At 40.4% G+C, this 72,089-nt stretch overlaps 1 protein-coding gene across 3 annotated transcripts; it reads left to right on the top strand.

The window, feature by feature from the left end:
* The first annotated feature begins 12,887 nt into the window (after positions 1-12,887).
* On the top strand, positions 12,888-68,972 carry KIF20B (kinesin family member 20B). Of its 3 annotated transcripts, none has more exons than XM_088128966.1 (34): positions 12,888-13,167; positions 16,660-16,807; positions 19,884-19,970; positions 20,064-20,183; positions 20,339-20,477; positions 21,693-21,877; positions 22,290-22,335; positions 23,184-23,378; positions 24,176-24,287; positions 25,508-25,576; positions 25,673-25,819; positions 27,246-27,408; positions 28,814-29,125; positions 31,274-31,413; positions 32,212-32,356; positions 33,805-34,027; positions 34,745-34,803; positions 35,296-35,415; positions 38,770-38,923; positions 41,508-42,627; positions 44,782-44,920; positions 45,470-45,592; positions 47,848-47,905; positions 48,239-48,364; positions 49,765-49,904; positions 51,402-51,557; positions 52,536-52,703; positions 56,163-56,315; positions 58,947-59,033; positions 59,969-60,169; positions 61,194-61,259; positions 65,144-65,291; positions 66,706-66,848; positions 68,765-68,972. In XM_088128966.1, the coding sequence occupies exons 2-34, from the start codon at positions 16,661-16,663 to the stop codon at positions 68,831-68,833; spliced, it is 5,460 nt and encodes a 1,819-aa protein (XP_087985092.1). In that variant the 5' UTR covers positions 12,888-13,167; position 16,660; the 3' UTR covers positions 68,834-68,972. The 3 variants fall into 3 exon arrangements, with proteins under 3 accessions (XP_087985092.1, XP_025027030.1, XP_087985093.1); XM_025171262.2 differs by having other exon boundaries at positions 34,742-34,803; XM_088128967.1 differs by lacking the exon at positions 61,194-61,259 and having other exon boundaries at positions 34,742-34,803.
* Positions 68,973-72,089: the final 3,117 nt, after the last annotated feature.

Raw genomic sequence — 72,089 nt, 5'->3', positions numbered from 1 at the left:
ATTTTTTAAAAAACAGAAAAACCCAATAAAATATACATACTATATGACATCGCATTGATAATAAAATTAATTACTCCAACAGAACTCTGACACTTCTTTTATTTTTATTATTTACGACCCAAGACCAAACACCACTTCAAATCAATGCCTGGGGCTGAAAAAGATAAGGCAGTCCAGAAGCTAGGCTGACAACTGAGAAGACCCTCTTCCTTATTTCAGACATCCAGAGAAGGCTCTCCAAAAGATGCCTAAAGGTACATAAAGGAGGGGACATCCATTGAAATAGTCTTGATCTCAAACCATTCAAGGCTTGGAAAGAGAAATAAGGGAGATGGCTATCAGAGAGGACCCTTGTATACAATTTCTTGTCATGGGACAGAAGGTTGTCACTCTGGGCTGAATTCCCTCAAGAAGAAACCATAGTTTCCCCAAGAAGAAACTGACTACATTTGGACCATGGCAAGCAAAAGTAAGAAAAGAAACAGGAACGGTCCTGACAGCAAATGCAGGGAAGCCGATGAGAATCAGCCCCCTTTTAACCTTGCTAACAAAGTGAATAGAACCACCAGCAATAAGTATTTCAGATGGAGTTGTGAATGTATCTCCTACAATCCTTCTCAAAAATGAATATATGGCCTGGAGTACAAAGAGAAACACGAAAGCTTTGGATTTTCAGAGAGCACAGGTTCAGAAAGCATAAGCTTTTGTAAATAATGGACTAAGAACAAGAAAAGAAGGAAAGTAATACCAAAGAATGAGGAAACTGGCAGAAATTGCACAGAGAAAAGACCCCCCCCCCCGCCAATCAAATTAACAAGAATGATTTTTGCATATCTCAGCAGTCTAGGTCCTAATCTGTGAGCCCCAAGGATGCTAGCTTGCAACAGGTGTCTCAGTAAAACGCAGGAAAAAACCAGCCAACCAACACCTGTCAGCTTTAGAGTCACTTAGCTTTGTTAATTAATTCCCTGAGAGTATGAGTCAGCCAGGCAGAAGCTAGTCATCCCTTCTAATTTTGCACTAACTGTGATGTTGATGGCCTATATTCCTCATGACTTTTAAGGTCGGGCCGCTTACTGATACTGGCCCCCATTTTAACAGTGCTCAGACTCTGGAAAGTCAGCAAAGCAGCTAACTCTGTTTTTAATATATATATATATATATATTTAAAAAATTCCTCTGTTTATTGCCATGTTTAGATGAATCTTTGCCTTCCTTGTGAATGTGTATGTATGCTAGCCGCGATGATGGAAAAATGACATACACACAGTAAGATCACAGTGCAAACTCGGTTCTTGTGTATTTGCATCCTGACATCTGACACTAGTGGGGGGTTGCATTGGGATGTCATGAGGCATATTTTGTAATTGCCTCCTCACCTTCCCAGTGGATAGCGTGCATGTATGGATATATATGCCCAAGTGTAAGCGCTGGATGGAACTCAGTAAGAAAGACAAACATTCTCATCAACTCTAAGATCATGATTGGAGTTTTGACCCAACATTCCAAGATGTCTTTATCATTGTCATCTGTGAATGCCACTTTAGCTGTCAGAGAGCCTGACGCTTGTTTCCTAGATTACAAAACCGCTATTCAAAAGTTCCAACTCCATGCAGCAATAATTGTGTAAACAATTTAGCCACCTATAGCACAGAATCATCCTCACTGATTGGGCCTATTGAGTTTGCTTAATCTTGAAGTATGGGAAATACTAGGGTTGACACTGGGCTAAGATGTGGTTGGCTGATTTGTGTTGGCTTGTGCAACTCCAACCACACATGGTTCAGTGTGTTGGGCAAATCCTGGCAGGGCTTAGAAGACCATAAATGGATTTGTTGGGAGCATGGCCACTAAGAACATACCTTTAAACCTATCTATCTATCTATCTATCTATCTATCTATCTATCTATCTATCTATCTATCTATCTATCTATCTATGCATAAATAAAATAAAATAAAATAAAAGCCGTCGCCACCAAGAGTATTAAATAAAAATCAGGGTCTGAAATGCCAGACAGCACACAGATCACTAAGCATATTGCAGTTGCCCCTCAAAGACAAACCCCTTTATTACAGTTTTATCCAATGTTCTTGACTCTAGTGCACTTCAGATGTGCCAGGTTCTAATCTTATACTCCCCGGGCAGCATGACCATTGCCTGCTGGGGGTTGCAGGAGTTGAAGTTAAACTTATTAAAAGGCCACCAGGGAAGGAATGATGACTACAAGGCAGACTGGTTCACCATGCACTAAGTCATGTTCTGTTTTGTTCAACAAACCACCAGTAGCTGGCTTTGCACAACAGAGCACAAGGGCCGAGTGAAACCAAACACACAACATTATGACTTAGTCCAACAAATTGGCTCATTCAATTGGCTCATTCAATTGGAATTGGCTCATTCTTGTAGCAACATGATTTCTGGCAAGAATTTTTCACAATATTACTCAGTAACAATCAGTCTCGATCCAAACATTACCTTTACACGCCACATTTAGTCCACAAGGCTCCAGTTTCATGGACAAATATTGTAATAGGAATTTCACTGTCTCAACTGAAAAGAGGGGGAATTTTAATAAAAAAATTAATTTGGGGGGGGATGTTCATGCAGCGCATCAAGGACAGCATTGGCAGACAGGAGATTGGTACGATTAGATGCTCCCCCACCAAAGAATGTTGAGAAAGGGTCTGCTTTATTTTCCCATATGCCACTCTGACCCACATAGGATACGTCGTAATTTCAACATGCAAGTAGGAACAGCCTAAATATATACTTAATATTCTTGTAGCACTGAGGGAGAGGGTGGAGTCCAAAGTGTTTCACATGCAGTCACCTTAAAACAATCTGGTGTAACAAGTCTGTATTGATATTCCAATAATGTGGATGAAGGAGCTGAGTTAAGTGCAGCTTGCCTAAAGCAAAGGTTCAATTAAAGGGAAGCCTTTTTAAATTATTTACTCATCACCACTTTGCTTAGATAAACACTGCAGTTCTGTATCGGATCCTGCTGCCCGTTCTCTGTGAAAAGGTGCTCTCAGAAAAGGGCAATTTAGAATTTCCTCAGGCCCATGCTGGAGGCTGTCTTACTTGGTGGCTGTGTTTACACACAAAACCACAATGTGGTTTGACTCAAAATGTTGCATTAATCTAGTGTACAGCTCAGCATGTTGTGGGAATCCAGCCACATGTAACTTACTCAACAAATAATTATTAAGGCAACCATAGCTTAGCATAACACGCGAAGCCTGTTAATGGATAGGGGGGGAAAGTACTTTGTTTAGGTTTAAAGGTACGTTCGTAGTGGCCCTGCTCCCAACAAATCCATTTATGGTCTTCTAAGCCCTGCCAGGATTTGCCCAACACACTAAACCGCGTGTGGATGGAGTTGTGCAAGCCAACACAAATCAGCCAACCACATCTTAGCCCAGTGCCAACCCTAGTATTTCCCATACTTCAAGATTAGGAGAGAAGGGATACAGTACCCACGTTAGGTCGAGCTGGTCCTGCCTGCCTCCGACAGCCCTTGCTAAAATTTAGCACAACAATCACACTAGTACCCATGTTTTGCCGGGCCTAAACCTCACAACCTTAGACGTCATGAAAAGCGTGCAAGCGAGATCAGCTTTTGCGGAAACCGGGGTTCTCCCTGGCGCCCAGGACTCGTCCGGGCCGCCATGAGGTGGCACGGCCGCGCCGGATGGACGGGTCCCATCGCCGTGTCCTCCCTTCAGCCGCCGCCTCTGCCGCTTGCGGGATCTGGCGGCTTCCGAGGGCTCCGCTAGCAAGTCCGCGGAAGGGCTGTTGGCCGAGCAGGCGCCTCGTCTCGGCAAAGGAGCCCCCGCGAATACCGCCAGTCCTCCGAGAAGGCCAACTGCCGCTTCATGGCCTCCGAGGGAAGCGCTTCCTAAATCCCCTGCGCGCTCTTCGAGCCACCGTCCCGCTCGTTCTCTGCGCGCGTGAAACAGGCGGACCCAAGAACCCCGCGGCAGTCCCCGCAGGGAGACATGGACAACAAACTCTGACCCCGCGGATCTTTCCGATGACGGAGGCCCGTTGCCGAGTTAGTTCAGAGCCTGGAGTCCGTCAGGCAAAAGCGTTAGAAGGGACGGAAAACCAAGGTCCGCGTGTGCCGACGTGCTCTCGAACAGGGGGAGTTCAGCCATGTGGAGCCCCAAAGTGTTCCCAGCCGCTCCGACGGCTGGAAGGGCAGCGGATAGGTGGGGGGGGGGGCAGGTGTGTCGGGAGGAGGAACAGCCCCCCCTCCTTCCTTGGGTGAACCTATCTTACCAGGATTCAGAGGGAGGTAAGAGGGGTCTTTATGGATTATTTCTTTCCTTCCAAGTTCAGATTGTAGGAACGAGGGGGGGGGGGGAGTTGGCATGGGCAAACAAGTGTGCAGTATATGTTGCACCACCCAAGCAAAACATGGTTTGCAGCAGGAATGGGCCACCTTTTGGCACCCTGGGGATGCCCGTATCATTTCGTGGGAGTCTAAGGTCTGTGCTGGGTGAGAAACTGAGTTATTTTCAGACAGTGCCTTGCCTTGCCTTTCTGGTTCAGCCATGGAGAGAGGGCCTGTTGCAGGTCCCGCCTCTTGCCAGGTTCATGGGGCATGGGCCAGGCAACAGGCCTTCTCGGTGGCGGCCCCCATCTTATGGAGCATTGTCCATCTGAAGGTACAGATGCCCCAACTTGACAAGTATTTGGAAACAGGCCAAACCCACACTGTTCCAGGGGCATTTGGCCCACAGGTTAGGCAAATGGCCCCTTTCTTGCACTGGTCTTCAAATCAAATCACATCAGATCAGATCAAATTTTTTAGTCTGCGATCCAGACTAAATAAGACTTAGTAAATAAAACCTACAAAATACAGCCTACAAAATAAGACATGCAAAATAAAATAAGGTAAAAAAAATGTGCGATCATTCTTATGCGATTTTGCTATCAACAATGTGTGAGTTTTACAAGATGCAAAAACAAATAAATAATAAACTTTGCAACAGCAAGGCCATGGGGTCCTTATCTGCCAATAAAAATTGAACATAAAATTCTTCAGCCTGTCCCAGAGATGAGGTTAGAAGATGCATTAGCAGCTCTTTACAACTAGCCTTTTTTATTTACATTGACCACATTTTGCAGAGGGTCATGAGTTCAATTCCCAGTAGAGGGTTTAAACCCTGTAAAATAACATCTGGCTATGTATGTGTGAAGAATCCCAAACAGGATGAAACTCGTCACATACTGAGTCCTGGTGATCAGTGTAACCAAAAATACCACACAGGATATATACACTGTGCAAAAATAGAGAAATTCCCCCACTCCAAGAGAGGGGGTGGAAAACATGTAAAACCTTGTACATGTGGGCATGACATAGTGTAATATCTGTATATCTTAGAGCTTAAAGGAAAGTGAACAATATGTACCATTCTGATAGACTTTTTAATGATTGCTATTTTTTATATATGTTGCTAATGGCGGGGAGGGCTTTTGCGCCTTGCCCAGAGCCTGCTATGATTGGGGCAGGATAAAAATGCTGTTAAAACAAATAATAAGTGTGAAGTGAATAATTCCCCTCCTCCTCCTCCTCCTCCTCCTCCTCCTCCTTCAGGGAGAGTTGGGGAGGGTGAGTTCTTGGTTTTGTGCCTCCAAACATAGCTTATGCCACCAGATTTAGCAGTACTGATCAGAAGAGGGAGATACCAAGGAAGGTACTCCTTGGAACACAGGTAGCTGGCCACTGGTATATAGGACTGCAGGCTACGACTCAGTCTACAGACACCCTTGGAGTAACAGCTGCGCCCATGAAATCTTCCTGTTCTGCAGAGTCCATTATCTTAGAGTCAAAACACAGAGTGGGTCTAGAAGGGGTAAGCTGCCATTTCCAGTTTCAATTCCTTTCTTTCTTGCTGCCAGAAGCTGGAGGAATGGACTATGTCCCAGGATGGGGGGGGAATCAGGATCTGGGTCCCTATAAATTGTTGTGCTTGTTTTTTCCCAGGGCAGAAGCTGTGGGGTGTTTTATGTGATCCTGGGAAATGCTGTACCACTGAATGGGAGGTAGGATAATACGGCATCAATATTAGGGAGGGAATATGGGGCATCCGGGTCTATAACACACGATAATGCAGTTCTGCCTAGAAAACACTGTCAAGCTTTCTGGTTTGGGAAGAGCGTACTTATCTTTTAGGTTGCCTTCAAATTGCTAAAACCATAGTCATAAAATATATTTCCTGATCTGTCTAGCTGGAATTTCAGAAGTAAGATTAAAGGCATCAAGGCTGCAACTGTATTTCTATTTATCTGAGAGGAGAGGAAAAACAGAAAACTACTGTACACTAAATGTCTTTAGAAAACTAACTGAGATTTCATTCATTTTGCCCCATAAAAACTTGAGGCAACTGTAGCCCTATTAATAATGCCAGAAGTACCTCAAAACCCAGTTATGTCATCAGGCTTGGGGGTGTCACAGAAATGGGGATTTAATGAGGCAGCTACATTGCGTGTAACATCTAATGCTCTCCCTAGTCCTTTGTTTTTTCATAATAATAATGTTTTAATCTAAATGTTTGTGTAGTCACTGTGTTTATGGTTTTATTGTACCCTGCCCAGAATCACATGTCTGTGAGATGGGCCTCATATAAATATGATAGATAGATAGATAGATAGATAGATAGATAGATAGATAGATAGATAGATAGATAGATAGATAGATAGATAACTGTAGATAGATAAACCTGTTGCAGAAATTGATAGCACGCGTTTGTGTCTATGGAACTGGAAATCAGAATGAACATCAAAGCAGAAGCTGTGTGCCAATACTTAGAGAGTTATTAATGTTACATTACATTCCTGAAATTGAAACCTGTGGGAAACTCTGTGTGTGTTCTTGAATGATCTTGTGTTTGTTATTCCAGTTTGGTCTCAAAAGCAGTCAGACCAAGTTCTTAAGTTTACAAAGTTGGCAAATTGCAAAGAAGCCCCTTTGAAATACAAAGGAGAAGAGAAACAAAATAAGACCCCAGCTGCGTGGATGATTAATAATGGAGGTGTAGATCCAAAGCTGGATCCATGATAGCAGGGCAGGAGGAGTAAAACTCAGGATTTAATTGCTAGGCAGACATAATTGTCAGTGTCGTTCAGAAATCAGTTGCTGTGATTCGTTTTGGGTTCTATCTGACACCTTTGCCTTCAGTTGCAAAGGTCAAGTTAAGAAAAGAACATTCAAATGCTATAACCCAGGGTTCCCCAAAGTGGTCAATATCAACCCCCAAGGGTTGATGGGGCTGTCCAAGGGGTCAATAAATGGCTGGGGGTGAAAAGGGGGTCAGTAAATATGTGGGGGTCAGTAAGTGGTTGATACATAATGGAAGCTCGATTGGGGTCAATTAATCTTTTGGGGGCTCTGAAGTACTCCATGTCAGTCCCTAGTCCTGAAAGTGAGGTGTTTAGTGGTAAGACAATGTTACCCAGGGTTGGATGGTCAGCTGCCAGCAAGAGTGGCCTTGAGTTGTCTCTGTGATGATGATGATGATGATGATGATGGTGGTGGTGGTTGGTCGCACAGTCAGCCAGATGCTTAGATTGGATTTGGCATTTTGGTCCACTTATCGAGTCCTTCCCAAGGACTTGGGATAGGCAGATGTTGTTGTTTGATGGTGTTAAAGGTATCGCTGCAGGATGTAAGCTGTTTCAAGTAAAGCTGCCTTTTGCAATTGACTGATGGTGATTTTGTAAGTGCTGATGCTCCTCAAGTGGTGCTCCAGATGTTTTGGGATTGCCCCCAAGGCACCTATTACTATTGGTACTATCTTTGCTTTCTTTTGCCACAGTCATTCTACTTATTTTTGCAGGTCTTTATATTTTGTGATTTTCTCCAGTTCTTTCTCTTCTATTCTGCTGTGTCCAGGTATTGCAGTGTCCACTATCCAAACTTTTTTGTCTTTCTTATCAACACTTGTTAAGTCTGAGGTGTTGTGTGGCAGGTGCTTGTCTGTTTGAATTCTAAAGTCCCAGAGCACTTTAGTTTCTTCATTTTCTATTACTTTGTTTTGTGGTCCCACCAGTTCTTGTTTGCAGGCCAGTGGATTTCTTGCAGATATTCCAGTGCACCATTGTTGCCACTTTGTCGTGCTGTTGTTTGTAGTCAGTCAGTGTGATTTCTTGCAGCAGCTGACTAGGTGATCCACTATTTCTTCAGTTTCTTTGCAGAGACAGCATTTGCTGTCTGTTGCTGTCTTCTCAATCCTGGCTTTATATGCATTTGTTCTTAAGGCTTGGTCTTGTGCAGCCAGAATTAGCCCCTCTGTCTCTTTCTTCAACTTTCCTGCTCTTAGCCATTGCCAGGTTTTGTTGTTACCTGCTTTGCCTGCTAGTTTGTGTACTGGGCATGTAATACTTTGCCTTGCCATGTCTCTTTTCTATTCTTCATTTGGTCTTTCTTATATGCCAGCTTGGTCTCTCTGGTATTCAGTAAGCCTTCATGATGTACTGGCTTCAGTGCCTCTTCTTCACTGTCCTTCAGATATTCTCCCAATGCCCTTTTTTCCTCTTCAACTGTCTGGGGCACTTGTTACATCCCACGCCTACCTACGCTCCTTGGTAAGTAGAGTCTGTCAACATCACTGTGTGGATGAAGGGCATGATTCATTGTCATTATTTTTCTGGTCTTCCTATCCAGGGCTTTTAGTTCAGCCTGAGTCCAGTCTACTGTTCCAGCTGTATATCGAATGACTGGGATTTCCCAGGTGTTAATCACTTTGATGATATTTCCTCCACTACGTTTAGACTTTAAGATCTTCTTCACTCTCCTTATGTATTCACTACTAACCTTCTTCTTGACTTCAGCGTGCTTGATGTTGTCAGCCTGAAGGATGCCCAGGTATTTGTAGTGATCTTCATCCAGACTCTTAATGTTATTTCCGTGGGCATCTTGATTCCTTCAGTTTTCACTATTTTTCCCCTGTTGATGGTAAGGGTGGCACATTTGTCCAGTCTAAACTCCACTGAAATATCATGGCTGTATATCTGGACAGCATTGAGCAGCGATTCCATTTCAGATGGTGTTTTTCCATACAGCTTCAGATCATCCATGTAAAGGAGGTGGGATAGCCTGGCAGATGTTTTTGATGTTTGATTGCCATGGCCTGACTTGTTCAGTATTGTTGACAGAGGAATCAATGCAGTGACAAACAGTAGTGGGGATAGTGAGTCTCCTTGACAGATTCCTCTCTTGATGTTAACGTCTCCCAGTCTATCACCATTGACCAGCAGCTGTGTCTTCATTGTGCCATTGAGTTTTGCACACAGTTTCTGATGTTTCTACTGACTCCTGTTATTTCTAGGCACTTGATTATCCAGTCATGTTACAGGGAGTCAAATAATAATAATTATTTGTAGTACTATTAGTTAATGTAGTATTTAGTAAATTATTTTCATATAATAAATGTTTGGGGGTCAATGAACAATCAGAAACTTCATGAAAGGATTGATGAGCTGAAGAATTTGGGGACCCCTGCTATAACCTATTATGGGAGTTTTCAAACTTTGTGGTACTGTGACTCCTTAAAATAAATGTGAGTGTGCTGTTTTTAACAGTGGTTACACAATGCGATGAGTTTGGTGCATTATTGTGAGGGGGAAGGAGTCTCTGTTGTATTGCCATGGGATAGGAGTCAAACTCCACAAGTCCTGTTCTTCCTGCCTGCTTACTTGCCAATTTTCCTGGCCAGCCCACAATCTGAAATCTCTCCAATGCTTTGGGACGCCTACTGAGACTTCGATACAAAGCTCATTTTATTAGATTAGTATCAAGGTTAAAAACCTCAATGAAACCAATGTGGTTTGCTTGCTTGGTCTATGGCATAAACAAAGGAACAGCCACAGTTTGTAGAGTGCAGGAATCTGGTTTCATTTCTGAGAAAAACTTCCCTGCAAATGATTAAAAAGTATTCAGAAAACAAATAGCATGGGTGGGGTGGCTGAACAGGTTTCTTGCTTTAGGCACCTTTCAGTAAGGAACCGGTTCTGATTTTTTTCCATAAGCCGAGATGTTCAATATGTATTCCTTTCATTAAGAACGTAACAGCCTGGCTAGATCAAACCGGTATACTGTCAGCCAGGGGCCCACAGAGGCATCTTCAGCTAGCCACGATGATGCAAAAAAGATGGAACACACACATTGGCATCACAGTGCGAACCTGCCCCTTCACTCTTACCTACCATTATTGGACACGAGTCCGTAAGTTACAGGGTTTGAGTTGTGCCATCATGCCACATTTTTTTCTTGTACTCCACTTTGTAGACCCCTATGGTGGCCAATCACTTATCTTCAGGAAATTATTTCTCTCCGCTGTTAATATACAAGGCAAGGCTGCTTCTGGTTCCAGAAGTAGCAAAGACCCCTGAAGACGTGGGTCGACTGATCCTCCATGAATTTGCTCAGCCCCCTTTTAAAACCATCTAATTCAGTGTGGTCCAAACTTGGCCACTTTAAGATGAGTGGACTTCAACTCCCAGAATTCCCCAGCCAGCATCTGCATGGCTGGCTGGGGAATTCTGGGAGTTGAAGTCCACTCATCTTAAAGTGGCCAAGTTTGGACAACACTGATCTTATCTAAGGCCACATCTGATGGCAGCAAATTTCCCACTTCAACAGGGACCTGTTCCCACAACAATGGTGATCTGAGTCAATGGGCACAAGTTTAATGTGTCATAAAGTAAGTTAAGGTGTTGGACTAGGAGTGGGAAGACCCAGAGTGTAGCCCAGCCATGGAATCTCACTGGGGGACCTTGACCCAGCCATTTTCTATGAAGTCCTTGGTGCTCTCTGAGCTTGGTTGTTTGCTTGTAGATGTTTCATTACCCGACTTGGAAACATTATCAGTGCAAGAGAGTGTGGGGTTTGCTCCCTGTTTATATAGACACATGCACACATAGAAATAACCCATATTTACACGCCATTCAAAAGAGACAATAAAAAAAGCTTAGAAGGAAACAAAAAGACCAAAACACGTCCTCTCCAGCAACCAACACCCAGATAAGCGGGGATTAACTTCAGACAAACCATCAGGCAGAAAACAATACCCTAATCAAGGCACTACCAAGGAGAAAACCACACTGCCACCACCACTGGCAGGGCAAGCTACTATATATAAACAGGGAGCAAACCCCACACTCTCTCACACTGATGATGTTTCCTAGTCGAGTAATGAAATGTCTGCGAGCAAACAACCAAGCTCAGGAAGCACCGAGGACTTCACAGTTCAACTCTGAGCTACAGATGTTTTCTTCTCCTGCAGTCATTTTCTCTCATGGGGGAAAAAAGGAGGAGGGAGCACTTTGCATGCCTCCTGTGAGCGTCTCTACAAATGGCAAGATATAAATCAAATAAATCAAGGCATCAACTGACTCAGTCAGCTGTCCTCCCTGAACTTAAATTTAATCCCAAACCCCATGCGCAGGGTTAAACTAACTCAGCAGATTCCTCTGCAGGAGTGGTCAAGAAAATCAAGATGGCAGTTGCAGTCATGAAATTGAAGCCCCACCCCATTTTACATACTTCAATCCCCCAGTTGCAACCACCATCTTGACTTTTTTGCCCTCCCTCTCTTGCTAGGGACCCTTCTGTAACTCAGTTGTGTTGGGGGAACATTTAAACAAGCCAACCTTGCCAGCAAGGTTTTGGCATACCTAATTCCCCAAAAACTCTGGGTAGTCCATAGCAATTGGGATCAGCAACTCAGCTGTTAAGCCACACAGTCGCTAAGTGAAACTGCAGCTGTGCTTATGATCTTACTTCAACTTTCCTTTGCTTTACAGACCTGAGAAGGTTGTAAATGCAAGGATTGGTCGCAAAGTTACTCTTTCATCACCATCGTAACTCCAAACAGTTGCTAAATGAGCCAGTCACTAAATGAGGACTACCTATGCAGAAAAAAATCAGGCTGTCCTTTGCAGTACTCATGGAAATGGCCTGGCAGCAGAGAACTCACCTCCAAGCTTTGTGATGGCCAAGCCACAAGTTAGGAAAGAGACTAGTAATATAATAAATTCTTGCCGTTCTCCTCCTAGCACATGAATCTGAGCCACCTCCTGGAAAAATGGGTAGAGGTTCTTTTTTCCAAACGTTGAGCCAGTTAGTATAATGGTGTACTGCCAGAGTCACCAGTAAGGAGCTTGGGCAGGGTTCAGTTTACTGTGGTACAGGGGTGACTACAGGGTGTGGTCAAAAAAGTCAAGATGGCTGCTGCGATAGTGCAACTGAAGCGCCACCTGTTTTTATCTGGTCACACGTGCATCACCCATTAAAAAACAAGCAGAGCTTCCATCACACCATTGCAGCTGCCATCTTGACCTTTTTGATCATACCCTGTAGACACTCCTGTTGTGGGAACTGACTCAACACGTACATCAGTAACTTCCTTGTGTCCCTCCTGAATCTCCTGCTATTTACTCTGAATAGCTGTTTCCAAGCTCTAACACTGAGGTGGCCTCACAGCTAAGAGCGCACGCTAAAAGCCTCTCTAAGAAGCTCGTCCTACAGAGCATAACAGAAGCGACTCCCAAATGTGCAAAGGTCCCTGGCGGAGAATTCTGGCAAGAGCCAACACGCGTGCGCAGAGGGGGCAATCCGTCTGGGAAATGCTACTGCACTCAGTAAAAGGAAGCGTCCTGCGCTGCGTTAAAGACCAGCACCGGGTTTTCTTGGTCTCTGTAGACGGTCTAAAATACTTTCAAGCCAGTCCTTAGATTATCGCACTCGTTTACACAGACGTCCGTACCGCGAACCAGAGGCTCCTGCCGCACTTGGGGAGTGAACTACCCTTCCCAGGATCCTTTTCGGCTCAGGCGTTTGGCTCCCATCAGTCTTTACGGCTGGATTTGAAAAAGAGCCGCGATTCAGGTGCCTTAAAGCGAGTGGCGAGGTTCCAGCGCTTGTTGGCGTTGCTTCGAAAGGAGGGTCTGCCGTGACCCTTAGCTAGTCTTGCACGGTTTCGAAGCGTGCGTTGCAGTGGAGAACGTGTCATCGTGGGTCTTCGTTTTTCCGGGGCGGGTGGATTGCAATGGGAGGTAAAGGATCCCGGACTTGATTTCCGCTTTCTAGAGTGGGGAGGATCCCCGGACTCTTGACTCGATCCTCTCTACCGCCGGTTGCCCCAACAGAGCTGGAAGTAAGTAAACGAAACGGTCCTTTCCACCTCCTTTCACCGACCTCTCTGAAAGATGTAGCCGGGATTCATTGCATTCAAGCAACGCTGTTCTTATGAAGTCCAAAACAGCCGGAACTTTTCATGCGTTCTTTTCTCCCCCTCCATTGTTATGAATGTTTGGAACAGTATATTTTGATCTTGAAATCTTTTCTTTTGTGGAAGTAAATCCCTTTATAATCGACTTAACTCATTGTCTAAGTTTGCACTTTTTTTTTTTTGAGTCAGTGTTGACTCCTAGTGGCTGCCTGGACAGGTCTCTGCAATTTTCCTGGCAAGATTTTTCAGAAGTGGCTTGCCCTTGCCTTCTTCCTAGGGCTGAAAGAGAGGGACTGGCCAAGGCCACCCAGCTGACTTTGGGCCTAAGGCAGGACTAGAACTCATGGCCTCCTGGTTTCTAGCTGGGTGCCGTAACCACTACACCAAACTGGCTCTCATTAAGTTTGCATAATACCCTGACTTATAAATCAACCAAACTGGTCAGATTTACACAACATGCTACGGTCCTTTCCCCATTGCTGAGTGGAAATGCTCTCCACCCACCTCTTACTTGGCAGAAAACTAATCCACCGTGACGTTTGTCCCCACTACTGATTCCTGTCCTGATTCTATGCTTCTGTTCCCAGTCACTGTAGTCTCGAAGAAGAAAATGTGACAAAGCTTAACAGATATTATATGTCTTGGGGCTGCCCTTGGAGGGTGTTAGATTAAAGGGGTGGGGGAATGCTACTTTAATGGAGTTGTTGAGAGTTGGGTAGCATGCAAGTTTAATAAGTCATTATTAATATCAGCACAGCTGAATAGGGATAGATGACTTTAGCCTGTCTCACTCATGAGCTGGGGATGAGATGAAGGCAACGTCATGGGCCACTGCAGAAAAATGCTCTTGTCACAGATTTTTGTGCTGTGGTTTGCATATTGTTCAAATGCAGCTGCTAGGTCTTTAACTAACTTTATAAAGCATTGTATCTATTTGTTAGATTTCTACCCCACTTCTTGTACAAGAGCTCAAGTCAGCATCCATAGTGCTATTTTTTCTCCAGAACGGTGAGTTAGGTTGGACCTCAAGGGAGTAACCAATCTAAGGTTGCCCAATGAGTTTCTGTGGCTGAGGGGGGTCTCCCTAGGCCAACACCTTAGTCCCAGCACCACGTGGCTTTCATTTTGTGTGAATCCTCTATAAAGGTCCAGTGGCCTTGGCTTCCAAGTAAATGCATATACAGTGGTACCTCGGGTCACAGACTTAATTCGTTCCGTGACTCTGGTCGCGACCCAAATCAAATTTTCCCATAAGGTTCAATGTAAATACGGTTAATCCGTTCTGACCCCTCCGAATTTGGTCGCCAACCGATTTTGGTTGCGACCCGAATCAAATTTTCCCATAAGGTTCAATGTAATTATGGTTAATCCATTCTGAACCATATGTTGTTGTTTTTTTAACCACAAAAATATGACACAAAGTACAGTACGAAGAGAGAGAATGCTAACCTTGCTTGAGGCGACTTCTGGCGTGGAGGACAGGAAGGCAGGTGGGGAGGCGGTTATTGCTTGGAGGGAGAGTCCCCCTCCCTACAGGAAGCCACAACCACGTGTCACGGCAGGGAAAATGGCCGCGGATCCTGTTCGTCACCCGATGCGGAGTTCATGGACGGAAGCAAAATTTTGTGAACGGTGCTGTTCGTGACCTGAATTGGTCGTGAACAGAAGCGTTCGTGACCCGAGGTACCACTGTACAGGATTTCCCCCAAGCAGTTCCTTCTGTTACACAGGACTAGGTTTTCTCTCTGAGTCATCTCCTAGTCTTCCATGGTCAATAAGCTGGATCTTTTTCCTTATGGAATTAATTGCTCATCAATTATGCTCATCAATTATGCTAATCAAATTATTAATTATGCAATTAATTGCTCATTTTCCTTATGGAATTAATTGCTCATCAAGCTTTAATTTAGGTCACTGTTGTCCAAACCTGGCCACTTTAAGATGAGTGGACTTCAACTCCCAGAATTCCCCAGCCAGCCAACTCATCTTAAAGTGGCCAAGTTTGGACAACACTGATTTAGGTAGTTCTCGCTAGGTCAGATTTAGAAAACAAGGTATCTAAATAAAATCAGTGCACATAAAATAAACTGCACGTTAGAACTGATGAACGTTTTTGTTCATTTTTTACAGCAAGTGAAGCGAAGATGCAGGGCGCCTTTGTTGAAACATTGTGCTCCGTTGTAACTGCAGCATGCAGCCAAAAGTGATTGTTCTTGGTGTTTTAAGTTGGGCTGGGATGACAGTACCTCACATTCTAGGGTGCTTTGAATTATTTTATTTTGTGTCCAGCTAACAGATGGTGTTGGATTTCCCAAGCAGTCATACACAAAGTGTGTACCTGTAGTCCAATTTAATATAACTGTGATGGAAAACACTAGTTTGGCAGTATTAATGGTTCCCCCACACTCACAGCCAAAGCTAGAAGTCATATTAAATCTCTGTATTTTATATTTTCTGCCTTTGTGGGTCCTTTTCTACAACATCTTGTTTGTGGGGAAAGGTCCTGCATATCTGTTATGTCCAGAGTTGTTCAGAGTGGGGCGGCATACAAGTTTAATAAGTTGTTGTTATAGTTATATTCCTCTTTGCTTTGCCAGTGATTTGGTGGAGGGATAAATGGGGGTGTGGACTTTTCTCCAACTTGGAAGACTTTTGCTTTCAGTTTCTGCAAACTGAAATTTCAGCACAAAACGTGGCCAGGGCAGGAGAGAGAAGAGAGAGAAATTGCTGATCCCACTGAAGAATCTGAAATTTCTGAGGGATGGAAGATTTCCTTGACTATTCTCAGCCTTTCAAAGAAGGCAAAGTCAGGAAACAGACTCCACAAGACTGACTGGAATCTATTTTATTGATACAGGCATTCAACAGAATCTTGAATGCCTGTCTGTGTTTTCTCTTCCCTCTTTCTTATACCCCAGAGAATTAGGGCAGAGCCCATTTGAGCTTCTTTCTCTGTTTCTTGGGCTTAAAGCATGCTTTGCTTCAGTAATCATTTCTGCATAGCTTTTCCAAGGCTATTTCTATGGCTCTCTACAACTCTATTTGGACAACCATAACAACCATCTGTTATAGCTTTGCCCAATTGTTCACCATGTTCATAATTCAGTTTATTAAAACTGTTTTGGGCCAATGGTTTATCTAGCTGGTATTGTTAATAGTGATAGTTAGCATCTCCAGGATCTGAGGCAGGTGTTTACCAGCTCTTTTGAAGGTCCTGGAGATTGGGGACTTGCAATCAAAACTTGACCCCTTTGCTTTCTACAATCTGCAAGGGAATTTCTGGCTAGGGCAAAGCATCTTGTAGTAAAGTAGCCTCTAAAATACATATTATATGACCAAAATCTGTGCTGTAATTGTCAACCCTTCAGTGCATTGGGTATTCAAACTGCCCTCCATTTCTTTTTTGTGTTCTAACAGAATGGAGGCAAATCTGGATAAGCCAACAGTTCCCAGACCATCCTTTCTTTCAGCAGTTGAGCTATCCCCAAGAACTGGCCCAGTGGATGCTAGTGATATTAAAAAAAATCTATATGGTGATTTTTCTTCAAGTTCCAATGTAAGCCAGGTAAGAGAATAAACCTTGGAGATCTCCTTTTTGCTCAAGGATCCAGTTTCATAGTCCCATGCTAAATTGATTTTATGGGAGAACCCAACTTTAAAAATTGGGAAAATAATGGTGATATGGAAAAATTGGATGGAAGCAAGGTTATTAACTTTGGAGCAACTGTTAGATGATGAAGATGATTTTTTAACATATACTGTGTTAAGAGATAATTATCATCTATCAGATGTAACCAAATGGCAATATTGACAGCTACGACATTTGTTAACAACGTTGTTTGAACCACAAGCATTTTCAGCTTCTGAGACACCTGAGATACTAGAACAACTTGTTAAATCCTTTAAAACTAAAAAACCTACTATTAGTTTATATAGATATTTGTTATCAATAAATCAATTTGATATGCAGATGTTAAGAAATTAGTGGAATAAAGAATTAAAGGTTCCTATATTGTCTAGACAATGGAAGAGTGTCTTAATTTCCATAGCAAGAGTGTCAATGGACCTCAAATTACGACTTATACAACAAAAAAATAATATTTAGAATTTATTGGACTCCATTATGTTTGTATAGAAAAAGACTATCCAAAACAGCATTTTGTTGAAGATGTAATAAGGATAATGCTTCTTTAAAACACATGTTTTTACAATGCCCTGTACTTACTATGTTTTGGGAGAAAGTAATGGACTATATAAATAAGATTGGGTGACAAAAGCTAAAATTTTCAGAGGACAATATTCTCTTGAACTATATACCTAGTACATGGAATTTGACATCTGGACAACTTAAATGGATTCTCTGTGCTCTTGCTATGGCTACAAAACTGATATTGCAACATTGGAAAGATAAATGTATGGCCCCCTTTATTCAATGGATTGAAGGCCTGATTGCACTTGCCACTTATGAGCAAATTGCCTACAGACATAGACTTTGTATGGACAAGGATAATGAAATATGGGACTCATTTATACAAAATACAGTAGGTTAAAAAACAAAAACAATGATAGTTAGGGTTATATAAATGCATTATAGATTAATATATATGTACTTGAATATTATTTACATTAGATACATATATATATATATAGAATTGTAACTGTTAATTGTTATAACGATATATTATACTTTTTTTTCTTTTTTGGTTGTATTTTTTCACCTTTTTTTTAAAGCACTTTTTGTGTGTAGGGCTTTGGTTTCTCTGAAAATGTATGCATTTGCATTATAATTCTCTGTGTTTTGTTTCTTTTTTTCCTGTTGTTATTTTAAAATAAATAAATAAACAAAGGATCCAGTTTCATAGTGAGAAGGGTAGGCTGCTCATCTTTTGTCTCATCACAAACATGTTTATGATTTTTAGATGCACCTTCATGGGCCTATTTTTGAAACTTTAAACTGTTTAAGATGTGAGGCCTTATTATATATACTGTCTGAATAACATTTCTAGCTAAATCATCTGTTTTTCTAAAAGATGTTCAACATGACTTCAGGATCTCCTAACATATTACCATATTGTATTTGGGCAAATGATCCCTCTTATATTGATTTGGTTGAAAGGTTTAGGATGGAACACTCAGTTGCTGATGGGATTAACCTGTGATGGAAGATAAATTTGTTATTTTGGGCTGAAAACACTACTATGGATGGGGTGGGCTGAGATTTTGGATGATGTGGCCGTTGCAGGGCAGATAATCTAGGGACAAAGAACTGTGAATAAAGAGTGCAGAATAGTGGGTTGAAAACCTGAAAGCAGAATATTGGGTTTAGGAAGAATGTATAGAAGATTAAAACGGTTGCAAGAATGCACTACTTCTAACTCTGAAGAAACTTCACTGTATATAGCAGGAAGGACAGCAGGAAGTAGAAGAGAGATACTGAGTTTCTTGCCCAAGGAAGGAAAGCTGGTTAAGAAAAATCCTAAAGAAATGGTAACTCTGTCTAAGGACAATAATGGCTTAGTAAATTTGGGTAAATATGGTAGGTTGAATTTTACTACAGTTTGATCTAACCAGTCAGTTGTTTGTTAGCAGACTCTAGCACAGTTTGAATCTTTCCTTTTTTTAAATTGACATTTTCAGTGGTCAAGTCGAGCTAAATTCAAAGTCTTAAAAACTTGATGATAGTAATTTCACATTCCTTTTAAAAAACAGCTGACAGTAATAGCTTACGTGCCATCTTATGTAGCTTATGTAGCACAGAAATGAGAGGTACCAGTATGGTATATTTAGGAATAGCTAGTGGCCCTTTTCATAGTGAAGAACCTGCAAGTCTTTGCTGTAATAAGTAAAATGCTAATTTTCTGCATATGAGAGAGAGGGAGAGAATGGGCTGGGGGAGAAAGGCTTGACTAAGGAGGGGGAAAAAATTGCTCTCTCCAGTCATAAGTCTGGGGCACTTGAAAATTATTAGGCATTAACTAGATATTTATTTATTTATTTATTTATTTATTTATTTATTTGGCTTGTATGCCGCCCATCTCCCCCACGGGTGACTCTGGGCGGCTCACAATAAAAAAGAAAAAACACAATTCTCTCCAAGATGGCTGAAAACTATAAATAATTAAAAAACATATTAAAAATGCCCTAAAAAACCTCCTCTAATTTTGGCCCTATAAAAACCTGTAAGATGCTGGGCGGGGGGGCAATCCATCATCCCACCAGCCATCTTCACAGGTGCGGGCCCCCCTCTGGCCCCCAGGCCTTCTGGCAGAGCCAGGATTTAATCCCTTTCCTGAAAGCCATGAGGGAGGGGGCACACCGGACCTCAGGAGGCAGGATGTTCCATAGGGCAGGCGCTGCAGCAGAAAAGGCTCTCTGCCAAGACCCCACCAATCGAAATTCCCTGACCGGTGGGGTCTGCAACCTGCCCCTTCTGCTGGACCGAGTGGGGCGGGCTGAAGTGACCAGGGCGAGGCGGTTCCTCAGATAACCTGGTCCCATGCCATGAAGGGCTTTAAAGGTGATGATCAACACCTTGAATTGGGCCCGGAAACAAACTGGTAACCAATGCAGCTCGCACAACAGCGGTGTTATATGTGCCCCCTAGGGGCATTAAGAACTAATTTTATCACTTTTCCTGTTAGAGAGAGAGCCTGGAGTCCAAAGAACGAATTCATGTTTGCCTTCGGGTCAGACCGTTTTTAGAGTTGGAAAGAGAACATGATGCTCAGGTATGACTTAGCTGAAACAACTAAAAGCAAAACTTCATTAAAATTATGCCATCTGCTTGGCTTTAAAGGACTTTCCCCCCACTTTTCTTATAGGAGTGTGTTTCTGTGGTTGACTCAACAAGCATTATATTAAAAGCTCCGAAAAGTTCCAAGACGTTTCGCCTTAGTGAAAAAAACTTGCGTCAAATGGTGCAGAAATTTACTTTTTCCCAGGTATAGTGAGTTTGTTTATCAGCAATATGGAAATGTTATGCATGATTAACAAAATTATTTAAGTAATCAGAAAAGCTTTTAAAAATGAAGACTCAATATACTTTTCATAATTTCTATAATCGAAAATGTAAACACCCTTCTTGTTCATTTCTTAGGTATTTGGGCCCAAAACAACACAAGAAGAACTCTTTGACCGTGCTGTGAAGCAGCCTGTGTTAGATTTCCTAAGGGGACATAGTCGGCTAGTATTTACTTACGGTGTTACAAATGCTGGGAAAACATACACCTACCAGGGTAATCTGAGAATCCCTAAGAAAATTTAAGCTATACATTTCAGCTAAGCTTGCTCTTTGTCCTCTTAGTGGCACAAAATAATTTCATGGTTTCAGTTATTACTTTTTGGGGATGTATGGATTTGAGAAGATGAAAAGCTGCCTTTATATTGGATCTAGTTTAGACTTTTCTATATTTCATTGGTAGCAACTGTCTAAGGTCTTAAGCCATCTTTCCTACCTCCTGCAACCTGAGTTTCAGACTGTAGATGTCAGGGACTGGGTCTTCTTGCCTGCAAAACATGTCCTCTGCTATTCAGTTAGAGTCCTTTCACTCACTGCTTCAGCTGAGTGAGAGTACCCTACATGAAGTCAATAAAGGTGTCAGTATATGTATTTAAGATGAAAAGTAAGCCAGGCTCTAACAGAGTAATGGTACTTCAACCTTAAACTCATCAGCTGGCTGAAGCAAATGATCATCATTTATTGATTGATTTATCAAATTTGTATAGCCTCCCATCTCACGGAAAAGTGACTTTTTTAGCTTTAGCTTTTAGCTTTATCAACTTGGGGAATGAAACATACCGATGGGCAGCCTACTGTAGGCTGCCCATCGGTATGTTCCATTCCCCAAGTTGGCCTTGTCAATTTTGATACATTTGGTCAAGGAAAGTGAAAATAGCTAGAATAGCTGTCCCAGGGCTTCTAAGTATTTTTCAATAGGATAGGGTAGGGGGAGGAGAAAAAGGAAGCATTTTCTGTATTTGTATAAATGGTCTGACACTAGTGAACGAGTTGAGTTTATAGAATGCTTTCCATTGCTTTTGTTTTTACTGGCAAAGTAATTACCAATACATATAATCTGGAAGTAAGTCCCACTGAATGCAAGTAGGACTCACTGCTGTGATGAATTATATGGACTGAGCAGGAAGAACACTTGGTGCTTTTTGTCAGTTTATAACTCAAAGTAAGTCCATAATGGCTGTCTGTTGTCAGACTGTATTGTGTTTACTTGAAGGATGGCTCCAAATCAGCCTTCTGCAGCCTGGGGTCCACCAGATTTTTTGGATTTCTTTGGCCAGCAGTTCCAGAGGTTAGGGTCCAGCATATCTGGACAGCAACAGACTGGGGATGATGACACTCATTCAACATATCCACAGTTCAGAAAGGTCAGGTTTTCTTTACCTCTGCTCCAACAGCATGGAATTCTGCCTAAGTCTTAAATTCTATATGCCAGGTACAGATGAAGACAGTGGCATTCTCCCCAGGGCACTGGGCGTGGTGTTTAAAAGCATTCAAAGCAAACTATATCCAGACATGAATCTCAAGCCCCATCGATGCAGAGACCATAAAAAGCTGTCTAAAGAAGAAGTGAGAGAAGAAATGTCTGTAAAAAATTCATTGCTTCGCCTCCTGAAAGAGGTATTGTGACTAAAAAAAAAGAAAAAGAAAACTTTTTAGCAGCTTTTCATGAACAAACTCAGAACAGAAAAATCATGTGTTTGAGGATAAGGAAGACTTTAATGGAATGTAAGGATGAGGAATAGAATGTTGCCTGATTGGTAGATTAACACATGTCCCTCCCCCGCCCCCCCCCGGCTTCTGTAAGTTTGGGTGATGTTCAGGGGTTATTGCCTGCAGCAGCAAAAACCCTACACGTTAGGTGGATGCTCTGATTTAATTTCATTTGTTTTTAGTCATCTCAGAATGAGACTGTTGTGCTCACTTCTCACTTCCCATTATCATCTAATATTAAGACACAAGGAATGATGGAGAGTATCCCTTAACAGAGTATTTGTGGTAATCCAAATGTTCTTCCTGACTTAATTTTCAGGTAGATTGCCAAAGCAACAGTAGTAGAACAACGGATAATTGTGAAGGTAAGTTAGGTTGTTCATACCCATTCGCTAAACTTTTGTTTGTTGAAGAAGGTTGGGTTCTGTGATGGGATGGAATTATGAAGGCCAAGCTCAGGGAGATAAACATTTTCTTAGCTCGCCAGAACAGCGTGGGAGGAACAAGAGGATGAGACTGGCACCTCCCTGAGGAATTCACACTGTTGTGGCTGGAGGACTTTGGGAACTGGGGTTTGAGTCTGGGAAGATCGATGTCAGGCCTAGCCCAAGGAACTCCAAGAGACAATGCCAATTCAGTCCAGCTATATTTATTAGCTACAACCTCTAGCAAGAATCTTCCCAGACTCAAACCCCAGTTCCCAAAGTCCTCCAGCCACAACAGTGTGAATTCCTCAGGGAGGTGCCAGTCTCATCCTCTTGTTCCTCCCACGCTGTTCTGGCGAGCTAAGAAAATGTTTATCTCCCTGAGCTTGGCCTTCATAATTCCATTCCATCACAGGTTCACACATAATGCTCAGCTGGTGTCACCAGGGCCACCCTTGACTTTGGAATAGTGTGATGGGACCATTTTGCAAGGGATTGGCAGGGTCAGGACAAAGAAGTGAACAGGGTCTAGACAATTACCGTGATAGTTTGCCAACCACAAAGTTTGGGCCTGCAAAACATGCTAAACCCAAATCAAACATTATGGCTTAGTGTAAAAGGTGAATGTTGCTCTGTGTCACATCATTGAGTTCATTGCTGTAGCAAGTGAAGTCCAAGGATTAACTCTGTGATACGTCCAAGCTGTGATTGGATCTTCCATACCAACTGCCCGCTACTGAATAATATGGATTTACATTATAACTTACTTAATTCTAATGTTCTGCTAGATACGAAAGAACCAGAAAAAGAAGCAGACCAGTCTAACCTGGAAGAGGAGAGAGATGTAAAATTCTCTATTTGGGTTTCTTTTTGTGAAATTTACAATGAGTGCATTTATGACTTATTGCTCCCAATATCCAATGACAAGAGGAGAAAAATGCTGCGCCTGGCCCAGGATATAAAAGGTTATTCCTATGTAAAAGGTAATGAAAATCTTAGCAATTGACCATAATTTCAGTAACCTACAAATAGCTTCCTTTTTCAATATGAGATGGGCTTCCTTTGACTAAAAATATGCATAGAATTCTGCTATAAATGTCATTATAAAATGAATATGATATAGGTAACTATTTTCAGTCCCTGACTCTTACCTTCCCTTGTTTAAACTCTTTATTTGGAATTTCTTTATATAATCAATAGATATAATTTGGCCCACCATTTCTTTTTTACCAAACCTTGCTATTTAGGAATCCAAAGATGCATACTATTATCTTAAAAGTATCTCTATTAGCAATTATTAACTCTTCATGGCATTTGTTGGGACATTGCTTATATAATATTTAGTTTTTACTCAATCTGCTTTCAAAGATAAGATTACAAGAGAATTCATGCAGATTGACATATATTTTGTAACATGACCTAATGCTTTGCATGACCCTGTAGACTGACCTGATGGACATGGAAGTATATCTTGTGTTCTTCCTAATTTTCCTCCATAATTATTTCCTCTTTAAAAAGTATTAGATCTTAGTCACATACATCTGTGGTTCCAAAGGGTTAATCATCTGAGTGGAGAAAGGTACCTGCTCTTAAGATTTATTTATGTTCTCCATGGATGTCTAATCTAGTCCGGGCAATGTGTGAAATAATGCTTAGTTAAAAATGCTGTTAAGCCAGATTCCTATTTCTGAATTATATACTTTTTTCAATTGTATTTATCTTGTGGGAGGTGGTGGTGGTGGTGGTGGTTCAATAACTAATAAGTACTGTTTCTTGAAAGATCTACAATGGATTCAAGTTTCAAACTCAAAAGAAGCTTATAAGCTTGTGAAACTAGGCTTAAAACATCAGAGTTCTGCTTCAACGAAACTGAATGCCAACTCAAGTAGAAGGTAAAAATAGCACATGCTTAGTATGGAACAGCCAAATGTCTGCTTTGTATTTAATTTGAAAATCATATCCAACTTAATGCACCCAAATGCGTCTTGTTCATAATATGTTTCTTGATCTACCAACTCAAATATTCTGGTTTTATATGTTTCCTTCTATGGTACAGCCACAAGATGGAGCTTACAAGCTGTCATTTTCATTTCCAATCAACCCGTTTGCCTTACTAACTCACTCATTCAGGCAATCTTTAAACTCTCCGTTTAAAGAAATTATAGCTATGACCTATTAAATTGTTGTTGTTATTGAGCTTATAAACCACTCCAGTCACAACTAACTTCCTCCATAGCTCAGATTAAAACAAAACAAAATATAATCAAATCAAAACTTTAAAATCACAATAGTCGTCTGGGAATAGTTGCAGTCCACCCTTGCCCCACCCCCATTATTTCATTTATGTATCACTGGCATTTCCATTAATAGTGGGACAAATATCTCATTCAACTTTCCAGGGCTTGCTTGAATAGCTAAGGCTTTGTAAACTTTGGAAATGCCAATCAGGAAGGGACATTTCAAATGTCCAGAGGGGTGCTGTGGAAGGGGAAGGGGAAGGGAGGGGAACAGCAGTGTGCTTGCACACCCCGAGACATGGCACTCTGAGCAAGGAGATGCAAAAAGAAACTGATCTTATTGGACAGGCAGATATTCTTGGGAGATGGTGGTCCCACAGATATCCAGGTCCTGAATCATGCAGGGTTTTGAAGGTCACAGCCAGTAACCAGTGCAATGATTAACACTGTGGATTCATGAATAAGCAACGGAAAATCAAAACTAAAAGCTTCTAAAGCTGTAGTTCTGAGCACATTTGGGAATGTCAGTGTGCAAGTACCCCAGGATGCTAGAATCATTTGTATTTCACTGAACCATAGAATGACATGACTTTTGAATCTATCCACTCTGAAGCAGAGAAGATGCTTTTCATGTACAAACATTTACAGCCAGAATGTTGGCTGCATGCATGAATGAATATATGTTTACTTATTTATTTGCTGGAAGCAAGCTGGGTGTAACTTACTTGGAAATAGAAGCATCCCAATTTGAGAATGGAAGTTCTTTATATTTATTTAAGAGTTGACTTTGTTGGCTTTTGAGATACACACAGGCAAGTAAACTACCGTTTGCAACCAGAGATGCTGGAGGTAATTTGTTTTGTATTCTCTTTCAGCCATAGCATATTTACTGTGAAAATGCTAAAAATTGATTCGGAAACCACACGTGTGATGCAAGTCAATGAGTAAGCAATCTTATCGTTTCAGGAAGTCATTATCTCTTCAAAACTATCATGCAATCTGTGTCTCTGCTGAATGGATGCACTTTTCTCTTCTTCCAGATTATTTCTCTGTGACCTTGCTGGCTCAGAGCGCTGCACGAGAACCTGCAATGAAGGGGAAAGATTAAAAGAGAGTGGAAACATTAACACTTCATTGCTCATTCTAGGCAAATGCATCAGTGCCCTGAAGACCAATCAGCAATCAAAGTAGGGTCTGGAGGATGTTTAGTTTCAGAGCAGACAAATCTCTTAGCTATCCATTTATAGAAAGGGACAGGAAATGCCAAACAGGAGAAACATGTTTCTGTTACCTTGTTCCAGACTCCTCTTAATTTTCTTTCTAACAAAGAAGTATGCAAATTATGCAATCCCTACGGAATAAAACTCATGAAGTCTTAAAACTGCCACCCCTCTTCTAGACTTTACCTTGAACAATCTACATTCGCTGTCTTGTCTGATGTAGTGATTTCTCCACTCTGTGGCCCTTGCAATTAAGTCATTTAAATAATTTTTTAAAAGTTGTTTGCTTCTGCTGTAAAGGTCAAAAGATGACCTTGTAATCTTCCAGATCTTGGCTGACCATAGTCTTTCCATGAGATTTTCCTTCTGTGTTGATTTTCTAGACATAACCCTTTTCTCAGTCAGTTATGGCAAGACTATTGGTCTGTTATTAAAATCAGAAAAAAAAAAAAACAGTTTCCAAGCAGAAATAATCTGCTTCTTTTTGGTTTTGAAACTTAAATGACAGGGCTATGATTCATAAGGAATGTGTGTTAAAACTATTTTTCTTCTTGTTAGTTCTCTGGGTTGAAGTAGCAAGATTTAAAACCTCAGTAACATTAAATGTTGTCAGGGAAAAACCACATTAAACACGGGATACAGACACACCATAAAACAAGTCACTTCAAAGTTCCAAAACCTTTATTAAATGTTAGTTCAACAAGCAAATAAAATTCAGTCAAAAGCATACAAGGTACTTACTTTAGATACACATTGCAATGCGGACCAGCTGGACCAAGCCGTCAGGTAGACAGCTTGACCAAGTGGTCCCGTTCACTTAGATGCAATCTTTTTTATCCTTTAAAACCGCAAACCACAATCATGACTCTCAGGATTTTCATAACGTTCCCAGGGCTAATTTCACCACACTTTCCTGTTCCCTCTGTCCCTGTCACGTCTGTTCCCATCAAGAAGTTTGCTTATTTAACAGTTTGCTCTAGTTTTGCAAGTTTTACTTATTTCCTGTCATTGCCCCAAAGGTCATCTCCAAGATAGCCCTTGCTTTTATGTTTAAATGTGATTAAACAACATATATCTATATTAAAATAAGTTTTAGGCCACTAGCATTTTTCTCTCACAATGTCTAAGTGAAAAATAGCAGAAAAAACTTGTTTCAGTCGCCATCCACGTCCACAGTATCTTAACTCTCTGGGATGTGTGATAGAAAGAACTCTATCCGTTGTGTTTCTCCACCTTCATTTACTTCGATCAGGACCAAAGTTGGATGAACCCTCAGCCTATTTATATGAATGAGTTTTGCACTTATTTCTGCAGTAAAGGTTTGCAACTAACTTTCTGTATGTTTAGATCACGCTGTAATTGTAAAAAAAAAAAATCTCATGCTTCATTCCAGGCTGCAGCAGCACATTCCATTTCGGGAAAGCAAGCTCACTCATTTTTTTCAAGGTTTCTTCAGTGGGAAAGGGAAGGTCTGCATGATAGTAAATGTCAGCCAGAGTCCCTCGGCATATGATGAAACACTCAACGTGCTCAAGTTCTCTGCAATTGCTCAAAAGGTAAATGTCGCTGGAAATGAATGCCTGTGAGAAAATTACTGGGTTACGAAACTTTTAAGTTGTCAGACTTCATACCAAGATTTGATAGTAAATCTCAGCTTTCTGGATGCTTAACCCTTTATTCAGTATTAGGCTAGTCTTGACAGGAGCCTCTGAGGTATGATTTGACTAGATGAGAAGCTTTATTGGAGACAAGAATGAAGCCACAGATTCAGCAGTTGATTTGCCCACCGTAGCACAAAGTAGTCAGAACCTTTAAGTAGGTCTGTGCTACAGAGTTTGAACTCTAGTTTTTTTTTTCTTCCTCCCTTTCAGAGCTAACAGATACTTAGTCAATCTGTTGCTGGCTTTGGGAGACATCTGGTTTATTTGAAAGCAGTTCTCGGAAGCCTGAGAACTACAGACGTTTTTACCCTTACCTCTGCCTTCACCTCTCAAATGGGCTAATTAGCAGTTTAAAGTGTAGAAGGATCAGTGTGGGTAAAGGTGTTGGACTAGGTCCAGAACAAAACAGATTGAATCTACCCTCAACTATGGAAACTTCCTGGGCCACTTTGGGCCAATCACTGTCTCTCAGCCCATTATCCCATAGGATTGTTGTAAGAGAATATTTGGAAGTAACGGTCTTCTGAATGGCCTTGAGCTCTCAAATGAAAGGTAAGAGTCTAACAAATAAGGGTGTGTATTGTGAACTTAATATTCATGATATTTCAAAATTAGCTATATCTCAGTACAGTGGTACCTCGGGTTACGAACTCTGCCTCAGGTTACGAACCGGATCTGCGGCCATTTTCCGCCGTGACACGTGGTCCGCGGCCATTTTCCGCCCGTTCCACGTGGTCCGCAGCCGTTTTTCCGCCCTGCCGCGTGGTCCCCGGCCGTTTTTCCGCCCAGCTGCGTGGTCCGCGGCCGTTTTTCCGCCCTGCTGCGTGGTCCGCGGCCGTTTTTCTGCCCTGCCGCGTGGTCCGCGGCCGTTTTTCCGCCCTGCCGCGTGGTCCGCGGCCATTTTTCCGCCCCTGACGCGTGGTCCGCAGACGCCGGAATGGATTAACGGTAATTACATTGAACCTTATGGGAAAATTTGCTTCGGGTTGCGACCAAATCGGGTTGCGACCAGAGTCACGGAACGGATTAAGATCGTAACCCGAGGTACCACTGTATATAAAATGGGGCAATGTTAAACAGATGGGCAGATTTTTTTGTAGTCGGGTTCCGTTTTCTTTTTTCCTACAGAACTATGGTGGAAATATAGTAGTGTCTTTGGAGAACTTTTTTACATATATGCAGTGAGCATCTCAAACATTTACAATTCTATGGGGGTGTTAAGGATAAAATATTCATAGGTGCTAAAACAATCATGGTAATTGTGGCTTTAAACACATTTTCTGGCATCTACCCTGAATAGGTCATGGTACTAGATCCTTCTGAGTCTCCCCAAGAAGAGACATTTGACCAGCTGTCCCTTAAAGCAGAATCTGAAATGAACGTTGATGATGGTGTGTGTTTACCCATGAAAAGAGCAACTATATTTTGGGAGGGGAATCTGGAAGATGTGATAGAAGATGAAGAGGAGCTGGTGGAAGATGGCAACGAGGAGTACCAGGGGAATTGTTTGGCAGAAGATGCACATGCAAAGGAGACTGAGGCAACAGATGAGATGGAAAGCCAACTTGAAGGCGAAGATAGTGATATCATTATCGGAAAAGAAGAGTATCAAGTATGTCTTTGTATTGGTGTCTGTGTGTTCTGATCTTCAATCAAAAAGGCTCTCAGATGAGCATAGGTAGAATCAAAGCATTTTAAAATTAGGATGGGGTAGTGAAGAAAGAAAATAGAAGCTTATGCATCAGCCCTTATTATAATTAATGCAGTTAATGTAGAGCTGGCCTTTCATCAGGATTGATGGATGGACCTTGCTTCTTTTCACATCATTTCTCTGTAGTATAGCAAAGAAGTTAGGCTGCCTTCTAGCAACAAAGTCACGCCAGATTGCCGGCCTTGGCTGATCTCAATAAAAACTAAACAGGGTCATGTCTGGTTAGAAAGTATATGGGACACAGACTAGACTGAGTCTTTTTAAAAAAAATCTGGAAAAAAGTAATGGCAAATCACTACTGTACTGTTGCTAAGAAAACTACACAGAAGTAGCTAAGTACTATGGGGAATATCCCAAGTGGAACAACCAACAAACTGGAGTAGGGTTAACAAGGTGTATCTTGAAAGAAAAGAACAATGATCATTGGGCACTTCTCCAGAAAGAGAAAAGACATTCAAATAAAGAGCAGCAAATATATGTTTCCAGTATACCTATACATTTAACTAATATTTATGTAATCAATGATCAGTAGCTACACAAGATTGCATTAGGCTATGTGCATTCTGTACAGGCAGTCTCTCTTTAGCTGTTGGTGAGAACCAGTTCTAGTTTAGGACTAAAGGAGTTGTGCCAACTCGTAAGGTTAAAGACGTTTTCTTTGAGGTTATCTAGTTCTTGTTACTCTCTGCATCGCCTGCTTGCTTAATATAATTCCATTTATTAGCCAAGTTCCCTCCATGGTAGTCACAGGAACTGAGCTGGACTCAAAGGGGCCTTTGCCTAGCAACTGAAAGGCAGAATTTTATATTTGAAAGAAATCTAGCTTGTGTTTATCCTGCATATCTGTACCCTGCCTTTCTACAACAACCCATACTCAAAGTTGATTTTCAATACTCTAATTCAACAATAATTTTTTTTAAAAAGCAATCAAAATGGACTATAAAAATGTCATAAAAGCCATCCTGGTAGGTAGCAAATTAAAGAACGTAATAAGGCAGGCTGCTTTTAGAAATGGAAGCAGAAATAAAAGGGAGTTGAGCAGGAAGCAGGCTAGCAGGGGTATCTGTAGGGTGTGGTCAAAAAAGTCAATATGGAGCTTCAATTGCATCTTTGTGGCTGCTATCTTGGATTTTTTGACCACATCCTGTGGAGATTCCTGCAAGGTGGTTTTTTTGGATTGCCTATTCCATAGTTTAGATGCGGCTGAAAAAGTCATGTTCCTACAAGATGTACTGTAGAAGGAAAGCAGCAGGGGTTGCCTAAGTGATGAGCAAATTGTTATTGCCTGTAATGGACAGAAGGAATGACCTTGAAGAACAGGAGGAAGAGCCACTACCAAGACAGTGGTCGGATAAAAGAAATCTGAGTCCAGGCCAGAACTGTAATCTGAGAAGGTTTCTCAGATAAGACCCACCCTCATTCTCACAAAAATAAAGGGAAGGAGGGGGGAAGCACATTCAGACTTGCAAGATTTTGTTCTAATAGCTCTATAATAAAAATAGTATTAGCCTGCATAACTTTGGTTTCCTAGTCTGGTCTACCTTGGTCATTTCATAAAGTGGGTGGCCACACAATTACACTGTTAGCAGTCAATATATGAGCCACCAATGTTAATGGGATGCAAACCAGTGTAGGATGTTGGGAGGATGCACAACTTTATATGCCTGTGAGGCACCTCCAGGTGCCTCTTTGCTATATGACTCAGGAGGAAGAGTAGGAAGTGTAATTTGACTTTCTTCACCCATTCACATTTGCTTGGAGAAAGGAGCCAGCTTACTCCAATATAAGCCATCTTGCAGGTGAGAAAACTATAGGCATATCCTGAATGAAACGATGATGATGATGAAGAAGAAGAAGAAGAAGAAAATAGGAATAAGTGTTGATAATTTGGGCTGTACCATGAATGTATTAATGACTATCTAATCCAGTATTGCTTCTCTTGTCTAAAAGACAGGATTGCTAGATTTTAGCATCATGTCTACAAAAACTCACCTTGTATGCCATAGCACAGAAAATCTCATAATGTTTATTCCTGGTGCTCATCTTTAGAAGTTACTCGATATAATAGAGGAATTGAAAAATAAGTTAATAGATGAAAAGAAAGCTAAGCTGCACATGGAGCTAAAAATCCGTGAAGAAGTTACTCAAGAATGTCTTCAGTACTTCACTGCAAAGGAGAGTGATCTCAAGTAAGTCTTCTGTTCTTTGTGTGTGCATATTGTTTGGGAGTTTGTCAAGATCAAGCTGCTTAAATCAGGCAGCAAATTACTTAACAGTGATGGAGCTATTTCTTGTGAATTTTAAGTTAAAACAAGGAAGGACTATAAAAGTCTTGGTTACTACTCAAAATTTAAGATATATTTTTGTAAAAAAACAACAACCAGTGTGCTCCTGCCACTTAAAGGTTGTTCACTTATATACTACTGATAGGTAGCATTTTCATTCACCCGTAAAGCGACCAATTTGCAGATAACCTGAAATTATAAACTTGTGCTTGAGTGAACAAGCCAAATGTGTATAGATTTTTGTTATGTAAATAAATAAAATGGTCATCTGGCAGATGAAATGCCCTGGTTTTTCTCTAGCATACTTATGGAGAAATATGAAGCTTATAGAAATACTCTTTCAGATAATATATTTTGGTTTACCTGTATAAATCATACTGGAAACTACATGGAGTGACATTGGAAGCCTTCTTCTTTAATTAAAATCCTGTGTCTACATAAGTTAATGGTGCACTGGGATTTTCCCGTTCCCAATAAATTATGGCCAGTTTTCCTCTTACCTCTCCTCTGGTTTGTGGTGACAATAATGTTATCCTGTGTAATAAGGAACTTGCATATGAAGTGCAATTCTTTGATATCCAAAACTGTTATCTCCTCCAACTGAAGTGTTAAAAGTGTTAAAAGAACAAGCTGAAGCGGGTAGATTGGTATGATTTATTTTCAAGAGGAATATGAGTTATTTCTCTCTCTTGACATATTTAGGAAAATGTTTAGTGATAAGGAAGAAATGATGGAGGACATCTGTGAAGAGCGCATGAACATTTACAAGGAGCTGGTGAAGGAATGTATTGCACTACCAGATGGCAAAGAAGGAGCAGAAGAGACTCTAAAAGAGGATGAAAAAGTGGTAAGTTTTGTTCCAGCAAATGTAGGCAATCTTAGTACAGGTCATCCTTGGTTAATGACCATTTGTTCAGCAACCATTCAAAGTTACAACGGTGCTGAACAAGGAGAGTTAAGGCTAGTCCTCAAAGTTGCAGCGGTTGTAGTGTCCCCACGGTCACATGATTGCGATTTGGGCACTTGGCAAATGGCTCACAATTATGACAATCACAGTGTCCCGAGGTCACATGACCACCATTTGCAACCTTCCCTGCTGGCTTCCGACAAGCAAAGTTAGTGGGAAAGCTGGCAGGGAAGATCGCAAATGGCAGTCACGTGACATTGTGCTTAATGACTGTAGCTGGAATGCAACAACTGCCGTTGTAAACTGGCGTGGTCACGTGACATCACACTTTATGACCACATTGCTTAGTGATGGAGTTCCCAATCCCAGTGACCATTGTTAACCAAGGACTACCTGCATTTATCTTCTCCTACTAGGTCAGCATGTCAGCTATACTATCTTTGAAATACGGCCAGTGAATATACTGTATACAGTTCCTGTTTGATTCCTCTCTCTGTCGCCACTCAGGACCAATTCAGCTTGCTGTAAATGTTTACTTACAAGGGCACTTTAAGCAGTTCACATGTATGAGGTGGAGCATCTCATAGGTTTGGTACTGAATACAGCTCACATCTATGGGGGTACCTTTTATCACCACACTATTGCATCTGGATAATGCTAAGTTACAGAAGGCTGCTTAGTGTTTGCAATTCAGGACTTTAAAGCTTGACATTCTTTCAAACCAAAATGCTTTCTTCTGCCTCTGCCTGCCTTTCAGGCAGATATGGAAATGATAAACCCCAGGTTACTTCATGTTTACTGAATTAAGGTTAAAATGAAGAAAACACTGTCTTGACATTTTCTCCTCACTTCTCTGGTTTACCATATGGCAGGTCAAACTTCACGCATGGTTTATGGGATCAGTTGTTTTCAAAGGTGACACTGGCTTACCACAGTCAGACACAAAAAGGAAATATTCAGAAGGGAAAATGTCTAGTTTTTGAATTAAAAACCCTGCTGATCTATTTCAGGTCAAACATATACCAACAAACCTAGTTCCACTTTCTGTCTGCCCTGCTCTAGCAGGCTTACCATGGGCTTTACCCATGGCTCTAAGTTATAATGGGGTTGCTTGATTTTGGTTTGGTATGCTGTATGAACCTGCCAACTTTGGCTTCTTCTCCGTGAGTCATGGTTAAAGAAGCCATGGTTTAATTTGATTTCTGAACCCAGTCTTATTCTTCTTTCTCCTCTTTCTTCCTTCCCCAAACAGGTAGGGAGTTTTTCAGTAATACTGTTAACTTGATAGGGCTTCTGAGACTTTCACTGCAGATCTGCATGAGTGCACGTTTTCGGTACCCCTCTTTTTTTCCCTCCCCCCTTTTAAATGTCATGTTTTTTGCAACAAGGGAGGTGAAGGTGGAGAACCTGAAAACGTGGCTGATCTTCCCAGTATGGTGGTGTCACTGCAACATAACGTTGCTGATATTAAGCAACAGGCAGAGATGGCATTTGGCGTGCTTGACGCTTTGGAAGAACCTCAACTGACTATTGAGCGACTTGAAAAGCAATTGGCTGACGTTACAGCAGAGCTAGCCCATGCTCGAGAGGACCTCTTGAACCAGAATAAAGGTACATGCAGAGGAAAGACAATAAACTCTTGGCTGCAGTCTGAAGGCGCATACAGCCAGTTTCACATGCCCGGAAGAGTGATTTCGGCTTGTCTTTAATCCTTATCAGTTTAAATGGGAAATTAATGTTCCTCAAAATATACCAGCAAAAACTTGGGAGTGGATTTGGTTACATGTCCAAAGGATCTCTAAATAAAAACATTCTGTAAATCACCATTTAGACTATATCTGTTCCTCACAGTTTGAAAAGAGAAATGAGCTAGGGATGAACACTGGAGATACGATAAACACAGGTACTGTTATAATTAAGTCTTTGGGTTCTATTAAAAAAAAAAAATTGGAAGATTTTTAATTTCTGGGGAGCCGGCCAGCGTGGTAGGAGGATGCTTTGCCATTTGACCAATCAGTAATTTTACTCTTAAGGAGATGGTTTACAAAGAAGATATTGAAACGATTGCTAGTTTATTAATAGCAGATGAGTTCGTTATTGCCTAACCGATGAATTGAGTGATACTGTATATACATGGATGTGATCAAATTAACAAAGAAGTAGAAAAAGTAAGGCAGCAAGACAAGTTTATTAAAAACAACAACAACACCAAATTCACTTATTTACAAGATGTATAAATCTATAATGTTAAAGAGTTTCCTAAACAATCCAAGAAATTATTTTCATGGCATTTATGAAATACTTTAAATACTGATTTTATTCCAGCAGAGGTAATGCAAGAAAATAAACTGAGCGAATCTGCTAAAGTTCTTCAAGATGCTACTGAGGTAAATGTGTGTTTATTTCTTTGAAATCAGGAACCAGTAGTCTTTTGTCCTTAAGTCAGAACAAAAGTGGATGGGTCTCCGGGGGAAAAAGGGGGGAGATATGTGAGAAAATAAAAGTGCTTGCTCTTTCCGTCTCATACACACTCACAGCACTCCCTCCCTCCCCCCTCAAAAAAGCCTCAGAAAAAATCATTACTGAAAAAATAAAAACATTTTACAGTTGTTAAAAGGCGTTTTGTCAGTGAATATTGGCATACAATGAAATAGACTTTCCGATCGGGGAGAAAGCTCCAACCGACATCAGGGTTTTATGGGATCATCTGCAGCTCCTGGGTTGTCTTCTTCTATAGAAGATTTGAGACAATCTTCTTAACTTCCTAAGCCATGATTTAATGAAGCTAGCAAAACCCAGCTTGAGCCTATATTTTGTTGTGAGTTTACCAACTATGTACGGACACATGTCCTCTCAGGCTTCTTTCTCTTTCTTTCAAGAAAATGGCTCTACAGAACAAACACATCCAGGAGCTGAGTGAAGCTGTGAAGCAAAAGGACAAACAAATAAGTCAGCTACAAGGTCTGGTTGGTCACTTGGAAGCTACCATAAAAGATTCTGTGAGTGTTTAATTTGTCTCCATGATCATCTCAAAGGTAGCTGTCATGTGCTGATGCCAAGCTTAAGGTTTGCCTCAAAGCAGAGCTTTTAGAAGGAATCCAAAAGCCAATTAGAACTGGGCTCCAAAGATGGCCTTTGGGATTTTATTTTCCAAAGTCAGCCTCTGTGTCTCCAAATCTATTAAGACAGAGGAGACTTTCAGGGATGGTCTATGATAAGGCAAAGAGGGTCTGCTGTTTATTTTCTTAAAGGTATGCACCTTGACGTGGTTAAATATGTTCCTTTGCTCCTTGGTTCCCGGCTCTGGTTTTTTGCTCGCAACAGAACATAACTGTGGGGAGGAAAGTAATTTTTGACTTGCTGTTGGGCATAAGGAAAAAAGTCTGCTCTCCTTGAGGCAGTCTACGCATCCCACCCTGGCTCTTGAGGTGGTGCACAATTGGCTTCAATTTGAAGGTGCCAGCTTCATTCTTTGTAGATTTTCTAATTCAGTGAGACCAAAGATCACTCTGACAAATATAGTAGGTAGTTATAGTTCCTACATTATAAAACCACTGCAAAATGAAACAAAGCCTCTTCAGTTCCAAGCTCATTCTGTGGCAGTTTGACAAGCATTGCCGCTGTATTATAAGTTAGAAGCAATAGCTTTATGCATCTTCTCACAGGCTAACATTAGTGAATGCCTTAATGGCCATGTGCCTGGGAGCTTGCATGCCCCCATAGGATGAAACCCTCCTTCAGGGGAAATGGTAATGGTGAAAGGGCTTTCTTATCCAGTGACTTGAGCTATACCATTAAGAGTGGACATCCTAATATGGAGTCCCCCATGATAGGCATGTCAAAGAAGAAGGATCAGACGAAATATGATCTGTTAAAGAAGGAAGTGACAACTCCCTCCAATAGTGTGCCAAAACCAAATGGACACTTACAACCAGGATATCAGCGTGAGACTAGCAGATGAGCCTCTCAGATCAGAAAGTATCCAAGAAGCCACTGAGGAAGAGCAGAGGCCAAGTACGAGTAGCACTGGCATTTATGATGTGGCTGGATCAAAGCTGAAAGGACATCTGGCAATTAATGTGGCCATAGGCAACATCAGATACATGAGCCAAGGCAAACTTGATGTTGTCAGGGTAGAAATGTCAAGATCTAACATTGACATTCTGGGAATCAGCAAACTGAGATGGACTCGAATTGATCACATCAAAGAAGCATCAGATCTACTGTAGGTAAGAAAATTATAGAAGAAACAGAGTAGGCATCATTATTAACAAAAAGGTGTAAAAGTTAGAGCCCTTGATTCAACCTCTAAAAATTACAACTGAAGCTGAAGAAAACAAAGTCACCTGACCAAGAAGAGATGACAGCAGGTATTCCTTATGGTATCTGTGGCAGACGTAAAGAATAGCTTTAATGGCTTAGATTTGATAGCTAAAGTGCATGAAGAACTTTGGACTGAAATCTGTGCCATCATTTAAGATGAAACCAACACAAATATCCTGAAATGAAAAAAGCAAAAGAAGGAAAAATGATGTCTGTTAATAGGCTGAAGATAGGAGAGATGTTTACCATGAAATGTGGTGCTTGCTACCAGTTTGGCTGGCTTCAAAAAAGAGTTGGACCAAATTGTGGAAGTCAGGGAGATTAATGGCTATTAGCCTTAATGCCAACATGACTGCCTCTGAGGGCCATCTGCTGGGAGATTAGTGGGTTTCTTTGTGGAGATGGTTGGCCACTGTTAGAGGAGACTGCTGGACTAGATAGGCCAGGGGTCTGATCTAGCAGGGCACTGCTTATGTTCTTACTTGGGAGAAAGCCAGTGACTAACGTAGACAAAATATTAATGTGCAAAGAAATTACATGACCCCAAAGTTACACATTGTCTATGTCATGGTTTTCCCAATTGTAATGTATGGCTTTACAGACCATCAGAAAAGCTGAATGAAGAAAAATGTATGCCTTTGAATTGTAGTGCTGGAGAAGATTGCTCAGAATAACTTAGACTAGAATCTAAATAATTCAGTACTGGATGAAATAAACCCAGATAGCTGATTGGAAGCCTTAATAATGAAGCTAAAGCTTAAATAATTTTGGCACTTAATGTGAAGGCCAGAGTCAATGGAGAAAACCCTGAAGCTTGAAAAAATCGAAGTGACTGACAGAAGACAAGCTGGCTAGATACTATCACTGATGATTCAAGCTTGAACCTACAAGAACACGAAGAAGCAGTTCCTGATAGGCAATCCTGTTGAAATATGTCCATTGGGGCACAAAGATTTAGAAGCAAGTGGATGATAACAACCTGATCCAAACTAAGGCCTCTTTCAAAAAGCCACATGGCCTTGTATAGGCAGAAAAACCTTTCCGATGTCTTCATACTCCACGTTGTTAGACAAGCTGTTCCTAAAACATAAAGGGCTTTGGGGAGCAATTTCTCAGGCAGCGTGGGAAGCGCTGAGAGAGGCTGATTCTCACACCTAGAAGTGTTTTCCCTGGGAAGATGATGTTCTCTTGATTTCATCCTAGTAGTATACCTGATTTAAAACTCCAAAGAGCAACTTCCATAAGAGAGAGAGAGTTCCTGATGCCTTTTGAAAGACAAGTGTTCTGTTTACTTTTGGTGTTACCATGTCAAGCAGTTATCTAAATTTTAGCCTGCTCCTTGAAGTGGATAACTAGAAACAGAGAGGTGTCTTTTCACAAATGTATTGTATATTTTTCCCTTCCACTTTGAATATTTTATGACCAAAAGAATGAAATAAAATATTTTATGATAATGAAAGGACAAAGCATTATACAAGAAGGGTGAGGATATATATAGATCCACTATGTGGGACCCATTATAAGGAGCATACGGGCACTCTCTCTGTCCCACAGTCAGTCCCATTTTTCTTTTCCACACAAGATCTTACAAACATCTGAGAATATGTATAAAGTTAGAGAAGAACCTAGGGAATAAGGTACTTTTTCTTATTTTCCACCATCAAGCTCCAGATGAGAGCACTAAAATTCTTGTGGCATTGGAAGGGAGCAATAGCCAGATTACTAAGAAGTTATCATAGTTACTCCATGTCTATATCTATTAGTTTGACTAATATTCCAGGAAGAAAGAATAGTTTTGGCGAGCCTACCAAAGGTAAAGAGTTAGTGAAATTAGCGAAGTATCTAAAATGAGTACTCTTGACAAATATATTGACTGGATATTACATTCCAGTCTGTTTGAGTAGCAATGGAAAAAAATCCTATTTAATTTTATCTTTTTATTGTAGGAGCAATTTAAAGTAGAAATGGCAAAACATGTGAATTGTTAATGTTTCTGCCCTTTAAGAATTGGCTTCCTTACTTTAATACAGGAGATCACCATTGCGACTATAAAACAGCAAATGGAACAGGAAAACAGTAGTGCAATGGAGCACACCCACTGCAGTGAATCCAAGGAGACAAATGTGGGTCCTGGAAGGAAACGATACTTTGAAAGGGAAGAAGGAGGCCCCCCTTCGAAGCAAGGTACCAGTTCCTCTTCTGCATATACAGAAAGGCTGCTGAGGTCCAAAATTACTTGTATATCAAAATAAAAAGCCAAAGTTACAGCACAGGATTAATGTTGAGCGCCAGAAGATGGCTGTCAGATCAGATGTGGTTGTACATCTTTCATGAACTCTATTGTTTTTATTTTATAAAAGTCAAAAATAAACATTTTTAAGTGGAACTTCTCCTTTTGCATGTGGTATGTGTGCTTCTCATCAAATTCATGTCATGAAATAGCTTCTGTTTTGTGAACCTGCTGGGCCTGCTCAAGTGTGTGTCTCTGTGCGTGGATGCCTATCATTTTGATTCTCCTAAATGTATTAGTCAATGGCACTTTCAAAATCCTGTCTTTGTGAGTCTACTAAGGACGTTACGTTTCCTTTAGTAAGAAAACTGGCATGCTCTACAAGATCCTGCATCTCTTCCATCTAAATTATTCTTCCCAGTTTTTTTACAGTCAGCAATTTGCATGGTAGTTAATATTTTTGGCTTGGGCTTCATACAGTAAAGCATCATTGTTAGAGAATCACCATTATGGTGATCATTAAAGGTCACCAGAATAAAACCTATCACTCTGCAGTATGTAACGTGCTAAGTATACGAACTGATGAATCTCTGCCACAGTTGTCTAGATCAGTGTTTCTCAACCTTGGCAACTTTAAGACATGTGGACTTTAACTCCCCGAATTCCCTAGCCAGTGCTGGAGTTGAAGTCCACACATCTTCAGGATGCCAGGGTTGAAAAACATTGGTCTAGACCAGTGTTGTCCAAACTTGGCCACTTTAAGATGAGTGGACTTCAACTCCCAGAATTCTGGGAGTTGAAGTCCACTCATCTTAAAGTGGCCAAGTTTGGACAACACTGGTCTAGACTGTCATGTACATTAGCCTTGTATATAAAGTGGCAAATATCCTAAAGCAAGACCTGTGGGGATAGAGATTAAAATTAAAGATATCTTCACAAACGTGCAGTTTTCTGTTCCGATTTTACTCATTTATACCAATTTCCAAAGCTGCAGACAAATAAAAATACATTTTAAATCCAACATGATATCTGTTTTTCCACTTGTTCTTTTTTTCCCCCTTAGGTTTTTTTTTTTCCTTAATTTTTCCAACTGGGGGGAACCTCTGTCCCAGGCCTTCAACAGAAAAAAATTCAAACATGTTCCCCCCAGGAGGATTAAAATGCTAAATTGGTCCTTATCATAAGAAGATGAAATTTACTGTTGGACTATTCGATGAATTAAAGATAAATCTGTCCCTCTTTTTATTCCTTTCTCTTTCCCGTGTATCAGATGTCTGTGATAAAAGAAGGAAATCATGTATGTATAGCTAAATGTCTGATCATGTGTCGTGCTACTCTGTATGCTTGTGTTGCTCAACAATCTATTCAGAACAGGAGTTCACCCTTTCTGAAGATGCTGAGATTAACGAGAGAGCAAGCTCGTTGCACAGTCGGGCATTTCTTCTGGATCAGTGTGAAGTTTGTCGGAAGTAGAAGTCGCTTTCTAATATATTTTCATGCCTCTGCAAAATTGCATCCCACAAATGCTTCTATTCTAATATATATGTATTTTGGAAATTATTTTATATCATTAACCATTATCCTTTGATGAGTTTGTTCTTTTTCTGGCCTGTTGTAACTATGGCTTACCATTCGGTATATCTGAAATTGGCTCATTTTAAAGCACAAAGGGCACGGGGAGAGACTTATATTTGTCCCTCTATTTTGCCATTGAATACAATCTCTGGTTTCTGACAGAATAACTTTTTGGTCCTATGTAAGTTTTTCTTCAACGTTTCTCTTTTCAAATGTATGCTAAATAGCAATTGCCTAAATCCAGACTAGCAATTTCAGGTTTCAATTATCAATAGCCAACTAGAATTACTACCACATTATTCTCCTTGACTAGGAAGAATTTTCTTGGTGGGTCAACATTGCACTGCTGTACAAAAAATAGACCATAAGTTCCTTTTTGGAACTGATGCTGGTCTATATAGATTTAAAATTGCTATTGCTCGCAGCCAACGTTTTTGTTAATGTAATTGTATCGCATTAAAACCCAGTGGCATTTAGCTCAGCCTCACAAAAAATAATGCTATAAAGATAGAACAAGATATATTTGAAAATGTATTATAGTCGTATAAAAATGCATGTAAAAATCAAAGAGAGATGTGATGTTTCATATCTCTGAATATATTTGGCTAAACAGCAAAAAATAAGGAAAAATATTTCTAGAAGCCTTCAGATGTCTAAACAAGACTGTATATTCATTTGGACTTCTGCCTCACGCAGTGCCTTCACTGCAGATAAGCTATTCTGCACATCAGTGTCAACTTCTTAAGTAGTTGCCCAGGGAAACATTTCTAATATCTGTGTAGAAATTGTAAAACAAGTTAGCTGCCTGGTTTTCCCGAAATCGATTTTAAGAAAATAAAGAAGGAAATAAGAAGTTTCCAGATGCCCTTTTCGGATCCTCTATTCATGTGGCCAATTTTCTAAAATGTTGTTACAAATCTATTGACGATGACTGAATAAAATTCATCTTTTTAATTTTTGTAGGATTCATTCACAACAGTTCTAAAGATGCCATAGTCTCAGAGACAGCTGATGAAACACAACCCCATCCTTTGAAGGAAAAGGGAGAAATGGTGGCCTTGGAGGAAAAAAATAAAATGTTAGAAGTTCAGTTGGCCTTACTTAGAGAAAAGTTAGAAAAAGAGGAAAATGAGAAGGAGGGATTTTCCAGAGAAATAGCTAGATTGTCTCAAGCTCTTTCTTCAGAAAAGGAAAGAGCTTCTGGCTTGAATAGGGAACTCCAGCAGCAGCAGGCAAATTATGAGCAGGCAACACTTGAAATAGCTGTGCTGAAAGAGAGAAATAAGAGCCAAGAGGAGAAAATTCAGACTCTGCTTCAAGAGATAGGTGCCGCTAGCCAAATCATTGTAGAAGAAAAATTACAGATAAAGACACTTGAAGCAGAAATGGGTTTATTGAACAGGTTAGGGTCACATTGCCCTGTGGTAGATGTTGACTTGGCAAATCAAGAAAATATGTCAAGAGATGAGCATTTGCCGACCCATGTTAATGCTGGTCAAAAGAGTTCATTTCACAGTAGTGTTGAAGGTATCTGGAAAATAAGCCAGCAGATCATTAATGCTTCAACTCAAAAAAGCAGTTGTATTGGAGACCTCATGCAACAGGTTGAGCAGTTGCAGAGGAGAACTTTGGAGGCTGATGAGGAGAATTCTCAGCTGAAGTTGAAACTGAGCGAAACTGTCAGTCAGAGAGATGCAGCTATGCAGGAGAAGACATCCCTTCTTAATCAGCTAAGGGACTTGCAACAGGAAAATGCTTGTTATGCCAAAAAATATGAGGAAGCAGAGAATAGAGCACTTGCCCATTTGGAGAGAATAAAAACAAATGAGGACCTCTTCGAAGAGTGTAGAGCAAAGGATGTCAGAATAGCTTCTTTAGAGCAAATTGTGAAAGATAAAGATTCAGCCATTTTAGTGATGGAACAAACGGTTCAAGGCATGGAGGAGAAGCTTAGCATTTCAGAAGCTAAAATCAGGAAATTCACAGATCAGGAATCACAACTAAAGATGGAAGTTCTAGAGCTGAAAAGAATGATTGAACTTGAGGGAAAGAAGAAAGAAGAGTCAAAGCAAGCCACAAAAGAGTAAGTTTTTATAACTTTCCTGCTTAAATAATACACGGATATGAATATAACTCTCAGGTGAGATTAGACCATCTATATTCTGCTTCCCTTCTCTCAAGGAACAAGAAATGCTTAATCTAAGACAGTTTTTCAATCAGATGATTTCTGGGGGTTGAATTCCCACTTCTAGGCTTTAGTAATCAAATTGCATCACCAGTCAAGTCATTGACTGATCTACTCTCTTAATAAATTGGTCAATTTCCTTTTCCCCTTGATTCTGTGTCAAAAGAGCAATAAATATAATTATATTCCTCCGGGTCATCTCTGAACCCTTTTCTAAATCTTAAATGAAAGTGGCCTAGAAGAATATAATAACTGGTGACAGTGTTAAAGGACTGAAACCTAAGACACCAAGGCTACAGACATATAGTCACTTTGGGGTAAGCAGCATGAACATAGTGGGGCTGCTTCTGAATAAACAATCTTGGGAATGGGTTGTATATTTATTTTGGACGAAGTGCTACAGAACTGTCAGTCCTTCGAGGTAGACCAGACTAGGAAACCAATAACATGTACGTCAGTACTACCTTTATGTAAAGCTTTAGTAACAACATCTTGCAAGTCTGAATGCACGTCCCCCTCCTTCTTTTTATCTTTGTGTGAACTGAGGAGGGGCTTGTCTGAGATGTTTACTCACAATGCATTTTTGACTCAGGCTCAGGCCTTTTTTTCCCGACTGCTGCCTTGGTAGTGGCCCTTCTTCCTGTCCCTCAAGGCTATTTCCTCTGCCCTCTACAAGAACATCATGCTTAGTAAGCTAGTTAAATGAGTGGCATAAAAGGAGCTCAAAAACCACACTCAAATAATGCTCATGAATGCCTCCTCCCCAAACTGGAGGAAGGTATTGAGTGGGCTTTCTGGGACATGTAATGTTCAACATTTTTGTTAATGATCAAATGATGAGGTGAGGGGATGCTTACCAGATCTGAAGAAGACATAAAGCTCTATTGAGCAGCTAGTGTCTTACAAGCAGAAAGAAAATACAGAAAGACCTTGCTGGGTTAGATAAATGGGTTGAAAATAATAATGAAATTTAACAGACAAATGCCAAGTTCTTTAGAAAAAGAGATCAGAATGCCACATTTTGAATGGAGGAGGATGTTTGCATTTAGAAGAGAAGATTAACACACTCTGCTTCTGGCTATTCTTGTCTAGAAGCTTCAGTTAGTGCAAACTGCAGCAGTTAGATGCTGAGACATGGTACATGTTAAAAGATCTATAGGTTGCCAGTTGTCTCTGCACAATTTAAGATGCTAGTTTTAACCTTCAAAGCCCTGAACAGCTTAGGCAATTTTAGAGAGGCTGTATCTCAATAGGAACCTGTCCAGAAGGGCACCAAATGTGCCAGAAGATCTCTGTGGAACTGCATAGAACACAGGTGGTGATGACAAAATTGCAGATTTGGCTGATTTGGCTGGACTTTCCACAGAACATTGTTGTGGATGTGATTGTATGTACGTGAGAGAGAGAAGAGAAGATTCCTGTAGAAATACAAAGAAGTTTCCTTAGTGAGCTTTTCTGACTATTGTTACCCATGGTTGATACTGACTTGGACTTAAGTCAAAAAGTGAAGTGTATCATAGCTTTAGTGTAACGGGGAAATCTGTGCCCTGTAGTCTGCATACAGCTTCTGACCCATTTTGGTTTTCCCTGAATTCCTCCCAAATGACATCATTTCTTTGTTCTACTTTCTGATCAAATACCAGTAAAATAGGTGTGTTTCTTTTGTAACCCACATAGCAAACAGAACTCATAAAATTGGGGATGAACATTTTGGGCCCATTGAAGTGACACTGCTGGCTGTGCCTCAGTGGTACTGGACTGGACCCAAAATGCCCTAGGGCTCTTGGAGGCTAAGGCCAAACTGAAAAATTAAAGCAGTACCATCAGGCACAAAGAATTGCTCATTCCTGTTTGAGAAGAACACTTTCTGGGTAAGAAGTAGAGACTGAGATGATCCATTTGCACTTTTAAGTTGCTATTGAAATATGTTAGACTCCTGGCTCTGTTCTATTCCTGATTGGTTAAACTAGAACTCTGCAGCTTAGGAGCTATTTCTAAAAGACTTTATTCTCTCTCGCACACACACACAGATGTTCTCTGTTTCTCTTTCAGATTAAAAGAAGAGCTATTAAAGAGCACTGATCTTTCTTCCCGCCTTCAAGCAGAAATCCAACAGAAAGATGAAGAATATGCAGATCTGAAGGAGAAGTTGGCTGATACCAAAAAGCAGATTGAGCAGGTTCAGAGACAGGTCCGTAAGAGGAAGAAGTTACTTTTTCTGTCATCCTATACGCAACTCTTCTCTTGTCTTTCCTACCCATTCCTAATTTGGTTAGTTACGCTTGAAGATGTAAAATTGGTTAAATTGAAGTATTTCAAGGAAGAAACTAAACAGATCGGCCTTCCACTGTTGTCGACTGAGAAGCTCTTTCAAAGGTCTGCTGATGGTGGTGGATGACGTTTGTTTTAGTTTTGTTCAAAGCCTGTTTAGGCCATGATCACTGGGCAGTTTCCATTCTCACTGGTGCAACAGAGCTATTGTTAACCCACAGATTTTCTTGACTCTTTTCTTTTTCCTTGCAGTTAGTTCAGATCAAGATCTTTCTTTCCTCCCTGCTGTTAGGAACTCCATTTGCTCTGCTTTCAAAAGATGACACATCTTCCTGCTAGAAGTCATCTGTCTGCTCATGTCCATGCTTGACTTGTTCCCCTTCTCTGTATTTCAAATTGCAACCCAAATATGTGAAAAAGTACCACTCTCTAACTGGGTATGATACACCCCTCTGGAATCTTTTTACAGGTGTGCAGCATGCGTGCTGAAGAGAAATTGCTGCGGAGTAAAGTTAATGAACTTGAGAAGGCCAAAGGCCAGCTAACTGGAGAACTAGACCTCAAGCAGCGGACAATCCAGCAATTTAAGAAGGTGCCACAGAACGTTTTGATCTTGGTAACGTTGTGCGGGGGGACACTGAGGATGACTTGCACAACACGGCCATTGCTCTGCAGTCTGTGCTCTGCATGCAAAGCTCCTAGGTTCAGTTCCTGGTGGAGCTGAGAAATAGCCCAGCATGAAATTCGAGAGACTCACTGGCAGGCACCAGTAATAATAAGCAGATGGCTAGACGAATGGTCTGACTCATTATTTTATTTATTTAGCATTACTTGGATACTGCCTACTCATTCGATTGTAGGCAGCCTACAATTCTAAAAGTAAAACATCAATAAAATCACTCTTGTTGGCCAAGCCCACAGCCACCCACTGAAGGGCTGAACACATTATCTAATGCTCTCTTCTCCTAAAACAGTGGTTGGGGAATTCTGTGAGTTGAAGTCCACACATCTTAAAGTTCCCAAGTTTGAAAAACACTGTCCTAAAGCTTTGAGTAAGGATATGATATTTACTGTTTTCTTAAATGATAATAGAGTAGGGATCATCTTGATGTCAGGGGCAGGCTGTTCGAGAGAGAGAGGACAGTGATAGAAAAGATCATTCTCTGTGTCCCTGTGCCAATTCTTTCTGGAAAGTTGGGGGCTCATAGCAGACTTGCTTGGCCAGCACATACTGGACAAATTCCATCTGGAGCAGGCGGTCCTGAAGACAGCAAGGACTTTTTGGGCTTTCCTAATACAAAAACACAATTAATGTAGCATGTGGAGGTTACAAGTATGAATACAGAAGTCTCTAATTCACACCTTACAATGGCCATATAAGGTAGTCCTCACTTAACAACCATTTGTTTAGTGACTGTCCGAAGTTATGATGGCGCTGAAAAAAGTTGCTTATGACCGGTCCTCATACTTATGACTATCGCAGCACCCCCGTGGTTACGTGATCACAATCTGGGTATTTGGCAACCAGCTCTCACAACGGTTGCAGCATCCTGCAGTCACGTGATCACCATTTGCGACCTTTTCAGCTGGCTTCTGGCAAGCAAAATCATGGCATGATTCACTTAATGACCGTGTGATTTGCTTAACGACCACTGCAAAAAGGTGGTAAAATTGGGTGCAGTTACATGATGCTTTGCTTAATGACTACCCTGCTTAACAATGAATTTTCTGATCCCTATTATGGTAGTTAAGCAAGGACTATCTGTACTGTATTTAAGGTTTGCCTTTAAAGCATCATCTCTCTCTCTCGGCTCCTGTCAGCCCAACCAGGTAGATCAGAAGTCCAGGAACCAGCTCCACAGGAAGGCTAAAACTACTGTATATACTCACAGATAAGCCCATCTGTGGATAAGCTGACCTGCAAAATTGCAACTAAAATACCAGGAAAAATGTGCCTCCTGCAGATAAGCCAACCTGCTTATCCATACTGCCATGACTTCTTCCATTTTGGCATATCTTCTAAACTAGCTTTCCTTTTCTTCCATTCACAGACTTGTTTTTTGTTTACCTCAAATTCTCTGACAGCAACAGAATTGTTTGTCTTTTCCGCACTCCTAATAACTATTAGCTTGAAAGCTGCATCAACTGCTAACTGTTGGCGATTTCCAGACATGGCAATTACCTATCTACCAGAAATGTGTGCAGCAAAAGGCAGGAAACTGCAAACTTTTACGCCATCATTTAAAGCCCATGATTTATTTAAAAAAAAAAAAACCTGAGCTCTGGTCCTTTCTTTCTTCTTTACTGAGTCATGGAAAGCCAACCAACCACAGTCCTTCCAGAGCTAGAATCCTTCTTGAACCAACACACATCTGGGTCAGGCTTCTTAATTTTTACTGTATTTGGATGCTAACAGTGTCATGGTTATGACCCATCTTTAGATGAGGCAACAACTGCTAGTAATTTCTAACCAGTGCAGTCTAGCTGATTTTGACCTAGGCAGAGCATAAAGTCTATGCTTATAGCAGAGGGTTTGTTTTTTAATGCTTAGCCTTTCTTCCTTACGGGGGGGCGGGGAATACCTTTTATTAGCTGATGTCTTTCATCTACAATAAAACATTCAAAGAAAAGCTATCATTAAAAACTTTTAAATGTGAAGTTGCAGATAGATCTACTCAAAAACAGACTGAATTTAATGTGGGTTACCATCGTATGTGTTTAAGGCTGCTACCTCAATGCAATTGAGCACAGTGACTGACTTTAAGATTACACAGTTTTTATGGTAAGAAACTTTTACAAAATGTTTAGTGTCTGTGTCTGGAGTTTTTCTTTCTGTGTCCAAATCAGGATGATCTGAGTAAGAAGCTGGAGGACGCTTTACAGCAGTACCAGAAAACATGTGAAGGTATGTAATGACTAAGTGTGTGTGTGTGTGTGTGTGTTTGTGTGTCTGTGTCCTAAATGTTCGTGCTTCTTATTCTTTCTGGATTTTATACATTTTGTTACTCTATATTTGTTGATCTGAAATACTACATCAATAAAAATCCCTGCTCATCATATTAATATGCCTCCTTTCTGCATTCAGCAGAAAGCTGAAGTGGGGAATCATTTGGGTTGGGAAAGCGGTGCTGAGGCCTACAGGAAGAGCCGTGTCTCCTGTTCCCCATTTAGTCATTTCTTCCACGGAAGGACTGCAAAGAGGGTTTACAGAGTAGGCATTTTTTCTTCAATCTTATAGATGTACGTTCCAAAGACAAAATCATTGAAAATATGAGACTGACTTTAGAGGAGCAAGAACAGACTCAGTCTGAACAAGATCAAGTTCTTCAGACCACATTAGAAGAGAATGAAAGGTGTAAGGCAGGTAAGCCACAATTGAGGATAACTTTATTCCCTCTGCTTGCTCACACATATGCCAGGCAGCCTTTGAAAGCAATATGTAGATTTCAATTATAGATTTCAAATTGATTGTTATTGATTGATTATGTGCTATCAAGTCATTTTCGACTCCTAGTGACCACATAGATAGATCTTCTCCATGACGATCTATCCCTAACCTGTTCTTTCAGGTCTCCCAATGGTGGCTTCTTCACCTCTAGTCATCCTTTTCTCTTTCCTTCCACTTTTCCCAGAGTTAGGTCTTTGCATAATGCATCTGAAGTAGGATAATTTATCTGGACCTGTTTCAGTCTGGCCAAGGACCTAGGAAGCATGCCTTCTCGGTTGCAGCCCCCACCCTCTGGAACAGCAACCCCCCCAGAGATAAGGGGAGTGCCCTCTCTCCAGAAAGCCTTGAAAACCTAGCTTTGGTCCCCGGCCTGGGGTTGATATTTATTATTTGTTCAGTCGCCCCTGTTTTGTTTTATTGCTTTTGTTGTCCTTTAGATCATTTTAGTCTGGGCTGTCTGATTTAATGTTTTCAGCTGTTTTTACAATTTTTCTAGTTTTGTATGCCACCCAGAGTCCACTGGAGTTGGGTGGCCATTAAATTTAAAATAATAATAATAATTATTATTATCATCATCATCATCATCATTTGAGCCTGGCCATTTATGCCTCACGTGAGAACTCTATGTTAATTTGTTCAATGATCCATCAGTTTGTTTTCTTGGCTGTCCATGGTATTCTCAGGAGCCTTTGCAACACCAAAGTTCAAAGGTGTCAGTACTCTTTCTATCATGCTTCAAATGGATATGGAAATAGATATGTAAATTTCTGTCCCTCTGGCAAATTCCAAGGATAGAACCTTGTTAATCTGTTGTGGCAAAAACAATCCTGCAGCATTTTTCATAGATAAGCAGCATCTTTAGGACAAATGTATTTCAGTTAGCTGGCTGGTATGCTTATACAGGTAGTCCTCATTTAGTGACTGCCTTGTTTAGCGACCATTCACAGCTACGACAGTGATGAAAAAGTAACTTTGCAACCAATCCTCACATTTATGACCTTTGCAGATCTGTAAAGCAAAGGAAAGCTGAAGTAAGATCATAAGCACATTTGTGGTTTCACTTAGTAATTGCCTCACTTAATGACCAAGTTGTCAGTCCCAATTGTGATCGCTAAACGAGGACTACCTGTATATACACATATATGCAACTTGCAGGAGAATTAAAATATGGAAATTTGACATTTCAATTTGCACAAGCTGCTTGAATTCTGTAATCTATGTAGGCTAATAGTGACTATCTTCAGCTGCTGTTAATGGGATTCATTTGGTATCTTGCAGTTGTATGTTATCTTGCTAATGCGCCTATTTTCCTGTAGAATTGGAAAAGTTGGAAAAAAGATACTGTGAGCTAAAGGAGCAGAAAAATGATCTGAGGCCACAAGACATTAATGAAGTCTATGAAAAACGCACAACCTTGCTTCATGAACAATTAAAACAATTGCAAGAGAAACTGGAGGTAATGCTTCAGTTCCTGTCACATTTAAAAGGCAATATGGGACTTCATGCCAAACTACTTGTGGGGATCATGTGCATTTTTAGTTTATTTCTTGGAAAAACTAAAAAACTGGCATTGGTAGTCTTGACAGAAGGATGAAGGATTTTTTTATAATGGTGTGATCAAAACAGCATGATTTCAGTTTTTACACATATTTGTATGTTTCACCTTGTTCTTTCTAGCATATTTTTAGTTGCTCTCAGTCCAGTCAACAGTAAAAATACCAATCAGATTGGTATAAAATTACAATAAAACAACATTTAAGTAAATCAGGAGGTACAAGCAGCCACAACAGAAATACAGGAAGTCTCTCAATTGCAATGGGCAAAAAATTGAATGAATGAATGAGCAAACAAACAAACAAATAACAGAGGAAACTAAAGGCCTGGGAGAATAAACCGACTTTGCTAGTTGCCCCCAAAATAACAGAACTTGGATCTGTCTAATGGGCTGCTTCTAGAAAGATCTGTTCCCCAATAACCACACACTACACTTGGGTCCTTGGGTGGGAATATATGGGAAGATGTGTCTCTTTAGATGCTGACCTCCCTGGAAGTGAAGTACTTAATTGGCTTGTACTAACATATTCAACTGGAATCTATTGTTAATGGTAGGAAGGAAACCACCATTTTGAGCAGAATTGGTAGAAAGGAATGTGGTGCCCAGTTGTTGACTTTACTCAGCTGAATACAATATTGAGTCTATGAGCAAGATAATGAAGGAAAGTGGAAGCTGATTCAAGGGAATCACAATGGAAGATAGAAGAAAACCTGTTTCCCTTCTAGTGTGAAAGAAGTGAATGTACATGCATCTTATACATGTGCATGGATGCACATACAGCAGAGGTGTCCACAAGGATGTGGTCCAAAAATTCAAGATGGCAGTCACAGTGATGCAATCAAAGCTCTGCCTGTTCTTATATCTGTCATGCATGCAAAGCTTTAATCACACCATCAGGGTGCCACCTTGCCTCTTTTGACCACATCCTGACATACCTGGCAACATGACATGACCTGACACCCTGACGTGACCTGGCAACAAATCATGGCCCTCAAGACTGAGAAGACATGTGATTCCTTGATTAGAAGCAACTTGCATGTGACTTTCACTTAGCTTTGTACAAAGTCTGTGTTTGTCAAATTTAGATGAAGCAGGAATCTTCCGTTTTCTTTGCTTTGCAGTCAGAGGAGATGAGGAGGGAAATGAAGATTGAGCTCACAAGGGCAGAACGTACCCTAGAATGCCTTCATCTGATAAATTAGAATTCAGTGTTACATGTGAATTCAGCTGATATTTGAACACAATAAGACTATTTTCAGCTCTCTTTGGCAGGCAGGCAAGCATATTTTGAGGGATTTTGGGGGTGGGGGTGGAGAATTTCAAATCTTAATCGTTTTGTCTCTAGGGCTTTTTCACTTCCATTAGAAGAAAAGGTGTAACTGATTCCTTTTAAAACAGGAAGGCAAAGAACAGCATGAAACAGATCGTAGGAAGTGGCTAGCAGAAAAGATGCTCCTCATAACTCAGGCGAAAGAAGCGGAAACTCTCCGTAACAAGGAGATGAAAAAATTTGCTGGAGATAAAGAACATTATGCCAAGCAACTCACAGAAGCAGTAAGTGATTTTTTGTTTCTCCCTTGTATCTTTGGAAAGATGAAAAAAATACAAAAGACTTGTGAATGAATGACTTCCAATTTATCCAGTACCTTACTACTGAGTGTATCATTTCCAAAAGTACACATGTGCGTACACAGATTATGCAAGAGCATGCATGCACATACACACATTACAATATTTAAAAACTTGAAAGCCCTTCAACAACAGTAACAATAATAATTTCTAAGGATTCTAACAGGACACCCTACACAAGTCTACCTCTGAAAATAAGGCAGAAACTACAGCTGGTGCAAGATGTATTATATTACTGAACTAAAGTTCCTATAGTCATATAACACTGTTGGGATGCAAGCCATAATGCTGGTTTTGATTTACAAAAGCCTGTATATCTTGGCACCGAGGTACTTACAGGATGGCCTCCTTCGCTTTGAGGTGGCCCACTTGACTTATCCTCGATTTGTCCAGTGTGGGCCTTTTAATGGTCCCCCACATAAGGGAGGTGAAAGGGTGGGGTTTGTGAGCAATGTTTCTTTATGGTAGTCTCCATATTATGCAACACCCTCCCCCTCTAGATTAGATTGGCACCCTCAGTGTTGGCCAAGGGTATCCGTGGGGTGTGATCAGAAAAGTCAAGATGGTGGCCATGACAGTATGTTGCAAATAAAAAACAGTCAGAGCTTTGATTGCATTGTCATGGCCACTGTCCTGGCTTTTTGACCATATCCTGTAGACACCCCCACACACCCCTCCCGCACCGTTGTTGGCCTTCCAGAAAGTGTTAAAGGCAGAGTTGCTTCCAAGGGCCTTTGGGGAATGAATGGCCACCATTATACTTACCACTTTATGGTTCCTGGTTGTTTCTGTTTGTATTGGCTTTTATGTTTTGACTCTATTTTTATGTTGTAAACTGCAAGGAATCATTTATTGTAAACACAATAAAATTATCATCATCATCTCCTCTTGTCTTTTCTCCAGGAAAAACTTGTGGCAGAAAAAGATCATGACCTTCAAAGATGGCGAGTAGAAAGAGACCAACTCGTGTCAGCTCTAGAAGTTCAGCTGAGTTCTCTAATCTCGAGTAATGCACAGAAAGACAAAGAAATAGAAGAATTGAAAAAGATGCTCCTGAAATCTTCTAGGAAGGTTTGTATAGTTCGTTATTCTTTCACAAATATTCTTTTTCTTTTTCCTCTGCTGTTCCCAATTATTCAGCCTACCGGGGAGCAGGGGTGTGGTTAAAAAAATCAAGATGGTGCTCTGGGCAATGCAATCGAAGGCCTGTTCCTTCGTACGTACAGTACATGCATATTGATTACTTTGCTGTGACCACTACCTGGCATTTTTTTGACATACATGCTCCATGATGTCTACCTATTGTCACTTCACAACATTGATTGATTGGTCGATTTGTACACCACCTGACACTCCCCCCCCAAACAAATCTGAGCAGTTCACAAGAAAACAGGAGAATCATAAAACAATAAAAGAACGTAGCAATAAAAGAAGATAACCCAGAAAGCAAAGATGGGAAAACTGGGCAGCAACAAAACACACGTCCATTCCTCGGAAGTGGCTGCACCCATCCTAACCAAAGGTCTGGGTGAAAAGCCAGGTCTTTGAGGACTTCCAAAATACCAGTAGGGTGGGAGCCAACCAGGGCTTGTGGGGAAGGTCATTCCAGGGGGCAGGCCTGGTGGAAGTCTCTTTGAGATGAGTTTAGGACCTGGAGAACAACTTTACCTTCCCAAGGAAACTTCTGGAAACAATGTGCTCATTGGTTGTCAGGAGAATATACACACTATTTCACCCAACATGATGCTAGGAAAGGTCTGCCTATGCAGTGACAGAGTAGCCCAGTTGCATAACCAGAAGAGATGATGTCAATCCTGCTGCATGGTGCAACTCTTTGAGGAAGAGTTTCTGGGGAATAGCCATGAAAGGATTTCCCAGTTACATCTGGGTGGCCACCAGGGGAAGAATGTTGAAGTGGATAAGATGGTAGGTTGAGCAATGGGAATTTTTCTTCTCAGCCAGCCCTAATACAAGGCTACTGTTTCTGTGGTTTCTTTTCAGAAATTATCAGTGGCAGCATAGAGCCCCATAGGTTACATAATTAAGCAGAGTTAAGCACTACATTCTCCACATCTTCTGGCTGCTGGCCAGGCTCTTGATATTTAAAGTTGCTGATTGAAAGTTCAGCAAGAATCTAGTGTGACCTTTGGAGGTACAAAATCACCATCAGTCTCATTCCTTCTCTCTTTGACTAAGTGCTTCCACCACATGGGCTTGTTTGCAACTGTCAGGTCACTGCCAGAACCAACAATAGTGACAAATATGAGTTTATTCTGATAGGCAGGTTTTCCAAAAGATCTTTCAAAGCTTTTAAATATAGATTGGTTTTAAAGAAATAAACAAATGCTTTCATAATTAAAACAATAATACAAGAGCAGACAGTCTTTTCTCCGGGGATGGGGGGGGTATTTTTATGCCCTTCAGGGAGATGCTACCGAAGTGGGTGCCTTTAACATGGTTGGAGACCATTTAAAGGCCAAATGAATATTTTAGTTTTTGCAGTGACTTAATGCATCCAATTTGCCACTTAAATTGATCAGGGAGGGTGTCAGGTTTTAAGAGTGCCCTTTAAAACTTTGCAATTCCACCCCCCTCAGTAAAAGGCAAAAACAATGGTCCAAAATGTTTGGCCTTATCTGCACAGGGGAATCTGTGGGCTTAAATGCAGTGCAGGGAAGTGTTAGCCCTAATTGAACATAGAGCAGAGTATTTTGTGAGAATCAATCTTCTGTAAAAGCTGAAGTGTTGAATTAGGGACAGGTAGGTAAAAGGTAAAGGTAAAGTCTCCCTTGAGTTAAGTGCCCATGTAGATTTTTTGCCAACCATACGGAAATGGTTTACCATTGCCGTCTTCTGGGATGATCAGGTAGACTGTAGAGAGTAAGGAAAATGATCTTGATGGAGATATCCAAGATCCTTCACCAGGGTGACAGTATGGGGTGGGGGGGTGAAACATATTTTAAGTCCACAGCAGACAGATAATATTTGGAAATGGCTCAGGCAGACACCTCCCTAATTCTCTGAGCTATAAGAAGGAGAAAGATACCACACAAGACTTGCAAGATTGATGTCAAACCATCGTAGACCTGGTCTATGCTGGCCTACCCTACTAGGTAGACCAGATCAGGAAATCAACTCTATAGGAAGGCTAATACTGCTTTTATTGGAATAAACTCTCACAGCAGAATCTTGCAGGTTTGATTGTGTCGTACCTTTCCCCCCTTCTTATACTCCTGTGAATTAGGGAGGTTTCTATCTGAGCTACTTCCAAATATTATCTGTCCATTGTTGTGATGGAATGGACTTATGAAGGCCATGCTCAGGGAGATAAGCATGTTCTTAGCCCCCAACAGGAGCGTGGGAAGTTCAAGAAGATGAGGCTGGCACCTCCCTAAGGAATTCATGGTGTTGTGGCTGGCTGGCTTGGGAACTTGGGTTCAGTCTGGTGAGATTCTGTCTTGAGGTGGAAGCTAATAAACGCAACAGAACTGTATTAACTGTCCCATAGCTGCTTGTAGGTTATTAATTTGTGCATCCACTTGCTGTTGATGTTGTAGCAGGGCTGCTGCTAATAACTGGTGTCAAATTTGCTCCCTGGGGATCCATTGCCATGATTCAAACTCCCTCTTCTTGAAGGTGGTAGGAGTCTGGTGAGATTGTTGTCAGGTTCAGCCCAAAGAACTCCAAGAGACAATGCAAATACAGATCTGTCAAGGTCATCTTCCTTATTCTCCACATAGAACAAGATGCAAATCCCTACTTGATCACAAACTCCTGGGTGACTTTTAGCTAATCTCTTTTTCTTTCTCTTTCAGCTCAACCTATACTTCCATTTTATCTATGAAGCCCTACTAGCATAGAACAGGGATGTATCAGGAACTACCTTGTCAAAATTAAATCTGCCGTCTGATCCTAATATTTAGGAAGGGCCTATTGAGGATCCCACCCCCTTGAGCAGCGTGCATGGAGTGTGGGCCAGGCAGCTGGCCTTTTCAGTTATAGCCTTCATGCTTTGGAATACGCTTTCCTTGGAAGTACACTTGACCCCATCCTCCTGGGCATCCTGTGATGCCATTAAAACCCCTTTATTTCAATTTGCCTTTGACCTTGAATTATAATGAGCACCAATTACATTAATTAGTACATTTTTAAAGAAAATTATATATTGTTTTTTCTGCTTACTGCATGTAGTCTTACTCTGCTTTGTTGTGCACTGCCCAGAGTCTCCACTGATCAGGGCAGTTTATGAATATTGCAAATAACCAAGTAGGTTTATTTTATTTAACAGAAATGTTGTTGGGAGAGAATGAGGAGAGATCCCCATATATACCATCTTGAGTGCCCAGAGGAAAAGCAGGCTACAGATGCAATGAATAAAGAATATGTTTTAATTAAATAATATTGAACAGAAAATGTACTAAAATCCCCACATTGATCCACACTTTGCTACATTTTAAATTGTGTTCTTATTGATCCTGTCTGCATCTATTTAACTAAATATACAATATCTTTTTTTTCCCCCTGTGAAAGGAACACAAGACTATCACTGAAGGATTTCAAGATGATGATTCTAAGGAACTAACAGAGATTACCAGTGAGAATATTGCCCCTGCAGTGTTGACTATTTCAAATGGAACAAAAAACACTCAGGCAGAAGATCCCAGTAACTCGAAGCAGGTGCAGGTAATGGTAGCTTACAATATAATTCGAGTCTCCTTAAGCTCAGGGGCATTTACTCCTAGATAAAGGAGAGGTGCGGTTCTCTTCCATTTTGATGACCACCTAAAGGGGAAGGTCTTAGGGTGAAGCAAAGATGTAAGTGTGTGCAGGCAGGAGCACGTCTGCCCTAATACACCCATGGAAAGTCTTATGCATGTAGATTTACCATCATGGTGGGTCTCAGATAGGAATGGGGCAAGTTTGGCTTTGCATCCATTACATTCCAAACTTCTCCATTCCTTTAAGGGCAGCTCTGGTCTGGTATGCTATACAGAAGCTGGTGTGGCAAATTTCTCCCATCCCACTCCAGATTGTTTGACCCATGTTCTATTGCCTCTGCTCAACCTGTGACCCTTCCCAAATGTCTATTCGAGTTTGAGTCCAGTTATAGCAACTCAGTTGTTTTCTCTAATGTTAAATTTTCCAGTAGACGTCGAACATATGAAAAAAATGTTTATTCCATCTAATCTGCCTCCAGCAACATGCTCTGTCTTCCTATGGGAAGAATAATCCCATGGCAGGACCACAGACATGGGACTCTCATAGAAGACCACTGCAGCTTCATACCAATGAGAAAGGGCCCTCTCTGAACACGCTGCAAGACAAAGGATTCCAATAGAAGTGAATATCTGTAGCTCAGGGTTGAACTGTGGAGTCCTTGGTACTCTCTGAGCTTGGTTGTTTGCTTTCAGACATTTCATTACCTGACTAGGAAACATCATCAGTGTGAGAGAATGTGGGGTTTGCTCCCTGTTTATATACAGTACCTTGCCCTGACAGTGTTGGTGAGGGTGTGGTTTTCTTCTTGGTAGTTCCTTGATTAGGGTATTTTTTTCTGCTTTATTTAATCCCTGCTTATCTGGGCGTTGATTGCTGGCGAGGAAGTGTTCTGGTCTTTTTGTTTCCTTCTTAGCTTTTTTATTGTCTCTTTTGAAGGTGACAATAAAACACACCCTCACCAACACTGTCAGGTGTGTAAATGTGGTTTATCTCTATTTGTCTATGGGTGGCTGATTTGTCTGAATGCCAAGCTTCTGGGAATTCCCTAGCTTTGGATTTAGCTTGGTCTAGGATGCTCACAGTTTCCCAGTTGAAACTATGGTTAAGCCTGTCCATGTGTTGTGAGATTAAGGAGTTTTCATTGTGTCTTCTGACTGCTAGTTGGTGTTCATGGATGCGTTCTGCTAGTGTGCTGCCTGTCTGTCCTACATAGTGACTATTGCAGGCTTACTAGCAGAGCACATCCCTGAACACCAACTAGCAGTCAGAAGACACAATGAAAACTCGTTAATCGCACAGCACATGGACAGACTCCTTAATCTCAACACATGGACAGACAGAATTATTAGTTCATTAAGCACACCAGAGCCTATTCACTTAAAAATCTAATATTGGAACAGTTTCTCTGAATTGAGGAAGACTGAATTCTCTAACACGTTGTTAACTTTCAGCTGCATGTTTAGTTTGGAAGAGAAGGATTAGAAAATACAGTACACCACTTCTTTCTCTGAGGCTCTATAGCAGTTCTGCTTTGCATGTACTCTATTACATTGGTTAAATTCCTGAATTAAAGACCGTTAATGGTAGGTTATTGCTGTCAAAAGCATGTGTGCTTGTGTGAGAGAGAAAGGAAGACAATACCCATCATTTGTCTTGCTTTGAGGGCCACAGCTTACTCCCACAATGAACGGGGGGTGGGGTGCATGTAATGTCACTGGAAAGGTATAGCTGGATTTATTTTTTATTTTTTAATTTTCCTTTTGTGGGCGGTTTACAGTCAAGGGAAAACAGAAAGCAAACAGTTTGGGAGGCAAATTGCTCACATTTCTAATCTCCCCCAATGGCCCAGAATTGTGCTACCACAGTTAAGTATCACAGTGGCCAAATGTTAGCCCTGCAATTTTTGGGGTTGTTTGGGGGAAAATAAGAGGGTTATAAAGGTGGAAACAGATGTGCTGTCTTCCAAAAGTCTCCCAATCCTAATCCCACCCAAGAAAAAAAATAGTATCTCCCAAATGGGCTATATTTTGCTGAATGTTGGTGGTACAGTGATGGAAGTCACATGCAGTCAGCAATCATCAGTTGCCTGCTGTTTATGCAGACTGTTTTTATAGTTAATAGAAGAAGGTGGTTGCTGCATCTGGCTCTTTTGATACAGCAAACTTCAAGTTGCTGTAAAACTTTTTTTAAAAATGTGTTTGGTGTCGTGAAAAGAATTCAGGATAAATTTTCAGAGACTCCAGATACCCTGACACATTGCTTAGAACTAATTTCTTTTTAATTGCTTCTTCAGGTGCCACTTTCTGAAGCAAACACAGCTTATAATTCTACCTAGCAGCATCTATTATTAATATGATTGACAAAACCAGGCACCTGGAGGAGGAGATAAAGTTGAAATGAAGGGTTGGATGCTGAAAAGACACATGTACTGGGGCAAAATGAGTTCTATTGGGAGGATGTTTCACCATGTGGGCACCATCGTGGTGGAAATCAGGTTCTTCATCTTGGCCTCTTACATCTCTGGTGGCATCAAAAATCACGTTTATGTCTGAACAATGCAGATCTTAAAATCCCATTAAATTCATTCGTCCACAGCTTAAAGAAAAACAAGCTGACTTGCCAAATTGCAACACTGCTGGGAACGTTGGATCTAGCAAGGTATCTTCAGGAGAAAATATTCAGGTAAGCCCCCATTTGTAGAGCAGCACTTCATTGCTCTGAAACTTACTTTTGGGTGTTACTCTCCAGCTATTCAGGACTGTTAATTTCAGAACCTAACAATGGAATCCTATAGGTCTCAAGATAGTGGTTCATATACTTCCTCCATGTATTCAGTGTATATGTAGCTCCCCTCCTTCCTGCTTCTATTTATTATGTTGAACATTCAGGAGAAGGAATTTTTGGTATCTACAGATGTCCCCAAGGCTACAACATGTGAAAGTCAGGCCAGTGAGTATTCTCACATTAGAAGCTGTTCTCCTGCATCTGAATGTACAGCAACTCTCTAAGTATTAAGTGGACACTTGAAAGAATGGGCCAGTAGTACTGGGCAGGCTTAGTCTCTTAAATGTAAGTCCCATTGAGCTGAATGACATTTAATCGTAGATATCTGGATATAGCCCCTTCATGGATCACTGCCTTGTCGTGGCGAAGGCCAGGAAGGCCTGGCGCAATATGGTTCATGGGGTCACGAAGAGTCGGACACGACTTAACGACTAAACAACAACAACACTCTGGATATAGAATTGCAGCCCAAAGCGCTCTGTTTCTTGGTATTGGATTTCGCTTCACCGAAATTAGTTTTCAGATGAACTGATATTCTGGGAGTGAATCATTTGAGGCTTATTGGTGCAATTGATGCTGCTATTCAATGTTCTGTCCTCTAGTAAAAACTGCAGTTAACTGAGTTCTCCTTTGCTAGGAAAAGTTTTTGATATCACACTATAAGGCTTACTGCAAAGATTTGTACAATGAAATAGAGTGTGCAACAGAGTCTGGCCAGTGAGTTTTTCGTTAGAGACTTCTGTTGAATTTCCCACCTGTTTTCCTCTTCATTTTATGAGCAAAGCAAATACTATTTTCCTCTGCTATTTTCTGTCATGTTATTGTACCCGTAGGACCAATCAGATGCTGTCTTAGATTCTTGTGAAGTATCTTCTGAGAGTGACCAAGCTAGCCGCTTTCCAAAACCTGAAATGGAGATTCAGTTTACACCTTTGCAGCCCAATAAGATGGAAGTAAAGCATCAAGGAAGTCCTTCCACAGTGACTCTTAAGGTGCCCAAGTCAAGGAAAAGGAAGAGCAACACCATGCATGAGGTACAAAGTTTGGAAAAAAACAGATATTGTTAGCATGTTTCTTGTACCCATCTCAAAATAGCGTTTCTGAAAGAAATCTAAAATGTGCATTATTAAACCACCAAAGAATGTAATCCCAAACTAAAGAATAAGTCCCACTGGATGCAGTAGGACATCCTTCCTTATAAACGTACAATTATACATGATTTCTTAAGGATTTGGGTTATATGGGGTTTCTTAAGGATTTGGGTGCATCTGGTTCTATCTCTGATCTAGGCAGTTGCTTTGATGCTAAAACAATATACACCTTGCTTTAATTGTTGCTAAGAAAATGACAGGAAAGTGTCCTGAGTTCAACACAAGGGACTTTTTTTAATACCCTGCGCTGACATTTATATAAGTAGTAGTCTTCTCTGTTTAATTTGTTTGGGGAAAAGCAAGTTCTAGCCTGAAAACATGGACCCAGTTTATCTCAAGCCCTTTTTTTACCAATGCTTTCTTCATGGCTAGCCGATAACTGTCTTTGAAGATATGATGAGAAATGAAACGCCATACTGTGAACTGCAGATGTAACTCCAATCTTCTAGGCATCTCTACCTGACTAAACCCCATGTGGGCAGCAGCAAGCATGTCTCTTTCCCAGAAAAAGAAAATTCCACTCCAGGGAATCTGAATGTGCAGCTGAGATCTGACCTTGATCAGTGTCCACAAACGTACCACACGGGGAGCAGCAAATGGTGGGCCAGGCTCTGACCAGAATATGTAGGGCTGGCCTTTTCAACAGAGGCTTTGCAAGTTCATTGTTAATCTTCATGGTAGCGTGTGGTAGCTTTTAGTCAAGGATGCAGTATATGGTTTCTTGGAATAATTTTTTTATCCAAAATTGGGAACCTTAAAATCATTTCTTAACTTTCAATACTATTTTTTAAAGTCACATTTCTAAAAGGGGCTGTTTAACTTCAGATTTGAGATTATATATGAATACTTACTTAGAGGTGAATGCATGGAAAAATAACTTTGTCTTCTCAACTGTGCTTCCTTCAAGAGCAATATGCTGTCAAGTTTCTGGAAAAACAAACTTAGAAATAAGGGCATTTCTGATGTCAGTCAGGTACTGAATCTCTTTAAGTGCAAGTAGATAAGAGTACTTTAATCCTTCTTCACATTTCACCCCAATATCACATTTAGATTATAACAACTATCATAGCTGATCTTTCATCTACTATTTCTTACCATCTTGTAATGAACATCTGCTTTTCAAATATGCAGTAAAACTTCAATTTAACAGACCATTTTGGGGAGAAAAGGGTATCCATTAAAGTCGAATACCCATTAAATCTGAATTTTTGTATTAAATCTTATTTATGTCATTTTGTCATAATGTCACCATTTGCTTAAATACATAATTACCAAAATGGACAAATGGACACAGTAACATAATTTTGTTAATGATCTCTCCTGCTTTGAAAATATTGTTTAGGGGTGAAACCTTAAGTAAAATTTTGTCCGTGGCATTCAAGTCCACTGAACTGGAATCTGGCGAATTGAGGTTTTACTGTTTCTGATGCTGACTAACTGAAATCTGCCACCATTTACTCATATCCATTAACACTTTCATGAGACAGCAATCTTAACCTGGTGGATTTCAAAGTAAATTTTATTTGAATAGGTTTTATTTTACTGCTTTAATACAACAATAAAAAGAGGAAAAACCAAAAATGTGTATATGCAAATAACCCACAAGATACAGAGAGAGAAATTGAGAGAAAACCTAAATCAAATAAAATATAATCACAACAATAATTGTATCTCAATTAAAATTTGTAGTTTTTAAACAGTGAATTGAACCTCACCCGCATAGAATTATACTGCCCAGGGTTTTCTCTTTATGCCAGTAAAAATCCAATTCAGTGGCTGAGAGGTGACACATTTCAGCAAGGCAGCCTTTGATATCTGATACACCAGGATCTGTCATGATGATCTTTTGGGGCAAGTAGAATAGTCCAAGGACAGTAAATCCAAATGTCTTCAGAAAGTGATAAATTCCAAATGTTTGGAATACAAATTAACAACACATTGACATCTACAACCTGGTTATAATTAAAGAATAACATATTTAGACCAAGGAACTCAAAATGATGGGCTGGCTTTACTGTGAATCGCACCACTTATGGATACGCATACATTCACTGAAAAAACTTTTTCCCCAAATGTTAAAGGGTATAATCTTACTTCATTTGAGGCCGAAATATTATCTTAATCAGAACAAAATGCCTTTTCAAAGAGGTATTTATACAGGTAGTCCTTGTTTAGCAACTGCCTCAGATAGCAACTGTTTGCAAATATGATGGTAATAAAAAATTCATTTTCTGACCAATGCCCATATTTATGACAACAAAAGTCTTCAGTGTGAAACTGACTAAGACCTGGTCAGTTTCAAGCAGCAGCTGCAGCCCCCAGATGGTTCCAATCACCTAATTGAAGTCCCAGAGCTGAGCTTGTTAACTTGGGGTTGCAGAGAAAAGCAGGTTGGGAAGCTTGTTTAAGCAATCTCTCTGCCCTGTGAAGAGGCCAAAAAAAGGGGAAAAAAACAGGTCAGGCACAGGACACTGTATTAGAGAACTTTATCTGAATGAGAGGGCAGCAATCAGTGATCTTTGCAGCATCTCTCTCTCAGAGTCACATGGTTTGCTTAGTGTTCGCTCAAACCAATTGCAGTCACTAAATAATTTTATATACATAAGCTCATTCCCTCATGTAAGCTTACATTAAAAGAAATAGTTTCTTACATGAATAATGTAACAGGAATAAGAAAATAAGAACATCAAATATAATATTATGTAATGAACCTATATATAGTTCTCCCAAAGTCTTTCTCACTTTCTCACAAAGTCCTACTTGCCCAGAACATCAAAGCAGGTTGGTAACAACCAGCAAGCAATAAAAAAAGTCAAAATTCTGTCCTTACATTGCCTTTTCTAAATTCCTCTTTCCATTCCTTTGCTCTTTGCCCAGATTTTGCCCTCCTAGCAGCCAAACTTATATTTTGTCCAAGTTGAGTGACAGTGTCTAGGAAACATTGAGACTCTAGAAGTAGTCAGAATAATATCATGTCTTTGAGGCTCCTCACTGTCTCTAGCCTCTTCTGTGTGTAATGAAAGAGATGGGTTGGAACTGAATGGCCACAATTTCCAGTGACAGAAAGGGGATAAAAATCATCAGGGAATTTTCTGTCTTTTTGACCTCAACACCTCAAGCAGAAGTAGGCTTCTCAACTATTGTTAGTTGGACCTGATGGGGTCCATGAAAATCAAAGCGATTGATTCTGTTAGCTTCTCATTCAGGCTCTTTCTCATTCATGAAGTAGGTAATGGGCAATAAAATATTATACAGTCCCTAAATTCAGTCTGAACCACAAACAAATGCATGTGAAGCAATTGGAAGTATTCATTCTTGCTTAAGAAATGCCTGTATACATTAGACCAAAATCCAGCCACTCCGATCTTATTAGTGAAAATCCTCAGCAATCAGAAGCCAGATGGTGTTCTCTGAGAAATTGCTGAATGTTCCACCAGAGACCTGTGGCTGATTCGGAATCCTTCATTCTGAAATTGGAATGGCATCCAATTTAATATAAAGCAAAGGTCCTCTTGTAGAGAAGAAAAATAATAGAATAATTTATAAAGTGGATAAAAATGGCAGAACGGTTTATCTTAATTCGGAAGCATTTTTGTTTCATGTTCTCAAGTTAAACAGTATGGAATTAATATAGAATAGGGCAGAATTATAGATAAGCCCAAAATACAAGTGACAGTATCCCTCATCTTTTGCTGAAACTGCAGGGGGTTGTAACATCTAGAAAATCACAGATTGCTCTGTCCCTGGTAAAATAATTCATGAATATTGGAAGATTGCCTTGCATTTAATTTGAATTTCAGATTAATCATAGCAAATATATAATGAGATTTAAGTGCTCTCCCATGAGATCTCATAAGAGTTTGGCTTTTAAAAAATGTTATTTTTTGAATGTCCGTGACAACATGCCAACTGAACAATGCTCCATCCAGTGTGTGAAAAGATTGCCAATTCTAGTTAAAGCTGCCCCATTTCCCTCTAAGAAGTATTTAACAACCCAGCATGGAGACTGTAGCTCAATGTTAAACACACCATTCTCATTCTAAGGACGTCTTGAAAAACGAAAATGAGAAGAATGTAACATTGCCAGCTAATAGGAATGTATGGTCTGATTCATTAAGAAGACAAGGGAAAAAAGTATGTGTGTTGATAACTTTAATGTGATGGTGTTGCAGTAGTTTGACATGGAATAGCTTTATTTTAATTATATGATAATTTAATTATTATATCACATGCATTCCTGGTTCAGCAATTTTGTAAAGCACGTGTTCTGTTACATTGCAGGTAAAAAGGAGATAAATTATCAAGGACTGTAGCTTGCCTTAGGCCAGAGTAATGGGCTCTTCCTCTTCTTCTAGCAGATAATTATCTTTTTCCCCTCCACAAAGTACTTGAACCCAAATGTCTCTTCTTTAAAATATTTTTTATCAGCCTAGTGACAGCCAATCTTCATTATCTAAGCCTTTAGCCTACCTGAATGTTTATGACCTCCAGATATCGGGACTTTCCTGGAATTCTCTCACCAGCAAAGCCCTTGCTGAGAATTCTGGGAGATGAAGTTCATACATCTGGAGACTTGCCCAGATTGGGGAAAGCTGATATAACTGCAGCAGCTGGAAACCGTATAGCCAAAATGGAGCTACTAAAAAATAAGACAAGGACAGCACAAATGAACTCCAATACTTTTGAGTAGGAATGTTGGAAATACATGCCAGGGCTAAGTCCTATATCTAATGTTCAATCATGGTAATAACCTAATGCAGATACACTTTTTATAAAGGACAGTATGGTTTAGCAAATGTCTTTCGACAATAAATAAAATGTTTTAAATATATGCTTCAATATTTTCTATTGCTTCAGACTGCTCCTAACTCCTCCCTCAGAAAGGATTATTCCTTAAGAACTAAACATTATGCATCAAATATAAAATCAACAGCATCCCCAGGTGGAACTCTACAAAAATTTGGCAATCTCTTGCAGAATTCCCCTACAATAATACAATCTAAAGGTAAGCAGCAAAAGAAAGAAGCCCATTCCTTTAATGTGAGGCAATTATGAGATATTTTTGTTGTTCCATCTGGAACACTGCATATTTTAAAAGGGGAGTTGGTGTTTTAAACCACAGAGCAAAAGAAATTAGCTTTGGACATCAACTTTTTTAATCTTGTTCTTTTTGTATTGCTTGTAATACTTCGATGGAGGCAAATTACATTGAAACTGTAATTTAATCACAATTTCAGCCTGATCTCATCCAGAGACAGGTCTTTATAACGGAACCCTTCCCTTTCCTGGAACAATTGCCTCTAGAAGATTGCAAAGTATGTCAAGTTCAATATGTTCTCTTTTGAGTTTGAATCAGCTGTTCCAACGTTTCTAGAAGCCTTCAAATGCTGCCTTGACAATTCTGGAAGTGTCAAAAAAGACCCATTTCAGGCTTGAATTCAAAACAGGGTCATTTTGAGTTTAGACACTTCTGGAAGGTTTGAGACCCTTTGAAAGAAGAGCCCATTTTGAGCTTGAAATGTTCTAAATTCAGAATCTTTGAATACCTCTAGAAACTTTTGTAAATATTAATGCTAATATGGTGCAATAGACTGTTGAACTACGACTGGGAAGATCCAATTTCAAATTCTCACTTGGGCACAACTGCTATAAAGTCACGTTTGCTTTCTGTGCCATAAATTTCCTTAGGATAAAGTGAGTCAGGGAATAAGAACTATGCAAGCTTATTAAAGTGGAATATACATGTAATTACTTATAGAAATAAACATAAGGAGGACAGAAAATGCAATTTGGTGAGAGTGAATCAGTAATGCTCATCGTGAAGCCATGAGGGATCTTCTGATTGTTCTGGACTACAACTGCAGAAACCCTTACCAACAGCCATCTTGGTAGAGCACTTTCCCCGCTCCCCTTAATCCCCTCTCTCTCTTTAGCTTGATTTTACATACTTTTACTTAAAATAAAACCTAGGGAGTCCAATGGGGCTTGCTCCAAAATATCCCTTATGAGGTGTTCCTTTTTGCTGAATGGATTTCAGTTGTATGGGCCATGGCTTTTAAAAACTACTTCCAGAAGAAGAAAGGAAGAGATTTTTTTGCGAAAGATTAGTCTTATTCATTAATGGACTAGATCAGGGAGTTTCAAGCATTTTCAGGGTGTTAGGGTTTTTTTCCTTAAAAAAAAATACCCTAGAACTCCTGATCAAGAGGTAAAGCTCCAGAGAACTGGCTGCGTTCAGGTGAACCGTTTTTGGTTTTGCCCTTAATCTCTCACAGAACCCCATCAAATTCTTGCACAATGCTAGGGTTCCACAGAACGCAATTTGAAAAACCCTAGCCTAGCTAAGAGTAGAGTAAGTGGTAAGATAGAGTTGCGCTGCTTTGAATAAAAGAAAACATCTCCTACCATGCCTCTTCTAGCAAAGAAGCTGATGGCCACAATGAAATCTCCCAAATCTACCGAGGAAGAATCAGTTAAGGAAAACGATGCCAGGCCCAAGAAATCAAGACGAAAGCTCTACTCAACCAACATTTCTACTCCTATTGAATTTTCTGGTCAAGTGGTAAGTGATTCCACAAAGCACTTTGACTAACTCAGGGCGGATAGCCTTTTGAAAGCTGGGAACTAAACCCAGTTGGGAGGGGCGGGGTGGAAAGATGTAATAAAAAGAGCCCATGATGCCCAGAAGAAATAAGGCTAGGTCCAAGATGAGGGCAGAGGTGGGATTTTCCACGCTTTGGTTTGGCAAGGGGAGGTAGCTTTAGTGTTTTGTACTTTAAAAGACAACTGTATTAAGCCAATTTTAAGTCTTTCTCTGAAAGAAAGGCAGAGTATAGATGAAGAACAGGCATTATAGAATACAAGACTGGCATATTGTGTAGACAGACAATATAAATTTAGGATATTTTCTGATTTTTATTATTATTATTATTATTTGCTTTTCCTAGAGGCTGGCTTGTCCCATCCCAGCCACCTTCTAGGAATAAGATTGAAACAGATGCATTTCCTATTGCACTCACTTCATGCCAATGATCCTCTTCTCTCTGCTTTCCTTTACCCTCTCTCTGTCTTTAGTTTTATTTTGTATACTGCTACTTAAAATGAAGTCTACACAGCCCAGTGGGCCTTGCTCCAAAGTAAATGTGCATAAGGTGTTAGTCTTAATCTTTATCTATTGAAACAATAGGATTTCAGCAAAATCAGCATTTTCCACCTTGGTCTTGAAGCGTAGTCTGGCCTTCAGAGCTGATGGATATCATTATTTTGGCTTGAATAAGGTGTAATGATTAGATATTAGTTACTTTAATAAGCTTTAAGCTTACATTCTGCCCTGCTTCTCTGGTGCAGCTGCAAGATCAAGAAAAGATCAAAATCTCCTGATATGGATCAACCAGAATGCAGTGTTATATCCAGATTAAGAGTAAACTGCGCTTAGTCATAAATAAGGCCAGCAAAAGCAAGCAGAGTTCATTACCTCTATTTGAAGTTGGCTTGTTTTTGCTACCTTTAGGTGAGATTAGCCACTATTTACCTGGGTTTAGAGGCTTTATTGATTCCAATATCCAGATTTGTCTTTTAGCTGTGCTGGAGGAAACATACGTTTCAGGGTTGTTCAGGATACAAATGGAACAAATAATCATCACCTAATTAAACCACTGTTTAGGGTTTCATGGCAATTCACATATCTCAATGTTTAACTGTGTTTTGTTGAAACAAGGCATAAGCTAGTTTGCACATAATGCTAAGCCATAACGACTGGGTCCACACATGTTAAACCAGGGATCAAGTAACTTGTCAGATGGAGAGCAGCATCGTACAATAATAAATAAAAATATAAATGTTAAATTTTTTAAAAATTAATAAAAATGGTCAGTATTTTGAGAAATATAGCTTTTCTTTGACCATGTGGGAATCTTTTTTATCTTTTTCTTTTTAATTTTGAGGGTCAGCAAGCATAATCTAGGGAAGTTCTCGGCAAAAAGCAAAGTACATTATTGCTTAGCATTTGGTGCAGATCAAACCAAATCTTTATTGTTGCTCAAGGTCAGTCCTGAGTCATCTAAGAGTCATAAATTCAGATTGCTAACCAGACCTAAGAGATTACAACCTAAAACAGTAATGACTTTCCCACACCATTTGGCTTCTGACTGGAGCTTCTAGTTGGACATGTACTGAACACTGGGTTATTTCTTTATTTTACATCAGACCTAGGGTAGCTTCAAACCCTGAAACCATCACCAACCTCCCCTAATTATAAAATTATAAGATACAGTGGCCCTCATCATGCAGTTACCTGGGCACCAAAGATACTTGATCTAGCATACAGGTCCCTCTAATTTGGAAGGTCTCTTCATTTTGGGAGGTTTATCTTCTGCTTCTTTATTGTCCCAAAAAAGAATTTGCCCCAGTTCTTACAGCTTGGCCGAGTACTATCTGCGTACCTGATTGGTTAGAAAAACTCTTTCATTTCTTTTTTAGATTGTTATGGATCAAAAGGAAAGCGATCATGAAATTATCAAGCGACGGCTCCGAATTAAAAAAAAATAGTGATGTTCTTTCCACGGAGAATCATGTACAAAATTCTTCTGTAGATGTTATCAATGTTGTAATTGCTCCTTCAGTTTTTTTCAAAATTTTTGTGTAGATTTTGTCGATACTGCTATAAAAATTAGACACAGAGAATTAAAATGTGTTGAAGTCTCCTTGGTCTTTTTTTTTCTAATGTAGTCTCTTCAGAAGCTATATCACAATCTGAATCTGCAATCCTAACAGTGTGGTATAGCTGTTAAGGTGTTGGGGTAGAAGCGCTGAGAACCTGGTTTTAGCCCATCCTCAACCACAAAGAAAGCCAGTTTAGGGTAGTGGTTTAAGGCATTGGGCTTAGAAACCAGGAGGCCAGTTCTAGTCCTGCCTTAGGCACCAAGCCAGCTAGGTGACCTTGAGCCAGTCATTCTCTCTCTCTTCAGCCCTAGGAAGCAGGCAAGGGCAAACCACTTTTGAAAAACCTTGCCAAGAAAACTGTAGGGACTGGTCCAGGCAGTCGCCAGGACTCAAAAACTGACTCAAAGGCACACCCACCTACACACCCACAAAAGCTTACTGGATGATGTTGGGCTATAGAAGATAGAAGGAAGGAGTGCTATATAAGCTACCTTCAGCCCCTAAATAAAAGGCAGGGTGTAAATCAAATAAATAAATGCTCACAAATATACTTTGGTCACAGAAATTAGAATCTTTATGATCTTGGCTTGGAAAAAAAATTAAAGCAAGTCAGGTGTCTAGACCTTGAGTTGTTAAACCTGACAGTAAGGGTGGTACATTTGCAGTCTTGTTGAATTGCTGCTGTTAACATCCCTGTCATTGGTGATGAGGCCCTGGCCCTGGCATTCAACAACTCTAGGGTTGCAGATTTCTCTCCATCTGTGAGTAATTCCAGGGAAAAACTTGGAGTACCAGAAATGGGGTGTGCGTTTTGCTTCATAACTCTTTGGCACAAGTACTGATAGTTCTAGGGAACTGCCACTCAGGCCACAGAGGGCAATCGCTCTCACCAACTTCTGTTAGTGGTTGTACCTGTTGCAATAAACCCTGTTTGTATTCTCTGCATTCTGCATTCTCTGCCTATTGCTTTAGGTGTTGTAGGGTTCTGCTTCAGAACTGGCAGAGCTTAATGCTCCATGCTGTAAGCTTTTCTTTCAAATTCAGCGCAAGAGTTCAGCCCTGTTAGGGCTGTGTGGTGCTAACGTAGCAAATTCTAAAACTTTGGTTTCCCCCTGGAATAATTTCTATTTTAAAAAAATAATAATAATGAGTGCTCAAAAGCTCAGTCTGAGCAGGATATATTTATTTTAATGACTGCACATTTGTGCAACCGGCAGGGAAGGGAATTAAGCACTTCCAAAGTCTCACTACGCTGATTCCTCTCAGCTTCAATCAATGCAAAATATGTCTGTTGAATCATCTTGAAGAGGCACTGAGGTAACATATCCTCCGTGCCTTCCGATCTGTGGGGGATATCTGGGAAATACATTTTCACAGAGAATTTGCAAAAGTCTCAGGTTCTCTGTGAAAATGGAAGCAAAGATGTATTTCCAAATATTCAAGGAAAAAGTCTCTAGCATTTTTGTAAAAGACGTTTTGATCCAGCCTTTGGAGACCAACATTTCTAAAGCAGCACTTGAGGCAATTATTAAATTCTAATAATGATACTACTACTGCTACTAAGTTGATGGGAAACTAATTCTTCAGTTTGCCTTTGAGTAAATATGTGCTTTGTGATTGTTCATTGCCTTCCATAGAGCCAACTTGTACAGTATTCATAATATGTTTTCAAAGCTCCAAATACGTCCACTGGTCTAAAAGGTTGGAGATCCCTGGGCTGGAGAAATCTTCCTTAGATCTCAATAGGCCTATAAAGTTTACACTTGATAGATCAGTTGCAACCAGCACAAGTAATACCAATTCCATCATTTGTGTGATATTGTGATGCCTGTGATGTCACTCGCTCCACTTTATCTTCCCCTGCGGAGGCCAGTGACGATAACATTTCTACATTTCATCAACCAATACGATTTGGATGTCATCTTAACCCTCCTTGCCCTATTTCTTGCTTGCTCTTTCAATTCTATTTATGCGTACATTTTAAATGTGCATTTTCCCTTTTCTAAAAAAAGTGGGTTTTTTTAGCATTGAATAATAGCTTTGTATATATTCGTGTTAGGTAAATAACAGTGCCAGTTTCGAGCTAGTTGGGACTATGCACACTTAACTGTTGGAAACCCAGAGGGCTGGTGGCCCTACTTCATTCTGAGCTGTAACTCAGGAAATTGTTCATCCAACAATATGCAATATGTTTGTTTCTGCAACTGGCTTTCTGATTGAATGATTTTGTCTGGGTCCCTGGCTTAGTGTAAATTAGAAGATAAAGAAACCTCCACTAGATGGCACTTCAGCACCTTTTTAAAATTAAAAGTGAAATGTAAAAGAATCTCAATCTTAACTGATTTCATCTTGACACGGTATTTAGGTTGCAGGGAAAAAAAAATATCTGGACAAAAGCACAATGTAATACAACCAAACAGGTAACTGTTGAGGACTTAGTCAGCATCTGGCATGTCTACTTTGGGCAGGAAGTAGTACATGGTGCACTCTTTAAAATATTCTCCAGGTTGAACTTCTGCAAGTAATAATGGAGGCTCAGTTTGGGGGTGGCAAAAAACTCCCATCCAATAGCAAGAATAAGTCCTCGCCCTTGGAGCGTTATTTCATTGTTTTGAACTGATGCTTGTTTTTAAAAGAAAGTTGTCAGCGAGCGGTGTGCTTTGAATGCCGGTTGTATCTGGCTAATTTGCAAGAGGACTGGAGGCTGTAAATCTAGATGGGTAATGCATTAAAAGACACATGTCAGCAGGATCATAAATCTGCACTGGCTGGGCTCACCCATCTAACCCTAACCCATAATGCAGTTTATTGAACTGTGGATTTAGTGTGTTGTGTGAACTCAGCCATTGAGGCTAATAGACCATGGTGTATGAACCTAGGCAGTGTCTAGCACATAAAAGATAACCAGAAGAGCCACCATAAATTAATTAGGATTCCTTGTTTTCAAAGTGATGGTGCTCCCCAGTTAGAGTGAGAAGGAACTTCAGAGGAGGGGGCAGGAGGAAAGAGGGGAAGAAATAGCAGAGGATATTTCTCAACAAAGAGATCTACCCTAATATATTCCTGTTGCAGTTCTATTGTCTTTTCCTTCAAAGTCTTTGCACATAAGGTAAAAAATCTGAAGCTTTCAAGGCAACATGTG

The sequence above is a fragment of the Python bivittatus genome, unplaced genomic scaffold, assembly GCF_059951505.1.
Source record: "Python bivittatus isolate LINGU-HERP-01145 unplaced genomic scaffold, Pbiv_v1 ctg000780_np1212, whole genome shotgun sequence".
NCBI classification, from domain to species: domain Eukaryota; kingdom Metazoa; phylum Chordata; class Lepidosauria; order Squamata; family Pythonidae; genus Python; species Python bivittatus.
Note: the sequence above shows the minus strand (reverse complement) of the source record. Positions and strands in the feature narration are given on the sequence as shown.

Excerpts from the sequence above, each read along its gene's own strand:
- KIF20B (XM_025171262.2), top strand. The coding sequence starts at position 16,661 with ATGGAGGCAAATCTGGATAAGCCAACAGTTCCCAGACCATCCTTTCTT. Across the intron at positions 25,820-27,245 it reads AAGACCAATCAGCAATCAAA|GCTGCAGCAGCACATTCCAT; the intron begins GTAGGGTCTGGA and ends GCTTCATTCCAG. Across the intron at positions 32,357-33,804 it reads TAAAAGAGGATGAAAAAGTG|GGAGGTGAAGGTGGAGAACC; the intron begins GTAAGTTTTGTT and ends TTTTGCAACAAG.